We start from the raw sequence: 72,089 nt of genomic DNA on the forward strand, positions 1-72,089 counted from the left end.
ACGACTGGAAATGATTGACAACTTGTGCACGGCGTACTGATATTTATTCCTAAAGTAGTTCGAAAGTTTAAACGCGGAATCGTCATGGAAAACTTATTTTATTTTGCAAAAAATAACGAATTATTGGCTTGTGCATGTGATAAGTATATTATTCCCTAATATCTAATTATCTGACAACAATCAGTCCAATGACTGTAAGCCTGCCTACCCAACGGTCGAAACTAATCCCTAAATATAACGGCTAACACCAGGAAACGAAGACACCATATTAAAACATCCTTAAATTGATATAAAATCATAAAATGCAAAATAATTGGTGTGATAACAGAAAATCACACCCCCTGATCATTCATTGTCCGTTACACAGGTACACTGATCGCCACCTAAAAAGGCGGCGGGAAAGCGCCACATCTGACCCGCCCTGCTTGTGCTGACCTTTTAGTCTGAGTAGGTCACATAAGTGACATCGTGTGATATCTTCTGTACACAAGTCCCAGTTAATAAGATGGTGATCCCCAGTAGAGCGTGGAGTGGAATGAAGATAGTAGAAACTGGATGAGTTGAAACACACTTCCACACCTGGTTGTTCAGATCATGACATCTTTATATCGTGTCACACAATCCCATCTTTGTAAAGTGTACTTTATCTCAACTTCATTTTTGTATATTCCGTTTTCGGTTAACTAACTCGTTTGTCTGAAAATATACATGAGAAAAGAGTGTAAAGGGACTGACCTGGAGGTTACAAGGAAAAACGACACTTGTTGGTCTAACGCCTAGAGATGGAAAGTGGCGTGTGGATGTGTGAGCGCAACTGCTTTTATACACTAATCCTGATGTGTGGTGGCGCTGTTTGAAGCTTATTTAAATATTGGGCGGACATTCATGCCGGTAGGAAACATAGTGTCTAGTTTTTTTATCCACAGTGATTCAATTCGTTTTCTTAATTTGTCGTCTTCTTTTTTTAATAGTAAGCTTATGATTCCTATGATTGTAATTTCATTTATGTCGTGTTTGCCAGAATTGAAATGAATGGCTACTGGAGTGTCTTTTTTATGACGAACTGATGAAAGGTGATTGTTGAAACGGAGACGGAGTTTCTGGAAGTGCAACTAATGTTGTTTCTTATTTCGTAAGTGTTCTTGTTTTCTGTGCAGGGGAATTGTGTTGTGTCTGATGTGTGTTTGCAGATGTTGCATCCCCTGGTGGATTAACACTGTGTAGACATCATCTTCATTGATGATGTATACAGCTTATTCACTGTCAACTTAAATGCCATCATGGAATTTTACAGATACATTAATTCGTTTCATCATACCATAAAATTCACGATGGAGCATTCACAAAAGTCCATCCCTTTTCTTGATGTTAAAGTTCATGCCAACGAAAATGGTAAAATAATGACAGACTTGTATGAAAAACCCACCCACACAAATCAATATTTACATTTCAAATCATCCCACCCTAGGCATGTAAAACTCGGCGTTCCATATGGGCTTGCTATACGCATTTGTTGCATTTGGTCAGAGTTAGAATGGAGAAATGCACGCCTTGTCACACTTAAACAAGCATTAATGGAACGGGCTTATCCCGAAAACCTACTCACCGAACAAATAAATCGTGCCAGATCTATCCCCAGATCGACTCTACTCCAATATAATGAACAAAAAAGAGACTCCCGTATCCCTTTTGTCACCACTTTCAATCCCTGCCACCCAAATTTACCGTACGTCACATCATAAACTCCAATTTCCACATATTACACAAGTCAGCCATATGCAAACGAGCCATACCTAACAAACACCTAACAAACCGATAATTTCATATCGACGTAATGTAAATCTCCGGGACCTGTTAGTTCGATCAGATATTACTAACGCCAGCACAGGTAATCCGGGTTTCTTTAAGTGTTTTTTTTTAATAATATTTTTTATTTTGTTTTATCAATAACAAAGACAAAGACTGGCAAAGACTGTTACAAAAGCTAAACCAAAGGCAAAAAAGAAATACTACAGATACTGCAAGGACAATATTGAAAATGGATACATTCATTGTACAGAGCTGGTTTCATTTTCAGAGAGATAGGAGGAACTATGCGGCAAATTCCTTCCATTTTTCTTTATAAATAGACACTGTGTTCTTTCTTTTTGAAATAAAAAATTCTAGTCTTTGAATATGTCTGACTTTAATTCTCAATATCTGAAACGTTGGTGCTTCTTTTTTAAGTTTACAGTCATAAATATACTTTTTGTACACCAGTACTATGTTATTGAGTAAATCTGACCAATTTTTTTCACCCAAAATAATCTGTCTTTGTGTTGGATTGTTTGGACAATTTAAAGTTACGTGCCATAATTTGCACATATCTTTCCATACACTTTTAACAATGTCACATTCCACAAACAAGTGAACAATTGTCTCAGGGACTAATTGACAAAAAGTTAATAGGTCTGAACTTACTAAATGGGACTTCATTTTAAAAAGTGATGCATTTGTATAAATAATGTTGTGATTAAGTCTCCATTGAAAATCACGAAGTGTACTACAGATAGTTACTTTGAAAGGCATTTTGTATATAAACTTCCAATCTAAATCCTCTTGGAAATTCTGATAAAGAAAAATTGACTTCTTGGACTGACAAAATAAGAATCAGATATCATATCTCGAAGCAATTTTGAAGAAGATTTTCTAAGTGAAAGCGACAAATTCTGACCATGTACCATAACAGCATTTTCAGGTCGCACACAAACTGCTTGATGAATTTTCAGGTATTTAGGTATAGCAGATATTAGCCCTTGCCACTGTAAAAAGTTAATTTTGTTTATCCCAAGATTTCTAAGAAATTCCAATCTTTAAAATTGCCTTCAGAGGTAAAAATATCTGAGATATAGACAATTCCAAGTTTGTAGAAGTCATTTAAAAATATACTTTTCCCATTAATCAAATATTTTTGTTATTCCATATTATTTCAAAAGGTGGGGTAATCAATTTGTGAAAAGGAATTCCATAATTGTAATATTTCTTTCAAAAAAGGAGGAAATTTTACACCAAGTGCCTTTAGTGAGTAAGTGCACTTAAAGATAAAAGGTCCACCAACTGGTTTCAAATAGTAATCAAAGATCAATTTCCAAGGATGAAAACGTGAGAAAAGATAGTGTTTGACCCAGGTCACTTTAAAGCCTTTTGCACAGCAACTATATCCAACATTCTGAGTCCACCTTGGCCTATGTCACCTATCATAGTGTCACGTGCTACTCTATCGTGACCCTTCCATATAAGGAATAGATTTTAGAATTTAAAATTCTTAAATCTCTCTGATCGACATTGATGTGAGAGAAAATGTAGACAAACTTTGGAATAACAAGGGTCTTTACAATTTGCAACCTACCAATTAGAGAAAGGGAACGTCCTTTCCAACAGCTTAGAACATTATATAACCCTTCAAATGGTGCACTCAAATTCATTTTATATGCAGCTACAGTATTATAAGAGAAAAAACACCCACAATCTTAATAGGCGACATAGGCCATTTCACCCCGAACGGTCTATCCTTACAATGCTTTGATTTTCCTAACCACAGTGCTTCAGTTTTATCAAGATTCACATGTAAACCAGAAATCACAGAAAACTTTGTGAGGAGACAAAGGAGGTTATTTGCTGACTGTACGTCACTGAGAAAACATGTTAAATCATCCGCATACGCTGAGCTCTTAATTTCTTGGTTCTCTACTAAAATACCATGAATGTTATCGTCATATTGCATTTTTACCAAAAGAAGGTCCAAAGAAATAATAAAAAGATTGGAGAGAGTGGGTCCCCTTGTCTAACTCCCCTAGTTAAATTGAAATATCTTGTAGAAAGACCCCTATTCATAACACAGCTAGACGGATTTTTATAGAAGGTATGTACCCACTTCATAAGTGAAGGGCCAAAATTAAAAATTTCGAGGGATTTAAACATAAATTCCCATTCGAGGCTATCAAAAGCTTTTTGAAAATCAATTGCCAAGAGAATACCTTCAATATCTGTGTCTTTAGTAAAGTTCATAATACCATCAATTAAACGAATACATTGACCAATTGTTCTATTTTTAACAAAAGCTGTTTGAGCCATGCTGATAATACTATCTAGCACTTTATCCATCCTATTGGCAATACATCTAGCTGCTATTTTATAGTCAGTATTCAATAATGTAATAGGACGCCAATTAGAAATATATCTTTTGTCTTTCCCTTTTTTTTCAACTAAAGTAATGACCCCTTGTGATTGACTTGTTGACAATTGCTCTTTTTCATAAGCTTCATTTATAGAATTTATTACGTACTGTCCGAGTTGACTCCAGAAAGTTTGATAAAATTCGACTGTTAAACCATCGTTTCCAGGCGTCTTGTTTTTGTTCATATTTTGCAGAGCCAAAGTGGCCTCTTTTAAAGTAATTGGACCTTCACATAATAGCTTATCACTGGTTTTAAGACTAGGAATATGTTCTCTGACAAAAAAAGCATCCCCTATTGATTCATCCCATTCCTGAAGACGAGTAGTGTAGAGCCTAGAGTAAAAGCTAAAAATATGAGTTTGGATTTCTGCAGATGATGTCAGCAAATTATCAGAAGAATCAAAAAGCTGAGTTATAAGTGATTTTTTGGCATTATAACGTTCAAGTCCCAAAAAATATTTGGTATTCTTTTCTCCAAATTCATACCAGTCAGCACGTGAACGAATAAAAGCACCCTCTGCAATATAGTCATATTCTATTTTTAAGGCTTCTTGAACAGTTTCCAATTTAGCACGCACGTCATCTGAGTCATTTTTACAAATCTCAATGTCAATATCCCTAAGTTTAGATTCCAATGAGTCAATTAACTCTCTCCGTTCTGAATTGTGGTGGTCTTAATTTTAAACTTGATATATTCCCAAGCCCCTTGGTTATCATCTGGATTGTGATACTCATTCACCCATTGTTGAATACTACTGCTGACAAGTCTAATATACTCAGAATCATAAAGTAAACTATTGTTAAATTTCCAAAGAGAGGTTCCCAGTCGACACCGATTATCTCTAATAGAAATAGTGATTGCACTATGGTCTGATAACACATTTGGAATGATATCACAATAATTCACTGTTGTTTGTAGAGAGCCACTCACTAAAAAGTAATCAAATCTACTCTGAGTCAAGGAAGGACGTAATCGACGCCATGTATAACGTTTCACACAGGGGTTTCTGGTTCTCCATATATCAATTAGATCAAACTCCAACAGAATATCTCTAAAAATATTAGCGGAATTATTCCACATTCTTGATTTTAACCCTGACCTATCAAGCTCAGGATTTTGGACAAAATTGTGATCTCCACCCCAGATTATCTCACGTTCTGGATCTAGATGAAGATCCTTTAGCATGTTGAATAAATGTTCCAAAAAGCTGGCATGAGAGTTCTCAAAATTTGGTCCATAAGTATTTACAAGGAGAAAGGGCTTGTTATTGATATCAATAGAAATAATAATAATTCTTCCTTCTGAATCACGGCTAACTTCATTGATAGTAAAATCTAGGTTTCTAATAATAGTAACAACTCCACGGCTACTAGAGGTGCCATGGGAGAAGATATAATGGCCTGGGAGAAATTTTGACCATCTTTTCTCATCCTCATGGGTTTGAGTGCGCCTCCTGGATCATAATAATATTATATTGCGCCTCTTTCAGCCAGTCAAAAACCCTCCTACGGGTTTCTTTAAGTGTTAATCCACCAGGGGATGCAACATCTGCAAATATCAGACACAACACAATTCCACAGCACAGTTAACAAGAACACTTACGAAATAAGAAACAAATTAGTTGCACTTCCAAAAACATAGTTTACCTACTGACATGCAAACGCTGCCTTAAACAATACGTGGGAGAAACAAAAACATCACTCCGTCTCCGTTTCAATAATTCTAAAAAAGACACTCCAGTAGCCATTCATTTCAATTCCAGTGAACACGACATAAATGATATTACAATCATAGGAATCATACTAGTAAACAAACAAGAAAACAAATCGAATCACTGTGGATCAAAAAACTAGACACACTGTTTCCTACCGGCATGAATGTCCGCCTAATATTCAAATGAGCTTCAAATAGCGCCACCACACATCAGGGTTAGTGTATAAAAGCAGTTATGCCAACACATCCGCACACCGCTTTCCATCCCTAGGCGTTGGATCAACAAGTGTCGTTTTTCCTTGTAACCTCCAGGTCAGTCCCTTTACACTCTTTACTCATGTATATTTTCAAACAAACGAGTTAGTTAGTATCGTGTCACACAATCCCATCTTTGTAAAGTGTACTTTATCTCAACTTCATTTCTGTATATTCCGTTTTCAGTATACACCTGACGAAGCTCTAACTTTAGAGCGAAACGTTGTGTTTGAGGTACAATAAAGACGTCATGATCTGAACAACCAGATGTGGAAGGGTGTTTCAATTCATCCAGTTTCATATATATATTATATATATATATATATATATATATATATATATATATATATAATATATATATATATATATATATATATATATATATATAACACGATTGGAACTAATTTGGGAAAATTGGATGAGAGTAATTATTACGAAAATGTAACGAAATCGAAATTTTTACAGCTGAAATTTTACAAAATGATAGAATAGTGTAAAATTTGAAATATTGTTCTCATCGGACAAAACAACGAAAACACAACGATTATTGCATACCTCTTTCATCGGATTCATTTTTATGAAAATAAGTTCATTTTTGTGTAAATGTACTGAAGAAACGAGGCAAAATGCTTAAAATTTCTCTAATTGACGAATTTTGAGTCAGGGCACTTTTGAAATGCCCCTGACTTTTTCATGAATTTAAGGCTTCATAAACATAAAATTGAGTCAGGGCACATTTTAAAAGACCCTGACTGACTTAACTGTAAATCAATCGAAAAGCTTCATTTTGGTCGAGGAAAAATGACAAACTGACATTATTACTAGTGTTTCAGTAATGAAGAAACTACCGACAAACTCTCATATTTTCATTCAAATGTGAATATTGTTCATATGTTTTGAACAAAATTGCATTAGATACTATCATGCACTGATTCTTACTCATAAGATTTCAACAGCATCGCAAATTGTGTATAAAATTTTAAAGATGGTAAGCAAATATGGTGTAAAATTAGAGAAATTTCTAAAATTCTTGAGAAATTCTGCCAATCCAATTATCCCAATTTAGTTCCAATCGTGTTATATATATATATATATATATATATATATATATATATATATATATATATATATATATATATATATATATATATATATATATATATATATATCACATGAACTGGCCCGAATTCCCACCTGTGTGACGTAGAACAGGACGGATAAGAAATCCGAATTACCCCTGTTGTACGTCATCAACCGGAACTTTTTTCTTTCATGGTACCGTTCATACATGCAGGCGTCGCGACACGAACATATTTGTTGTGATCGATGCCGTGCTAGCTCGCACGTTATTTTTACAAAAAGGTGACCCGATAAATCCAGACATGGAAACATAGAAGGCATATTTGTCCACGAAATTTCAAGTCGCTAAAACAGTAGCTTTTCCCGAGAATCAAATGGAGATACCGACGATCGTTATTTTAATGGCTCAGTAACGTCTCGGCTCAAGTCGAGTCGTGTGGACGTCGTAGCTGGCGACCCCGGTTGGCGATAAAACCGAAACCTACACCTCAAACTGAATAAATGAGTACCGTATAATCTTCGGGAAAGCGACATAGGAGGCACAAGCCTAAAGTCATTCGACTAACAACGATCAAAAACGAACAAAAACTCCGTAAAGTCTCGCTCGGAATCAAACTTGCAGCGCGGCATGTTGTAGGAATGCTGTAGCGAAGACATAAGCTGTCGTCGTCGAGCTGTGTGCAGCGCTGTGGAATCCCATGTACTTCGAAAGTTGACTCAGACAACACTCAAAACAGAGTTTCCGTCAACAAAATTAGGATGTATCCATGGACGAGATATGTGTCAATGCAAACATCAAAGTTCGTAAGACGAAAACATTGATGACCGAGATCGGGATTGACGAGTTGACACCGGCAGAGACCGGTGACGGCAACGTTGCGGGCACAGACATGCAATGAGTGTAGGCCTATCATCGAACGGAATCTTTCGCGCTCGCAAAGGTCGTAAACTTGTGTGATATTTTGAAAGCCACGGCATCTCTGAGGATGAGTACTGTTTCGATCGTGTCGTCTCATTTACTTCATAAATTAGCCCTGCGTACGATGCTGTGTGTTCCGCTACAGCTAATCGCCCCGCTCACCATTAGCTGTAGCGGAACACACAGCATCGTACGCAGGGCTATTCATAAATATAATTGTAAATATTCTAAGTAACTCTGAATACTATGGTTATCCGTCGCTAGCACGGTGAAAGATATGTCCGCCGATGGCCAACTTGCCTTGGCATCGGTACAGCGCGAGACAATGATTGACACGTTCACGTGACCAAATCCGTACGTCTGGTTGGTGGAGATACCCTTCAATGTAGCAAATTTCAGCTTGATGGGATTTATGAATGAAAGTATCTCCTGGGTGACGGGCCGCTTTACTCTTTAAATGAAAGTAATCCGCTTTAGTAAAACACAAATCGCGACGAAATTCATGCAGTTTGTTATGATAATTTTGATCCATCTACGTTAAAAGAAAAATAAGAAGACTGTTCATGTGATAAATATATAATCCCATGGTATTTTTCTCTGTTTGACGTCATCGTATACGAGTGTTTTTCGCGGAGCCGCACAACTTCTCGCCTTCGGCTCGAAGTTGTACGGCTCCGCGAAAAACACTCGTATACGATGACGTCAAACAGAGAAAAATACCATGGGATTATATATATATATATATATATATATATATATATATATATATATATATATATATATATATATATATATATATATATATATATATATATATCGGCTCGAAGTTGTACGGCTCCGCGAAAAACACTCGTATACGATGACGTCAACAGAGAAAAATACATTCATGGGATTATATATTTATCACATGAACAGTCTTATTTTTCTTTTGACGCAGATGGATCCAAATTATCGTAACAAATTGCATGAATTTCGTCGCGATTTGTGTTTTACTTACGCGGATTACTTTCATTTAAAGAGTAAAGCGGCCCGTCACCAAGGTGACACTTTCATTCATAAATCCCATCAAGCTGAAATTTGATACACCAAATGGTATCTCCACCAACCAGACGTACGGATTCTGTCACATGAACGTGTCAATCATTGTCTCGCGCTGTACCTATGCTAAGGCAAGTTGGCCGTCGGCGGACATAGCTTTCACCGTGCCAGCGACTGATAGCCATAGTATCAAGTGTTACTTAGAATATTTACAAATAAATTTATGAAGTAAATGCAACGACACGATCGAAACAATAATTCTCATTCTCAGAGATGCCGTGGCTTTCAAAATAACACAAAAGTTTACGAATTTTGCGAGCGCGAAAGATTCCTTTCAATGACACACAGTGTGTACCTCATTGCATGTTTGTGCCCACAGCGTTGCCGTCACCGGTGTCTGCCGGTGTCAACTCGTCAATCCCGTCAACTCGTCAATCTCGGTCGTCAATGCAGGGCTCGAAATTATTTTTTTTTTCATGGTAGTCTACTTGGGCTACTATTTTCTGAAGTTGGTAGCCCAGTGACAATGGCTGGTAGCCCATGTATATTTTAGTTTAGGATATTTTTTTTTCATTAAGCAGACAAGAAAAAGCTATTTTTCAAGATTCTGACCATGAAGTGAATTTTCTAGTCATTTAATGTGAATACTTGGACAGCTTACTCCCCAAAGGAAACCGGTATAATGGACAACAGTGATACACAAAAGTTTGGTGAATGACCTATTGACAACCTGTTTCATTCTCAGAGTTGTATGTAAATTTTGATAGTCATCATGATAACGACCACGACCTTCTCGCCACGACTGTAGAAGGGCTAAAATATACCTGGGTTTACTGTAGTAGGGTGGAGGCATAATTTCGGTGTCATTGTGATTGATACATTTTTGTCAAAATGCAATGAAAATGCGTTTTCAATGGCCTGCATTTTCTGTGCCTGTCATCCATGACAAGTACATCAATTCAGATATTGGAACTTTGCTGCAAAGTTCCACCACATGCTCGTCTTTGTAATTTGCATAACAAAGTCACAGTCTGGTCTTTCTGTTTCCAGCTTGGTTTGATTGCATTTAGCTCATCTCCAAGAGACAGACCGGACATGGCATGCCTAGTTCTGACTGAATTTCATGTCCCAGGCTTTGGTAGTCCATGTGGGCTACCATTTCATGGATTTTGGTATCCCCGGGGAAAATTTGGTAGTCTGTGGACGCGGTACTACCACTAATTTCGAGCCCCAATGCTTTCGTCTTACGGACTTTGATGTTTGCAGTAACACATATCTCGCCCGTTTATACATCCTTATTTTGTTACTTGACGGAAACTCTGTTTTAAGTGTTGTCTGAGTCAACTTTCGAAGTACATGGGGTTCCACAGCGCTGCACATCGCACACAGCTCGACAGCTTATAAATGTCTTCTCTACAGCCTTTTGCCGCGCTGCAAGTTTGAGTCCGAGCGAGAATTTACGGAATTTTTGTGCGATAAGTCGAATGACTTTACGCTTGTGCCTCCTACATCGCTTTCCCGAAGAGTATACTGTACTCATTTTTTCAGTTTAACTTACGTTGAGGTGTAGGTTTCGGTTTTATCGCCAACCGGGATCGCCAGGTACGACGTCCACATTGAGCCTACGCGACACGACTAGAGCCACGACGTTACTAAGCCATAAAATAAAGCGATCGACGCGTGCGGTACGTCTCGAGAAAAGCTATAGTTTTAGCGACTCGAAATTTTGTTGGACAAATTATGCCTTCTATGATTCCATGTCGGGATTTATCGGGTCACCTTTTTGTAAAAATGACGTGCGAGCTAGCACGGCATCGATCACAACAAATCTGTTTGTGTCGCGAAGCCTGCATGTATACACTGTATGAACAGTAAGCTTACTATGCACGAAAAAAGTTCCGGTTGACTACGTACAACAGTGGTAATTCGGATTTTTTTTAAGTAACAGATTTCTACTTGAAGTAATTTGTGTTATTATCTATAACGCTCTGCTTAGATCGAGCACAGTAATTTCCCACGAAAACACTGTATACTTCGATGTGTGTATATATATATATATATATATATATATATATATATATATATATATATTATATATATATATATATAAGAAATTGAGTTTTAAAATGTAAAACCGTGGTGGTATCTGTTTCAATATTTCAATGTGTTGACAACGATGAAAAGTTCCGCAGCGATTTTTTTTTGAACAAGACCTGCGCTTGCGCGTTGGCAAAACGAAGAATCGAATTAATCACCACAAAATGAAGTGAGTGAACAACAGAGCAGATTAATAATTAGAGACATACAAGTCATTTAATTATAGTTTTGATGTGCTGTGATCTTCGAATATAACCGTCTGAGATTTCTGTGACCTGCCAAATTTTTTGTCAAAAATGGTAAAGTAGTCGGCAATGGGAATACTTTCGCTATAGTCAATCGTAGAATGCCAGGATTGATTACAATAGTGGTAGATGACAACTCACAAGGAAAAGATTCACAAACGCAGTCTAATGATATATTGTTCTTGATCTGCAGCAGTTTGGACTACCCAGGCTACTTATACTGTGTTTTTGGTCAGGTAACCTATTTTTGTAACACCCTCGCCTTACAAGATTTCATCATGGCCATTTTACAAAGGGGTGATCGATGTCACACGAGGGCGCTTTTTCTTGGTGAACAAAGCTCTTGTCATTACAGCTTAAATCTCACTGATTCGAAACTGGCCGTAGTTTATTATTTGTACAATTAGAAATTGCCTTGAAGTATGTAAAACACAACATGTACATATAAGCTGCTGTAATCGGGTCTTACACTTTTAGCACCCTAGGATTATATAGTAATGTTGTACACAACAAGTTTTTGTACGTTTATTGTGTAAAAACACTTTCTTTACCTTTCCAACAGTTTGGTGATGAACACGATTGGAACTAATTTGGGATAATTGGATGGCGAAGTAAGATCGTTTTAACCCGAAAATGTAAGCTCGTCTGCTTTTCTTTTTAAATTACACACTTGTTTTGATGCGTAATTTGTAATATCGCAACATTTAGCTATATGGCACCAAATACTTTTGAGAAATTTGAACAATATGAAGATCCAATTATCCCAAATTAGTTCCAATCGTGTTGATGATAAAAGTTGGAAAAGGTGATGTTTAATAACACTTCCCATTGTTCCAAATTTCTTTTTCCATTCGGTTTGACAGCTGTTATCACATGCACAAGCCAAGTTTGTTGTCTCCGAACAAAAAATACGGGATTTATTCTCTGGTCGTTCTACGTCACGACAACCCGCGTCTATGTCATCAATTTTGGTGCGTCGGACCATTTTTTGTCGATCTTCGGTGTGCTCGTAAATATGTAAACAAACAACATGGCGGCCGATGTTTCTCCCACGATCAAAAGTCATGTAATGAAATCGATATTTTCACAGACTACGACATTACTAATCCGAACAATGTAAACACAAGAGTGTACCGCCTATATATTCCGAAGGAATTACGTGAATAATTGCGAAAACAACGAACTCGAAGCTGGTCGCGTATACCGTGGGTTTCGTACGTATTGCAAACAGGGTCAGGCGCGACGTTTACAGTGTTCGCGCCGTCGAGATTCAGTCGATATTTGTTCTTGAAAAATAGCGTATCTTCGTCTGTGATAAATTTCCAGGACTATGCTATCTTTGAAATAGGGTATAACTTTGCGGAAGATAGCCTACGTGTAGACCGAGAGCTGTCATTTGCTCCACACACGAACGAACGTGAGCGCTAACGCACAAGACGAACGACTGGAAATGATTGACAACTTGTGCACGGCGTACTGATATTTATTCCTAAAGTAGTTCAAAAGTTTAAACGCGGTATCATCATGGAAAACTTATTTTATTTTGCAAAAAAACCACGAATTCTTGGCTTGTGCATGTGATAAGTATATTATTCCCTAATATTTTTCTTCGTTCAGCTCGGAAAATACTCGTGACGTAATGACCGTGTCACCACTCGTCTTCGACTCGTGGTGACACGGTCATTACGTCACTCGTATTTTCCTTCGCTGAACGAAGAAAAATATTAGGGAATAATATCTATTATCATATACTTGAGCAGCGGCTATTGCAGCAACATTTAGTATTGTCTGAATATATCGTCTTCGCGAGTTTTATCCCCGTAGTTTGTTTGAACATGATCTGTTCTTCTCAGTACGTTTTAGATCCCACAGGCTAAAAACCGCAGTGACGGATCATGAAAAACAGCGATAAAGTTGCAAATTAGACATCACAAATATGGTTGCGAATCCTAAGTGACCTTGCCCACCATTCCATAAAACTGGCTGATATCATTCCTGCAAAAATTCCGGTATACGTATTTTGGAAAAATTGAAGCTTACGGTGGATTGGTCAAAAATTTGCTCTTCAATTTAGAACTTCTTGCATTATTTGAAACCGGAATCGTGACACCTGCCACCTCAGACGCGTGTATACGAACTGTTCCTACACAGGTCCGTCAACGAGCCGCGGGTCACAGGTCAGAACTATACGTAGAGGGCGACATGCGCGCCGACACAAAGTTACAAGCTGCCACCTGAGACCACTAATCATAATTTATTAGGACAGGCGACCCCTGCATCATTGGCGTTATCCTCTTCAAGACAGGTTACGTGGCAATGGTTAAATTGGTGATACCTTGTACAATGGTGATAGCTGCACTAACTGCCAGCCTATGTTTTTGCCATGGTAAGCGTAAACTTTTATTTCAATCTGTCGAAGTAGGCATGTGTTAACAAATCTAACATTCAGGTGAATTTGTGTGAAGTTGTCAACTTCATCGGTGACACATGCAGGGCATTGACGTACGACTATGTCTAGCGAAAGATTGGTGGTCGTTACATGGGTCAATGTAAGCTCAAAGTGAAGCTTTGATGCGAACGAGGTAGTGTTTTTGAGGACGTTCATATTTTTACAATGTTATGAAGACATTTTGATTGTTTAACTCAATGCACTTTCTTTAATTAAAGATAATTGTTCAAAGTCTTGCCGAGAAAGGTCTGTTTGCATGTACTTGCCGAAGGAGTGTGTAAAACAGAAATTTCGCCTCCATTTTCGCCCGATTTGAAACTTCCTATCCTGCCTTTTGTTCATGTAATCGTCCGTTTTGCCACTCGCACATCCACGGAAACACCCATTAATTCTTCCAACATTTCTTCCTTACCGCCAGAATTGCAACCCCCGCCCGAACCGCAAGAATACAAGGAGGCAGTGCTCGGACACTCCCTCACTTTAGAATGCCTGGTAGAGACTCCATCAAATGCAACGGGTCGATGGTATAGGTTCGACGGGCAAAAGAAAACGCAAATTGTCGATCACTCTGGAAGTGTAATTAGTGGCTACGAACCTACAGGTGATAAAACTCGCGGAGAGCATAACTTGTTGATTGTGAAAGTCGCCCGGAGAGATCAGACTGTGTTCGGCTGTTCCCACATCCATCGAACACCCCAGTGGTATTATATAAATGTCACTGTTGTAGGTAAGTTACGTGACAGCCGGGTTTTACAAATGTGTGCATGCATGATTATCATGAAAGTACAATTCTCGCAGACTGATGAAAGGAACTTGAGAGTTCTCGCAATATTCTCGCACAGAGAGAAAAATGTTTAATGTTTACAATTATTTAATGATTGAAAGGGTCAAGATCAATAGGGTGGTATAATCTGCGGTGCCAAACAAATAATCTGGTTCCCGTTGAATTTTCACGATATTTTCCAATGATGTCTTCATTTAAGCTCTTTGCGTCCGGGACTCTATTCGTCTGTAAATATTTTACCAATTGGAATTGAGGCGTCTTGATTCAAAGGATTAATAATACTCCATTTTTCTGTTCTTCACAATGTTATTCTAGATGCAGCAGACTCGTCAGCCGGGATTCCAAGCTCAGATATCATCAATGCTTTAATGGCGAGCCTCTTTATGTTTGGTCTTAAAAGTAATGAACCTTCTGTACCGTAACACATTATTTAATTCTTATCTTCGTGTATCCAATCGATATCTGAAAGTTTGTCAAGCGTGATAAATCCTTCCAAGTGTCCGTTAAAATTATAATAAGCCAGACCGGAAATAAGAAATTATTTGAGTGTAGAAGGGTGATTAATATCCACATAATTCTAAAGACTTGTCGATGTTAAAACATTTAGTACTCATTTCAATTTTAATATGACAGATAACTTACTTGTGAATCAATATGTCAGGCAGGACGACGTTCTTAAGAGGTCAGCGTTACAAATACTTTGAACTAGAACGGCGGTATATAAAATGTTTGTCAGGTTATTGAACATTAATATAACGAAATAGGAAAAACGTACTTTCAAAGTTTTTCTTCTACGAATAAGATGTATGAAATAAAGATGTGTGTTCAGATTGTACCGGTCGCTCTGACAGATCTGTTAGCCATGTCCATATATAAAAAAACAGCGCGTAATGAAGAAGGCATGTTACGCTATAGTGTCACCGAAATAAGCATGAATACAAACACCGCGAGATCTATGCAGTGTGTGTATGTTGCAACCGGAATGTTCTCAGATGTGGGCTGTGACGTAATTTATGGTTCAGATCTGCCACTTCTTCAAAGTAACTCTCAAAGGGGTTTAGTGATGGGCATTTCCTTTGTTCTTTCCACAGTGCTATTACAATGGACCTAGAGGAGGACAGCCTGTAATGTAGGACAGTGTGGCACAGGCAGTTTGCTGTTGTTGCGTATCATCATCATCAAAATATATACGGCTAAATGTGGAAAAAGTTGTAGATTGGGGGCTGTGATCTTAAAATATTCAGTAATGACAATATATGTTTGCCTCCTTGCAAAAACAATGGACTTATTATGGGGCGCTTTGACATGAATCTTTCATTCCTCATCACAGTAGTTAACAATTATCTAGTTTTGACACGTTTCAATGACTATCGAGTCACTCCCTATATAGAGGTACATAGATACGATATATCAGTGTTGATATCTGTGTCAGACTGACATTTATATGATACGCTTCAATAAAGCTAGTGACCATTACAGATATCATTGTCATGGTATCTGTTTAACAAGACAGGATATTTCACGCGGAACAGTAGAACTCTTTAACCTTAGACCTTGATAAAGCAAACGTGATTGAAGTGCTCAGTGGACACGTGACCTGCATTTCCGTCGGTACTGTAGCTGTCTCCCTAGCGTTGCAAAGAACATTAAATATCAACAGTAATGCAATCAGGGGCTGTGCAACTAACTGTACGGCACTGAAGCCGGCGTTGCACAGGACTCTGCTTATTTTGCTGAAAATCGTTGTTGCACGACTTCTAGAATTATTCATTGATATGAAGTGGTTTTTGCTTTCTTTTTATATTCAACATTCCTGAAATATTTTATAGTTCTTTTCGTCGTTTGTGTACAAAAATAAACATTGAGTTCAACGACAGACATTTTAAGCTTTTTATGTCACTGCAGTCATGCTTCAGCGACATTTGCGCTATTTGTTTGCATTCTTTTAAACGCAAAATTTAAAAAGTTGTTTGTTCACCTATTAGAATGACAAGCAATTGTAAGTTGGTGAGAATGAAGTGTAAATTTATGCGACTCACTGAATTCCCTGGCTTCTGTTTGCTACTGTTTTCATCATTTCAAAAAAAATCCATTGTGAGTCAAATTTTGTTAAATATGCGAGTTTCATCCAAAGTCTATGTACCAGTAAAACGATGGTACCCAAATAAAAGTTGAAGTTCAAGAAACACTAATTCCTAGATGATGTAGTGATGCCAACCCAATGAAGACAACTTAAATCAACAGTGAAATATAGAGGCCCGCCATTGTACTAATCAAAGATATTGAATCGATTAATAATATATAACGAACGGCGTCTCCCTCGCTCTTAACCATGTGTGTTCTTCTCAGTCCAACTCTAAACTAATACAGCCAAAGCCTTTCCCCTTTAAATCTGTTGGTTTTAGAATCTCTTTTTCTTGCTTTGGTAACCTCCCCTTCGATTAACATGCTTGTACTATAATCTTGGTAAGCACCACTTCGATTAAAATACTTTAGTTGAGTGGCATGCCATACCCTGCAGTCAGATTAGGTGTATTCACGTTTCCTGTTGTGGAGGGACCGTGGTGTTTTATCCGCGCGTTATGTTTGTCCATGCCCCTCGTTCTAATGTCAATTATGTTTTATGGCCTTGCAATATCAATTTAATTATTTTTCGATTGTACTTAACCATTCCATATCTCTATGCAATATCTGTTCATCTGATATAATCTGGTTTGAGCAATCGGATGTGATATTGTCGTTTATAGCAATATGGTCTACTTAATAGCAGATACAGTATCAATGTTTTGAGTTTTGTCACTGTCAAGTGAGGTCAACAGTCATAATAAAACAAACACACCTATAAAAGAAGAATAAATGGCCTCGTAATTGGACATTGTTCATATATGCCACTCGTGTGCTGGCAAAATTAGGAAATCACGCACACGGGGTCATCATGTTTTCAATGTTACCTGATTGGTGATCGCGAGACACCTTGAAATGAAACTTCCCCTGGAACAGATGAAACAAATTGCTGCTTTCAAATATGGTCAATGCTATGGTCGACGGAGAGCCATCGACGGTGAATAAATTACCCTGTGGTGGAATTATGCATGTGCAAAAAGTTACGAAAACGTTGACCCACCTATATTTCTCATGAAAACTCGGCATTTTAAATAAGAATGCTAAATCTGTAAGCAATGGCGGTGACATTCGTAGTCTTAAATTTAACCTTGAATTTGAATATGAATTGAGAGAGATTAGTTGACAAGACTTTGATATTTCGAAATTTTAGGACGCAAAGAGGTTTACGAAATTAGCGAAGTTTTATAATCTGAGGAGATTTTTGAAGAACAGAAAATGGATTATTTACGGGTAATGCAGTCACCGATGTAAAATATTAACCCGTTATCACAAAGAGTACAAACCAACGCAAATAAAGCAAAAAAGAGGCCAAGGTATGGGTAATCAGAGTTGGAGTAAATCACAGTGTCCCATTGAAAACGCTCTGTGGAAGCGCAATGTATTGATAAATGCATTTTGAGATGAATATGCGTGTTCCACCCTAAGACACAGGTTCCGCCAACTGGTACATTTCATCAATTTCGTAAAATCATCACAAAACATGTTTTGAAGGCAGCTGTACAGATTTTACTTATTTTTGACCTTGAACTAAAATTAGGAGGGGAATTAAGCAGAGGTGTTCGTAACTGCCCTCCCACTGCCATATACAGAAAATATGCCCTCCAACTGAATTTTGATGCCCACTACCCTCTAGTATCTACAGTCTGCCCGCCCCCCACTACCCACAACAAATCAAGCTCCTCACTGCCCTCTCCCATCACTGAAATTCCCATTGCCCTCTGGATGATCACTAGGCAACCAAAATCAACGCAAAACCGTGCGAGTAGTATGATACCTTGGAACATTGCGCCCCTCAAGTTCTATCACCCATTGCATTTTCCTCCCTCTACGTATTTTCCGGCACCCACTTTCAAAACTTTTCCCGCCAACTGAAAAAATAAAATTATTAGTATTGAAATTTGCCCCCCCCCCGGAAAACTGCGCACAGACTCCTCTTTGCACGAACAGCTTAGTTGGCAGCACATGTAGAAAGTCTGGAGTCGTACTATAACCTTCTAAATTTCTATGGAGAGCGGTCTCGTTGTCGACCGTTAAAAGGTCGCCTGTTGGTGTTATGTCGGCCCATGTCTTTGGTTTTAGGAGAATTTCTGTCAAGGGCTTGGTAAACCAAGCGGTTAAAAACATTATAAACCGGAAGTGCGACTTTTATCATTTGTCCAAGTGTGTCAGGCTTGTACCTGCACACTAGGAAATAACTATAACTACAGAGACTACCCTATTGGACCAAATAAAAGCTGTTTCCATATTTATTATGATTCCGTCCATAGTACCATTGTCCATGGTTAAGGCAATTACTTAAAGACAAGACAAAGGTAGTATATGAGAATACGACAAGTAACTCATGCCTGTAATCTGACGAAAATAATTTTACTGACATGGCAAACCCATCGATAATTTGTGACGTGCGGCACGTAGCAAAATAAATTCAAACGACAAAGAGTGCGACCTAGTTGTTTGCCAATAACTTAAAAATGCTGTTTAGCATCTGTTAGGTAGAATATATAGAAAATGGCGCATTCTTGATGGCAAAGATCGAGCCACATCTTGATACCACTTGATATCTTTTATAGTACCCTGACAACAATTACCATGTAATTCAACAAGCTTATCTGAATAGCAGCAACCCACTAAGGATTTACACAAATGATTCATTGATTGGTATAGATACAGTATAACCGGGCGACGCGGTAAATATTTACGCATTTTGATACACCCATACACCCATTATATGCATACCGTGTACCGCATTGACTACGTACTGGCCAGGAATTTACTGTTAGCTGTCTCTTCATTGATTGGAAGGTTTGCCGACTTTGAATTATCATCGGTAAGAGTATACTTGTTTGCTGCCGTTTATTTTTTCACGATCGAGGAAGGATTATCTTTCTCCGGAAAGTAGATGAAATCGGCAGAATAAATCACCGATAAATTCAATTCAATTCTTGAACTTCGCTATCGGAAGAACTCTCAAGGAAAGAAGAGTACAGGGGTGTGCAAACGATCACTTTTGATCCAAATTTCTGCTATAGACAATTTCATCAGAGTGGAAAAGTTCGCTACTTCGAATGAGTGATATGATCATGGACGCATTCAACGATTAGGTATACTGAACATGTTTGGTCAAATGGATATTCAGAATACATACAATCTCTTTTAGATTTTGCGAGATAATAGTAAGAAAAGACACTTTATCGCCTTTTGGCAGAAATGTGCGAGAATACATTGTACATTTGTGACTTGATCTGCGAGAAATGTGTATTCTGGCAATCATTCGGCGAAAATTATTTTTGTGGCTTTATATTTGCGAAAAGTTGGCTCATTCATTTGTCCCCTTGTATTCCCACTTGACTGTAAAATACAATATCTTGGAGATACACAGCTGTAGAGTGAGAATTTTAAGCCGTACAGGGTACAAACTTTGTTACATGACATTCCTTGTCCCCAGACACCACATTCTCCGATGTGTGTATGGTTTTTATTTCCCTGAAAGTCATTTAACTGTTTATATTTACAGAGCAATGGTTCAATACCATAGTTTCCCACTACCTTTTACCATTTACTTACCATGTTTTTACAATGTCTGCTTACCTACACTTGATTTCTTCGTACTATAGACATATTTGGCCGACTCGTATTATTAAATAAGTGCCCGTTGGATGATTCGACAACAGGGAAAACAAATCATTCACTCGTGTGATAGTCAATGATACTTAAACGGCTGAGCTTAGGTGTGGACTTATTTTAAAGAATTGTTCCAATAAAATAATCTGATGTATGAGATCTGCTAAGAAATTTATCTACCGTTATCAAGATACAGGCAAATTATCAGACGAGTGTAAACGTTCATCGAAATGCAACTCCCTTTGGTTATAATTTTCGGATGAATAAATACACATTGCACTATTATGACATAATAGTGCAATGTGTATTTATTCATCCGAAAATTATAACCAAAGGGAGTTGCATTTCGATGAACGTTGACACTCGCACGTACACAAAATAATTCAGTGGTATAGGGCTAATATTGATTTAACGGCATACTAACGCTGAATGTTTTGGTCGCTGAGTCGTCGGTCTCAATCTTCCTGTGCGACACAAACATCGGAATGGCCACTTTAGATATATATATAACATAACGTAGCGGTAAGGTTTGTTAGGTCGGTCACTCCATCAGTCTCACTCTTCTTATGCAATTCACCGGTAGATGTTTTATCGTTATGACAAGACTACATCTGTGATGTCTGTGTACTAATAGTGGCGGCCATCTACCAACCATTTACACACATATTTCCCCTGCGTACGTTATCGTCTATCTGATAGTGCTGTAACCAATATGCAGCGATGCCAACCCTGATTGTTTCGAGTTGTAACCTCAACTAACTGATAGACTGGTCGGCAAGAAATACTAAAGATAACTGAAGTGAGGTATCTGATCAATGATACCGGCCCTGTCTGCTTTCGACTTCCGATTCGCGAAATAATGAAACTCAGCGCGTCGTGGCTCAGTTCATCATGCCGTTTTTTATGGCACGCTCATTGTTTGCGCGTTGAATTTCGACGTCTACTTCTAAAAATGTCGGAATGTGACGAATTATGTACTAGATGTACGTACACTTCTTCATTACACATAAACTAGTTGTATCAAAGATTGCCACCTAAAAATGTGCGATTTCCACTGCAGATACGCAAAATACCGAGAGACTTCGTAATAAATCAGAATATTTGAAACTTCTATATCTAAGCGATGCATTCATTCGGCTTCACATGTGTTCACTTATATTGGTGGATGCGACGTAGCTTCTTCCGACGAGCGGCCCTTTGCTAGTTTTCAAGGTCTCGATCGGTTGAAGCAAAGGTGTGTCATCAAAACTACAGAGGTGAAGAGGGTAACAATTGGGCAAAGAACGTGCGTGAATGCACGTCAGTCTTTTCACCAATCAGTACTGAATTTGCACTACTTCTGATATGAACTCCAAATGTAACGCATGAAAGATTTAATCCGATTCGTTAGCAAAGTTATCTCATAAACACAAGTGGTTTCCTTATCTAAAACTGCTATACTGTGATACCTGCCAAATCAGGCTAGCGGCTCAGTGCGTAGAGTCAGCCACCCAGGATATGACGTCGAACCATATTAAAACACGACACAATGCTAGCTATGCCCCAGTATGAAATTGATCTTTGCGCTCTGTCTATAACCACAAAACACCGTTGGACAGCGGATTTCTACCTTATGGGCATTATCATTGTTCGGGACACTCAACAGGTTACGTAGAAATGACTAAGAAGTTGGTAGTGTTTTTCACGTTAATTGCTGGAATTGTCAATTCATGTAGTGGCCTTGGTAAGCATGGATATTTACTTCCAGAATTCGATGTTTGCATGTGTTAACAAATCTAGATTTCAGACGATATCTTGCAAAGTTATCAGCTTCGTCGGTGGCACGTTCTTCAGGGCGTTGCCCAACGAGTTTGTCAAATGAATCATCGACGATCATTGCGTAGCAAAGAATGCGTCAGGACGAGTGTTTTAACAATGTATTGCAAGTCTCCTGCTTGTTTGACTTACCATGAAGGTTGTTTAGTTGAGTAAATCATCATTTATATTCTTACTTGTGTGAAAATCGGAAATGCATTTCATGTTTTATAGAGTAAACATTGTTCTAGCGACTACTTACGATTCCAAACATTAGTAATTTTAAGCAATTTGTTTTTTCAACCACAATTTTACAAAGTGGCAATTCAGTGTAATCACTTTTATGAAAGGGAGTGGTTTAAATTTTGGAGTTTAAATCTTTGGCGTCATGCCGCCTACAACCGCCGTCATATGTCAAGGTCGTCAACAGGAAATACTAGTATATTTACACCCGCCATTGTGATCAAATGCTAACGCCAATGTCGCGTTTCCCGTTATAGTAACGTTGTCTGCTTCCTTTTATTTTTACGTATTTCCTCGTCTTCACCAGTTGCGGTAATCATTTAAGCATTATTAGTCATAATGTCACTTGCAACCTTACGACATGCCGTATTTCACTGTAAGGTTTCATTGAAATTGATACAAGAGTTTCTCCAAGTGCTTGCATCTATCCATCCATACATCCGTTTGTACCGTTACATCCACGGTAAATACAAATCAATGTTTTTATTTCTGAATATTCACAACTGCCAGGATTACAACCTCCGCCCGTACCGCAAGAACACAAAGAGGTGGTGTTAGGAAAACCGGCCACATTAGAATGCCTGGTAACCCCTCAAACAAATGCAAAAGGACGGTGGTTTCTGTTTGACGGGCAAACCAAGACGCAAGTTATCGATAGCCATGGGAGTGTAATGGATGGCTATGAACTACTGGTAGCAGAGCCCTTGGAGAGCATAATTTGTTTATTACTCAAGTTGCCTGGAGGGATCAGGCTGTGTTTTGTTGTGCTCACATCCAACGCACACCTCAATGGCATTGCATCAATGTTACTGTTGTTGGTAAGTTACATGATGGCACGGGTTTACAAATACATATATGCCAGGCGTGAAGATGTTTTCTTAAAATTGAAGAAGAAGATGTGGAAGCTGGTCAAAATATACATTCCGTGAACGGTTGCTTTATTCTGTACATAGTTTTGTGTGTGCATTTTTATAAGGCACAAATGTTCAATCAAAGTGAACACATAGATTGATGTTGAGATCGAATTCTTACATTGTTCTATGTATTAAAGTATTTAACTCGAGTCGGATCTACCTCACAACGTTACGAAGGTGTACCACGGTTCAAAGATCAAAAGGACTCACCATGTTTGTTGTGCACAATGTGTCTTTCTGTTGTGACAGACGTTGTTTCACGTTTCTCGTTTACACTAGATACCACAAACTCGTCTGCCACGGCTCCAAGCTTGTCGATTATGGGTATGTTGCTGGCGATGCTGTGTATGGTTGCTGTCAAAGGTAAGAATTGTGCAAAGTGTCACTTCATTTAAATGTAACCCCTGCATTAGATCGATATAGCTGGATGAGACAGTAGGTTTTGGATTCGGAGTGTCACAACAGATTACAAACAAGTGTCTGATGTCAAGAAAGGTAGTCGTTTACACAGCTTCCTAGGCAGTCATAATTCGAACCCTAAGAATAATATAGCCATTGAATGTACTCCAGTATGTCAGCCTTCCAATCCCTTAGTGCCCATGGCATTCAGATTGAATTTTTTTTTGTAGCGATGATACAAGAGACCAAGCTCTTCTAAATGAATCTGTCAGCGACTCAATGATTTTAGACTATCCTCAGGTTTTGAAAATTATTATAAGTACTTTGTCATAACGAAATTGCTTGCGTGTTGCAATGTGTGCAATTTGAAACGGACTTTAGCTTGAAAGTAAAAATGACTGAGCTTGAAATGAAATGATAATGACAACTACATGTCCACGTATCAAAAATGAAGTAGTAGTGAAGTTATAGAAACTCTGCCAAATACAACTGAGAACTAGCACAACTGAGAACTATTGCAACTGAGAACTAGCGCACATAAACACATCAGGACTGTACTTTATCATATGGCAGCCAACGTGTTCGCATATGTCGTCTGCAATATAATTTATTGATAAGCTCAGTCAACATACGTTTGAATCATCATTTACCGGGTTTATTGAATGCATAACTTTGTTCTTTCCGTAGCTTGCCTGATAACATTGGAAATATAATAAGAGAAGATTCGGCACTGAACTAAAGTGAATGGTGGACAGTTGATTAGTCGCGTATTTCCACGATGCATTCATCATCCCAAGATCAAACGTTGAAAATTCAGGCAAAATGCCAAATAATCTTCTAATTCAAGGAGTATCGACAAACTTTTGTTTTCATCAAACAGCTGATTGGTGAGGTTATCCACGTCCTTGCTTTGCAGCACATTTTCATGACCACCTGTAACAAACACTAAAGCGCTTTAACTTATGTACTTAGAATGCAAATCACGACTCTTGCATTTCAAGTGATGACGTCATCATTAGAAAGTTTAACTGAATTTATGTATGCATCGCAGTTGTAAGGTCACGAAAACCCTTCCAAAATTGTGACGAAAATTGAAATATATGGTGGATATGAAATAATGGACAGAGCAATGAGGTATATGACACCCTAATCTGCCTTGAGATCCATGTTTCACTCTTCTTGCGTAATGAAAAACAAAACAAAACCCCCCAAAAAATCGAGCAAAAAGTGGCATTTTGTTTTGTATTAGTAGTTGTAATGTCAGAGATCTGTGTTTCAGCAACATTTTAAGTATGATTTAATCAATATTGTAAAAGATCGGCTTTCAGGATAAATTTGAATACCAACATCTGAAAGCAAACTTATTGAATATGGGCATCACTTAAACATTCACTTTTGCACTATTTTTAAATATTCTGTGGGTATTAATGTCATTTGCACAAGAATAGGTCTTTGCACCATATGCAAAAGTAAGTATATCTAAGCTGTAAACCACGTCCAGCTACGGCATACCACGAGATTTTGACCAGTTCACGACATATGTACGAACATACACGAGCGACAGCAAGTGCATATATGTAGTGGATGGGTTAAACACGGAGTTATATTTATGCAATAAAGCACACCCAGCGACGATATACCACGAGATTTTGACCAGTTCATGACATATATGAAGTGAGCTAGTCAAGTCAAGTGATATACCATCGCGTGGTGTGATTCATTGCTATTATATCATAACAATATATTGAAATTCTGGCATTGAACGTCAGAAAAGTTTTTTTAGTTTCGAGTCCAATCCAAACATTGTAGCTCTAAAGTTCATCTAAGGTGTTTTGCAATGCAGACTTGCTTATCGTCTAGACATAACTGCAAATATAATAAAGTTTGTGTACATGCCAACTCAGATCAGTATGACGTCACGTTTTCTCAACTTGGACATCCGCGTCTTGCACGGGTGATTTGTACCGAAAAATTTTAAAACATCACTCAAACAACAAACCTTTGTCAAGGACATTAGTGTGTGCAGAATTTAAGTAGTTTTGACAGCTCCGTTCATCTTCTTTGCTTAGTTCTTTGGTAAGCGTGGCGAGTCACTTCTAAAGACCACTGTACTGTAAGGCCATCAATTTATCTCATGCACAGTCCGTCTACCATGGTGGTGATTTGGTTCATGTACATTTATTTTCAATCACTGTACGGTCTCCTCGACTGTTGAAGACGGGGTCACAGGTCAAACTCAGCAACGATGGGAATGTTTCTCAATGACAACGTTATACCTGCACGTAAACCTTGTATGGTAACATGAGCAAAAGTAGAAAGTACTCGAAATATAACAAAGACTGAAAATTCTGGTATTGTGTTTTTAAACAACTAAAATATGATGCTGAAAGACAACGGTGTAGAAGCATTGTACTTCTTCAAATTAACGTCAGTGAATTGGAATATAATATCTAAGACAACTTACAAACGAGTTCTTGCAAGGTGTCTGTCTTTGTTTTCAGACCAATTGATTTAGTAACTTTCCCAAGACAAGCTAATGCTTCGTGTCACCTCTTTCTTACATTATTATTGTAGCTACAAAGACATTTTTATAAGTGGAGACTACATGTATCACACTGTAGTAGTCGACATGTATCGACGCCGTCACTGACTTATACCCACACGAGAAGAATTCAAGCCAGCATTTAGACAAAAGGGGACCAACAAATGGAAATGAATACCGATAAAAAAGTATAGAATGTATAACTCGGAACAGGTAATCTGGGTACTGTCTTGTTCAATGTAGTACAAATACAAATAGAAAGGTGAGAAAGAACTCTAAAATACCTTTCTTATAGAAACATATTTCGAAAAAAAACTAAACATAAAGAAAAAACAAAAATTATGATGTTCACTCAGTTTATTTGTTTTGTCGGACTTGAGATTTGAATGCGATATGCAGATAAAGGGTCTACACATACCATATCAGACCTCCATCACGTGGATGTGACGTCATCTTAGCGTGTATTTGCTAATATCGAGCGGCAGATTAAACTTACTTCTATATAGGGTCATACTATGCCTGTGTAAGGAGAGTACATCACGAAAGAATCTTTTTTTGTATCAAAATGTTTGTTAGCGGCGACGGCGCTTTCTTTTTGCACAGATAGGTGCGAAATACTAAATGATGCAGTAGTGATGGCTAGTCAAACAAAGATAACGTAAGTCAACGGTGAGAGTCAAATCATACAAAAAAAACACACGGAATCGACGGACAAGATGTTATGGTGGCGCTTCTTTCCTTTGTTTCTGAACTCGGGTGTGTTCTTCTCTGTCACTTCCTTTATTAATTAGTTTTTAAATGTCTAAAGCTTACTTCCTTTAATTCTCTTTTCAATCTGCTCTAATTTTGAGATTTACAATTCCTGCCTTGCTATGATCTTGGTAAAACCCTTTCGATTAGAATGCCTCTGCTGATCGACATGACTTACTCTAGATCCAGGTCTCTGATTTTCCGGTTCCAATTTGTGGGGGCACCGTGGTATGGCATCCACGTCTTATGTTTGTAAAATCAGCCTCGGATTGATCCCGATGTTGATTATATCGTATAATGCCTCCCGATATTGTCTGAATTATCTTTATAGTGTACTGATTTATTACATAATCGGTTTCCAATATCTGTTGTACTTACCAAAATTTGATTGGAAAATCAGATCTGACATTGCATTAATAGCAACCGGGTTTGATCTTTATCAGGTGAAGTCAGAGTAATAAACACGCAAATTGAAAAACAAACTACTTATGAACATAACAATGTCAGCGACATTAAATATGCTATTAGTGTAACGGTGCAGGCAAATTTAGAAATCATTGACAATCGATGGACATTTTCTCATTGTAGGCTAGCTGGTAGGTGTTCATCAAAGTATCTTGAAACGCGCAGTTCGAGTCCATAATTCGCCGCTCTTTATTGTTGTCAATCTATACACTAAACTCTATAATAGGGAGGTAAGGAATGATTTATACCATGCACGTGCTAACAATGACAACAAAGGGTGTTCAATTCACCACTAATAGCACATGAAAGGATTGAAATGTCTATAGTATTGGATACTCAAAAATGGAAAAGGGGACTGTTAGATTCGAAGTACAAAAACTACAGGGTTGAAGTCGCCTCGAGAGGGCAACGTGAATGTGCTGTATGGTTCTTGGGTCATTCTTATTTACTTTGGGTCTGAGGGTTTGTAAACGTTTCAAAGCCGGCATAACTATTGATCCAAACAGTTTAACTCAGATCCTCCCGCTGACACCGTAGCTGTCGACCTACAGCAAGGTTGATAAATGACTCAGAGGTAGGTAATTAGACTAATTCACACCGGAGATTGTGTAAAATAAGGTAATTAAAGAAAGTTTTAACGTATTTATGTTACTTTTTACATGAAAATTTTCGATTGATGAACTACCTGGGTAGTAGATTTGCGCATGCCTAGCTTTCAGAATCTCGCCCAGCGGGCTAGTCTAGTCTAGCCAGCTAGTACAGTGGGAGATTCAAATAGAGTATGATTACACAAACCATTTTCCTTAATCTTAAATATCACAATAGGGCTGAGCCCAAAATCTAGCGCAGCGTAAAATTGAAAATGTAATTTCGATTGCAAGTGACAGCTCAACTGTTCATAGTTAGTCGTTTTGTTTAAAATATCTTTTGGATACTCTTCTTCGTCATAGGCGTTGATGGCCTCGCTCGGGACGGAATAGTCTGGCAGAGACCCTGCGATTCGCGTTCTTCCCTGTTGGAACACGCGCGCGCCCTTCAGAGACGCGACGCGAATCCCAGGGTCTGGACGTTCTTGCAAGCGACCGGTCGGATTTCTGCCTGATCCGGGTACTTTATAGAACTCCACACATCCGTTAATCAAAACAAAAATGACAAGTAGCATAGCCAAATAAAATTAAAAATGAAAAATAAAAACATACCGCGTATATAGGTCTACAAGCTACTAGTATATATTCTCTCCGCCCAGTTAGATAGGTTTTTCTTTTGACGTCACTACCCTTATGAATATTCATATCCTTGCAAGAACTGACAGTCGCTGTGTCTGGCAGCGCGTGCTCACAGCTGCACAGCCTTCGAATGCAGGCCCATCGCGGCGCGCACAAAACAAGGCACAGCGACTGTGGAGAGTCTAGGGACGGAAGTGCTACGAAGCAAATCGCTCCTAAAGGCAAGGAACGAGTACCGGTATATGGATCATCGCACGCTGCAAAGGATTCAATGGTAACTCGTCAATGACGTAGCGGGCAGCATAGTCATCATGTGGCTGAAGTGAACCGATACTATTTTCAACTTGACAACTTCGGGATTTGAAATGTTCTTTGGCACCTCTGTCCAAACACTCAAAGACTGGATTTTCTTTTTTAACACAAGTTGTGTGTGCTGCACAAAAAAGTAAACGTACCGTAGGCCTATAGGCAACTGTCCTTTTTGGATGATGTTCCCTGTACATTTTAGGTAGTACACATGGGCTTTCTTTTCCATTGTCGTTGGTAAAATAAACACGCGTACATTTATATAAATCAGAGGCTGGATTACAACGTTGCTTTGATAAACTTCATTCATATTGTAATGACTGGAATTTAGAAGTCAACACTAACAAAACCAAAGTCATTGTTTTCAACAAGAATGCTAGGGTCCTTCGTCACAAATATAACTTTTATTATAATAGTATGAAATTAGAAATTGTTCAAAGCTACAAATACCTAGGCATAGACTTCAAATGTAATGGGAAGTTTGACATTGCAAAGGAGACTCTATACAAGAAGCTTTTTTTTTAAAGGCACTGAAAGCGTTCTTTTATATTAGAAAAGTTGTCAGTTCATCAGCTAACATAAATATTCATGCATGAATTCATATTTTTGACCATGTTATTAGGCCTATACTAACTTATGGATGTAAAATTTGGGGAACTGAGAAATATTCAGATAGGACACCAATTGAAAAATTGAATCTTAAGTTGTGTAAAATACTTCTCCAAGTTAATCAGTCAGCAACAAATTTAGCAGTGAGAGGTGAGATGGGCAAGCACCCTCTTTTAACTTTTACCAAGAAAATGATGGTTAAATATTGGTATAGAACATACACTAAGAAAGAAAATACTTTGATCCATGAGGTGATGGTATTTTGTACTAACAATAACATGGCCTGGGCAACTGCAATGCAAGAAATTACAGGATTGGAGAGTGTTGGTAATTTTTGACAAAATGATAAACATAGTGTGAAAAACTTAACAGATAAGATAAGTAATGACTCCATTTTAAAATGTAAAAATGAAGTTAATGCAGAAAAGACATCATCAGGAGAGGATAACAAATTACGCATTTATAGAAAGTTTAAAACGGATTTAAAATGGAAAAGTATTTAAGCTGTATCAAGGATAAAAATGACAGAAAATACATTACCAGGCTGAGAATAAGTGACCATAATCTGATGATTGAGAAAGGTAGACACATGAGACCAAAACTAAAAGCTGGGGACAGAATTTGTAATAGGTGTGATACCACTCAGTTGAGGACGAATTTCATTATATCATGTGTTGCCCATGTCATACACAATCACGACAAAAATTGTTAGACTCGATAGCAGTCAACAATGAAAACTTCAAAAACTGGGATTTGCAAGGCAAATTTTGCTATATAATGAGCAATACAGATAGCATGATATACCTCACAACATTTATCCAAGAAACAGATATTTTTCTAAGAGTACCCCACATTTCATATTCTGCATAAAGTTATATCTTATATATATATATATATATATATATATATATATATATATATATATATATATATATATATATATATATATATATATTATTATTTGATAAGTATCTTGATAAGTATATATATATATATATATATATATATATATACATACATATATTATTATTATTTTTTGATAAGTATCTTTTTCTTATTTTTGTAGTATTAGTTCTTGACTATGTTCACCTTTGAGGGAATAACGTCAATTAAGTTATCTTATCTTATAAACAATTTTCAATACCACCATAGGTAGTAGTACGTTTTACATGTCCTGTCCAGCTTCTCTGGACCTCACCCATTCGACGATATTATTGGTTTTCTTCGAGGCAAATATCGGTCATTAAAACCAACCATGACTCTACGGAAACAGTAATCATATCCTATGTTTGACGTTAAATACCATTCTTCATGTACAAAAGTTGTGTTAATAAGTATATTATCTGGTCCTTGAATAGGGACGTCAATGAATCAGTGTCTTGTTAGTTTAACATACCGACAGCTTTACTACATTTCAAGCGTGCCCCCGATTGACTCTATTTACTCAGCTGGTGATATCGCCTTTAGGGACTGGTCAGTTTCTTAGGCCTGGGGGGCGGTGGATTATTTTTCATTCACCTATATAGATTGTCATGTATGACAGAAATATTTTGGACGTTAAACTTCGATACTAGAAAGTAAATGTTCGATATTTAGGCATTGTGCAAAATCGCGTCTTGATTGTAATTTGACCTTGATGGCCATTTGCTTTGGTCACCTGTAAAGATTACATTTTTGTGATTCGTCTTTTGACGTGGTTTTCGTCACTTCATGATCAGTGTTTTTCTCTTCATCAGTTGCCCTAGTTTTTGTATTCCCTCCCTCGGATTTGATGATAGTCATCTTCCCTCCAAGAGGAGAAGCAAGAATCGTTTTTGAAAGAGTCAACTGCTGTGATGACTCCATTTGTGTGTGATCGGGTGTTTGTGGTGCCAAAACTTATACCCATTCCTGATCGGAGTTCTGGACGCTTACCTTTTTCGTGTTGGAACATATTTCAAGCCCACGCTTGTGATCGTTTTCACAAAGTTAGAAAATACTCGGTGTTAACGGCTGTTTTAAGAAATAGAAATGTTTTATGTGTTTGCGCTTAACCTTTCACTGATTTCATATGTTTTTGGCACTGAGATCAGTAGCAAAAACTTTTGGTTTTAATAGTCTTGCTTTGCTTTGAAAATATTATAAGGCACAAAGTCAGTTTGAGAAGTGGGTAAAAAAACTGCACTATATTTGGATATGACCTGAGGATCGGACCAGTTGATTTTCTTCAGGGCCAGTGATTTTCCAAAGTTGCTGGTCCACTTGGCCAGTAGAGATTTTATGTGAGTTTCACACACTGCTTACGCTACTCAGTTCTGTCGTCAACCACATGGTGATGCGCCCTCAACGGCCTTTCTAGCAAGCGAGACTCACCGAACCTGCCGGGTTATAGCGTAGCGCAAAGGGACACTGAAAGCGACACAATTTGATTACTTGAAAGGTAACATCTTGCAGAATAGACTGTGAAGATGTAAAATTGCACTGAGAAAAAAATTTGAACTTGTTTTTGTATCACATCTTTATTGCCACAAATGTGATGTAAATCCTATATTTACTAGCAAGCAATAAAACATTATTATTATTATTGAGAATAGGATGCTGAGTTGTAAAATTGAATTTAGAATAGAATTGTTGAGTTGTAAAATTGAAAATTGAAGTCATAATGCTAAAGTAGAAAGTAGAAATTTTGGCATGGATTGAACAACATACGAGGCAGTGTTCAAGTGGATCGATATTATGTTCTTGTATTTGATCTGCCTCTAGAGGGCGCTCTAGTGAGCGGGGTTCAGTCTCGTTCCCTGACTCATTTCTCATACCGCAGGCTGTGCAGTGCTGACGTCGGACGAAGATAGGGTCAGGTATGGGCTATTGTAAGCATGACTATCATTAGTCAATAGTATGGGTGCAGTGACTGCGTTGTTTCTATTTCCAACTTGGAGCTACCTTCCAATTTAGATTTTGTATGCTCATTGAGTCATTTTTCCTCGAGTCCATAGTTTCCCGAACCAAGCATCCTATGTCGACATTGAATGAAAACGAAAAATAGTTTATTTTTGAGTCACTGCCAAATTAAGATCACAATGATCACCAGATCACGTCTGAGAAAAAAATTTATAGACGATTATAGTCATTTCAGCACAAAGTACCATCATAGAAGAACAGAATCGGAGACTTGAAAGTGAATCCGTGCAAACAACTACAACGTTCGCTTTTTTTCGTCATCTGTGTCCTTGCTTGCCACTGTACAGATGTGATGATCACTTATTCTTGTCAAGTGACCGTGATAATTAATATACAGTCAAAATTCTGACTGAAACGTAAGTCCATACCTGACCCTATTTTCGTTAGCAGCGCAGCCAGCGGTAGAAATGGGTCAGGAAACCAGACTAGTTAGCGGAGTTTGTATTTATCAGGATTCATCACCCTTTGATCAGGACACGAACTGGTATCAAATCCGGACAACATGCTTTTGTAGGATTCGATTAGTTTGTATTTTACTAATGATGTTAATTTCCGGCATTGATGGATATTGATTAACCGTTGGTATGGGTTTATCTTCCTGAGTGAAGACCGACTGGTACTGTTTATTAAAGCCCAAATAGCTGCGAATTCCATGCATTGTTTTCATAATTTTATTTTCAAACCAAAGTTGGTTTGTGTACAAGTGCTAACTGAAGAACATGTCTATAAATATCACTCAAGTGTTTAACAGGCTGTCGCACTCATAAAATGGCGCCCATTAATAAGACGCATTAAAGACTGAAAAAGTGTGTAACACTGTCATAAGAGCGGAAAGTGGCATGTAAATTTAAACGTTTTAACATCATTTTAGATTCCCGCCATTTTCAACAATCATGTGACAGAGAAAGTAAAGATTACAACAAAAAAAAGTTAGCCATCGTGTTTTGTGGATTCAGGTAAATGGCATCATGCTTGTTTCCTTTGTGATAACTATGTGCATATGCAGGAAATACTGTTGTTTTGTACTTTTTGCATATGCAGGAAATACTGTTGTTTTGTACTTTTCCGTGGGATGCCATTTTATGAGTGCGGCATCCGTTTATTACCAGTTAAAATACGTGATCCAAATCAGCAAGCAGTGATGCTTCTATCCATGTCCTTTAGTTAGCACATTTACACGAACCAACTTTGGTTTTAAAATAAAATCATGAAAGTAATGCATAAAATTCGCAGCTATTTTGGGCTTTCATACTTTTAGTTTTGGTAGTACATCAGGACTTAGCCTCCCTTCTGTTCTTGTTCTCCTTCGCTGACTAGTCACCGCGTGAGTATTTCAACTTATCATTGTAACCACTGGCCACTTTATGCAAATAATTAAATCAAGGGATTGGCAGGAAATTGTGTGAAGGAGTGACATTTTGCATGATCGAAACACGGCAGAAATTCACAAACGTAAAATGTTCGTATCTCCGTGGCGTTCAATGTAGCTTAAAATAGTTCATGGCATAAAATATAAGATATCAGTAGTTATTTTAGCCAAGGACAGTCAAATACTCAGAATATAATTTCTTGTGTACAATGGGCGAATGTGACTGTTATGCTCAAAATGGTGAATGTTTCAGATTTGACCACAGACGATGTAAGTATAGAAATATCAACACCATACATGAAAATCTGTAAAGTTGAACCTATTTTGATTGATGTGAAAGTTTTGACACTAGCCATCTCTTAAAGGCATGGGTCCGGCATCAGATTGTCTTGCCTGGAAAGTTACTTAATAGATTACAATTTAAATGGAAAACAAAATGACCTTCATAATCCTCTTACAGACTAGAACAAACTCGATCCCAGGGATCGAGTCCCCTACCTTTAAGTCATACTCAGAAAATGACCTCATTTTTGCAGAAAGGCTGGCTTTTGTGTTATGTTTACTTCTCGCTGTACTAATGTCATGGCAACGTGGTGTGTCCTTCACCTATTTGTAAGGGAGTCTGTAGCTGCTTGCGATAAGAAGGCTGGCTTTTGTGTTATGTTTACTTCTCGCTGTACTAATGTCATGGCAACGTGGTGTGTCCTTCACCTATTTGTGAGGGAGTCTGTAGCTGCTTGTGATAAGAAGGCGGGTAGGTTGGCATTTGTGTTATCTGTTTACCTCTTGCTGCACAGATGTCATGGCAACGTGGTGTGTCCCTCACCTGTGTCCTCTACAAGGAAGTAAGTTGCGCAAAAAATATGAGTGATGTCATTCAAAGCTGACTTGGCAATCAACATGGTACACGACTATGATCAAAAAGATTGCCTGGGTGGCTGTTTCTGGAACTGCAATAATAGAAGGCGAACATCACAGTGGAGATTAGCACAGGGAGGAAATAAACCTAGAAGTTCCTAGAAGGGCAGGAAAAATCTTCTTTGCAAAAATGTTTTCCTGATAATTTTTGTATTTATGTACTGTAGCGTAGAGAGTAGTAAAGCATGGAACTAGGACATTGTGGCTGTTTGTTACTTCTGTCAGATTGCCTGCAGATGACAGTTTACCACTCATATTACTCGATAGAGAAATAAGGTGTCAAAGCCTCCATGTTTCGAAAGTTTTAAATGCAAAAACTAGACAAATATCCCAATCTGTTCGATTTGTAGGTGATCAAACCAACGCAAATCTTTTCCAGACAGAAGTACCCCAAGTTTAAAAAACCTATTAGATTCGAGAATACTGACGTCGTAACCAGCTATACAGACAAGCGTGCTGCATACTTAACCCTGTTTTGCTGCAAATCGCTCGGTCACTCTGGCCTTGAATGCTGAAATATCAGATAACCCACTCAATATACAGCAGAGACGTCCCATTGATGTGAAAGGGGCTGATGAGCAGGCCCAAGGCTGTGGGGACAGGACTGTGACAGTTAGAGGTGATTACCAAATATCGCCTGTTCCTGTATCGTATCAGCATGAGTGTCATCTGTGCTGCATCAGACAGGAGACGAAATGGAGTGTCTGACGCAACACAATAACCGATTTATCATTTACTCATGCCAGGATTTTACTAATGCTTTCCCATAAAACCTTACAAACCTTAAATTTTGAGGCTTTATTTTATTACGCCTTGCGCATAAATATCGAAATATTAATGTTACCAATGTGCAGCGATGTCAACCCTGATCGTTTAAAGTTTTAACCCCAACTAACTGATAGTCTGGTAGGCAAGAAATACTAAAGATAACTGAAGTGAGGTATCAGATCAATGATACCTCATTTCTTCCGGCCTTCACTCATTCCGTGCTGACTGTTTTCCACTGACGGAATAATGAAGCTCAGCGCTTCATGTCGTTCTTTATGGTCACGCTCATTGTTTGCACGTTAACTTTCGACGTCCTATTCCAAAAATGACGATATGTGACTAAATATGTACTAGATGTACACTTCGTCATTGCACATAAACTAGTCGCATCAAAGACCGCAACTTACAACTTTTTTATGTGCAAACATTTCAACAAATAAGTTTTGAAGAAGGAAAATACCAGAATATTTAAAAACTTCGCTTTTTCATTTCACTTTTATTGCAAAAGTCTTCCTTCTCGATCGGTGTTTTTTTCTTCTTCTGTCCTGCATGAACTCTTCCGAACCCCGTTTCTATAGGGTATTGACAACTCTATCTTTCCAGTGCTAGTTAAATTTTCCGACAGTATTATTTCGCATTATTTATTTCGTCAACATTCTTTTATTAAACCGTGTCAGGCCAATTGCGATTTCAACCGCAGATACGCATAACAAATCAAGACTTAGCAGCAAAAGCAATAATAGTTACTATATAAGCATACAGTTTTCATGAGTTTCTTCTTTTCATTGATTGACACCACAGCTTCTTCCAATGAGCGGGCCTTTGCTACTTTTTTGGGTCTCGATTGGTTGAAACGATGGCGCGGTATCAAAACTCGTGTAGAAGTGAACAGTGTAGCATTGGGAAAAGAACATGCGTGAATGCATGTCGGTCTTTCCACCAATCAGTACTGAGTTTGCACTACTGCTGATATGGAGTTCAAATAGAGCCCCTGGAAGATTTAAGCTTATTCGTTAGAAAAGTTAGCTTATTAAAATACAATTGCTTTCCTAAAGCTCGTACTCGGTACGCAGCGCTGCGACCCACCCAACAAATAAAGAACTGCTGTGTCAGCCAACCACGACATGAAGTCGAACCCTTTAAAAACCTAACACCCTGCTTGCTATGCCGCAGTATGAAATTGATATCATACACTGAACACCGTTGGACAGAAGATTTCTACCTTACAGGCATTATTCGGGGTAACAGATTACGTAGAAATGATTAAGGCGATGGTGTTTTTCATAGTGGTTGCTGGAATTGTCAGTTCATGTATCGGACTTGGTAAGCGTGAACATTTACTTCCAGCATTAGATGCATGCAAGTGTTAACAAATCTAACTATCAGGTGGGATCTTGTAAAGTCGTCAACTTCATCGGTTGCACCTTCTTGAGGGCGTTGTCAAACGAGTTTGCCAAGTGCATCATTGGCGATCGTTGCGTAGCCTACAATGGAGAGTGTCTTAACAACGGTTTGCATGTCTGCTGCGTTTTTGAATTATCATTACGCGTGGGGAGTAAACATTTCACACTCTTGTTTGTGTAAGCATTGAAAATATCTTTTTCCTTAAATGAGTAAACGTTGATTATAGAGGCAATTTTTTAAATTCAAACATTAGTAATTATACTGTAATTTGTTTTTCTTACCCTATTTTTGCAAAGTGGTGGCTCATTTTAATCTCGATCATGAGAGTGAACGGTTTAAATTTTCTTCAAAAATTTGCGAAAATGTTTAAATCTTTGGTTTCACGAAGACGCCTACTACCACCGTCAGGCATAAGGAAATGAAGAGAAAACTGTATAGTTCTTCTACGTGAAATACTGATATATTACACATATCTTTACAACAAATGCTGACGACAATGTCACGTTTCCTGTTACAGTAAGGCGGTCTCCTCCTGTTATTTTTATAAGTATTTGCTCGTCTTCACCAGATGCTTCGAATCATTTTTGTACCTGACCCACCGCTGGCCATTATTAGAAACGATGTCACTTGAAACCGTAACACATGCGTGTTTTACATTCTGTAAGACTTTATTAATCGATACACAAGAACCTCTCAAAGTGCTTCCATCTATCCATCCATACATCCGTTTGCACCCTTACATCCACGGTAAATACAAATTAATGTTTTTTTTTCAATATCCTCAACTTCCAGAATTACAACCTCCACCCGTACCGCAAGAATACAGGGAGCTGATGTTCGGACAACCGGCCATCTTAGAATGCCTGGTAGAGACTCCATCATATGCCACTGGAAGATGGTTTCGGTTCGACGGGCAAAACAAGACCCAGCTTATTGACAACTTTGGAAGTGTAGAGAGCGGTTACGAACCTACAGGTGATAAAAATCGCGGTGAACACAACTTGTTCATAGTGAAAGTCGCCCGGAGAGATCAGACTGTGTTCGGCTGTTCCCACATCCATCGAACACCCCAGTGGTATTATGTAAATATCACTGTAGTAGGTAAGTTACATGACAGCCGGGTTTTACAAATGTGTGAATGATTGGCGTGAAAATGTTCCTTAAAATCGAAGGAGATCGGTTTGAGAGCCAGTCAAAATACATATTCTGGGAACGGTAGCTTTACACTGTACATAGTTGAAAGTGAGCATTTAACAGGGTGCATTAAAATGTTCAATAGATTGAAGTGAACACATAGTAGTGATGTTTATGTGGAGTTCCGACACTGTTTTATCAAAGTCATTGAATAAGGAATACCTTACAACGTTAAGGGGTATCCCATGTTTAATAGGTCAAAGGACTACCATGTTCGTTGTGAACCAAGTATTCTTCTGCAGAGACAAACCTCGTTTCACGTTTCTCATTTCAACTAGACGCCGTAGACTCGTCTGCCGAGGTTCCGAGCTTTTCGTTTCTGGAGATGTTAACGTTGCTGGCATGCTGTGTGTCGCTACTCTCAAAGGTAATAAACGTCCATTTATTAATTGTGCAAAATGTTACTTCATCTTATCTAACTCCAGCATTAAATCTACATAGTTGAATGAGACAATAAGTTTTGGATTCGAGGTGTCCCTTTATCATTACACAACAAACTAAAGATTTTTTTTTCTGTATATCGGATAAAGTTTTCACAACTTCCTAGGCCAGTCTGCTTCGAGCCCTACGAAAAATGTATCCATCGAAATAACTTTAATACCTTTCAGCCTTGCAACCCCTAAGTAATCATGGCATTTAGATTGTAATATGACAGATTTTTGTAGCAAAGAGATCACGCCGTTCTAGTTAAAGCTGTCAGCGACTCACTGATTTTCAGACTATCCTTTGGTTTTGAAAATTATTATCAGAACTTTGCCATGACGACATTGTTTGTGTGTCGTGATGTGTGCGATTTGAAATGGACTTTCTCTTGAAAGTAGAAAAATGACTGAGCTTGAAATGAAATGATAATGACAATTGCAACTACTCTGCAAGATCTACCGGCCATGTAGCAAATAATAAAGTAGTAGTGAAGGTATAAAACGCCAAATACAACCGAGAATTAGCGTTCATAAACACGTCAGGCCTGTACGTTATTACAGCCTACGTGTTCGCATATGTCGTCTGCAATATAATTTATTGATAAGCTCAGTCAACATACATTTAAGTCATCATTTACCTGGTTAATTGGATGCATAACTTTGTTCTTTCCGTAGCTTGTCTGATAACATTGGAAATATTATAAGAGAAGAGACGGTGCTAAACTAAAGTGCATGGTGGACAGTTGATTAGTCGCGTATTTTTCCAGGATACATTCATCATCCTAAGATCAAACGTTGAAAATTTAGGCAAAATGCCAAATAATATTTGCCGCTATTCAAGGAGTATCGATTTTAGTATGCACCTTATGACAAACTTTTGTTTCCATCAAAGCTGATTGATGAGCTTATCAACGTCCTTTCTTCAGCACATTTTAACGACCACCTGTAACAAAACTCTTTAATTTCTGTACTTTGATTGTAAATCACCACTCTTGCTTTTCAAATGATGACTTCATCATTAGAAAGTTCAGCGGAATTTATGTATGCATTGCAGTTGTAATGTCACAAAAACTGTTCCGAATTTGTGACGGAAATTGAAATATATGGTGGATGAAATAAGGGACAGAGCAATGAGGTATATGACACTCTAAGGAATCAGCCTTGAGATCCGTGTTTCACTCTTGTTGTGTAATGAAAAACAAAACAAAGCCAAAAAACGTGGCATTTTGTTTTGTATTTGTAGTTGTAATGTCAGAGATCTGTGTTTCAGCAACATATTGTAAAAGATCGGCTTTCAGGACAAATTTGAATACCAACATCTGAAAGCAAACTTATTGAATATCGGCATCACTGATACATTCACTTTGCATTATTTTTAAATTTTCTGTGGGTATTAAATGTCATTTGCACAAGAGTAGCTCTTTGCACCATAGGCAAAAGTAAGTAGATCTAAGCTGTAAACCACGTCCAGCGACGGCATACCACGAGATTTTGACCAGTTCACGACATGTATACGAACATACACGAGCGACAGCAAGTGCATGTCTGTGGTGGACGGGTTAAAAACGGAGTTATATCGTCGTTAGGTGTAATTTATTGTTATTGTATTATAACGGTATATTGAAATTCCTGTGTGGAACGTCAAAACACATGTGTCAACCTTGTTATTTTGCGAATATAGCACAGTTATTTTTTAGGTTCGGACCAATCTGATCGCTGTACGTATTTTTGCCGTCGATATACTGATGATATAATTATGCAATAAAGCACACCCAGCGACGGTATACCACGAGATTTTGACCAGTTCACGACATAATATATGAAGTGAACTAGTCAAAATCGAGTGGTATACCATCGCTGGCTGTGATTCATTGCTATTATTTCATAACAGTATATTGAAATTTTGGCTTTGAACGTCAGAAGAGGTTTTTTAGTTTCGAGTCCAATCCAAACATTGTACCTCTAAAGTTCATCTAAGGAGTGTTTGAATGCAGAATTGCTTATCGTCTAGACATAACTGCAAATATAATAAAGTTTGTGTACATGCCACCTCAGACCAGTATGACGTCACATGTTTTTTCAACTTGGAGTGGACATCCGCGTCTTGCACGGGTGGTTTGTACCGAAACATTTTAGAACATCACTCAAACAACAAACCTTTGTTAAGGACATTATTTTGTGCAGAATTTAAGTAGTTTTGACAGCTCCGTTAATCTGCTTTGCTTAGTTTTTAGGTAAGCGTAGCGATTCACTTCTGAAGACCACTGTACTATAAGGCCATCAATTTATATCATGATAGTAATTCGGTTCTCAATGGCAATGCTATAACTGCACGTAAACCTTGTATGGTAACATGAGCGAAAGTAGAAAGTAGGTAATTCGAAAGATAACCAAGACTGAAATTTCGGTATTCTGTTTTTAAACAACTAAAAATATGATGCTGAAAGAAAACGGTGTAAAAGCATTGTACTTCTTCAAATTAATGTCAGTGAATTGGAATATTATATCCAAGACAACTTACAAACGAGTTCTTGCAAGGTGTCTGTCTTTGTTTTCAGACCAATTGATTTAGTAACGTTCCCAAGACAAGCTAAAGCTTCGTGTCACCTCGTTTTTCTTGGACTATTTATTATACCTATAACGACATTTTTATAAATGGAGACTACATGCATCATACTGTAGTAGTCGACATGTATCGACGCCGTCACTGACTTATACCCAAACGAGAAGAATTCACATTCAAGCCAGCATTTAGACAAAAGGGACCAACAAATGTAAATGAATACAGATAAAAGTATATAATATATAACTAGGAACAGGTAATCTGGGTAAAGTCTTGTTCAATGAAGTATAAATACAAATACAAATATAAAGATGGGAAAGAACTCTAAAATTCCTTTATGTAAACATATTTCGAAAAAACTAAATATAAAGAAAATACAAAAATTATGATGTTCACTCAGTTTATCTGTTTTGTCGGACTTGAGATTTTAATGCAAGATACGGATAAAAAGTCTACACATATTATATCAGACCTCCATCACGTGGATCTGACGTCATAAAAGCATGTGATTTGCCAATATCAAGCGGCAGATTACACTTACTTCTATAAGGTCATACTATGTCTGTGTAAGGAGAGTACATCACGAAAGAATCGTTTTTGTACCAAAATGTTTGTTAGCGGCGACGGCGCTTTCTTTTGGCACAGGTAGATATTCAATACTAAATCCCAGGTGCAGCGGTGATGGCTAGCCAAACAAAGATCACGTAAGTTAACGGTGAGACAAAAGTGAAAGTCAAATCGTGGAAATCAAACACATCGAGATGTAATGGCGGCGCTTCCTTCCTTTGTTTCTAAAACTCGGATGTATTCTTCTCCGTCACTTCCTATGTTAATGGGTTTTTAAATGTCTAAAGCTTACTTCCTTTAATTCTCTTTTCAATCTGCTCTAATTTTGAGATTTACAATTCCTACCTTGCTATGATCTTGGTAAAACCCTTTCGATTAAAATACCTTTGCTGATCGCCATGACGTACTCTACAGTCCGGTCACTGATTTTCCGGTTCCACTTTTGTGGGGGCACCGTGGTATGGCATGCACGTCTTATGTTTGTAAAATGAGATTGATTCCAATTGATTATCTTTTAATGCCTCCCGATATCGTCTGAATAACCTTTATAGTGTACTGATTTATCACATAATCGGTTTCCAATATCTGTTGTACTTGCCAAAATTTGACTGGAAAATCAGATCTGACATTGTTGTTAATAGCAACGTGATACATTGAATGACAGCTAAAGTATCAACCTTCCAAGTTTGATCTTTATCAGATAGGTCAGAGTAATAAACAAGCAAATTGAGAAAATACTTAAAAATGAACATAACAACGTCAGAGACATTAAACATGCTTTGAATGCTATTAATGTAACGGTGCTGGCAAATTTAGAAATCATTGACAATCGGTGGACACTTTTTCATTGTAGGCTGGTAGGTGTTCACCAGATTATCTTCAAATGCGTAGTCCGAGTCCATAATTCGCTCCTCTTTATTTTGGTCGATGTATACACTAAACTCTATAATAGAAAGGTCGAGTGGGTAATTGATTTCGTCGTAAATAATTCACTCTACAGTGGTACTGTAAGGAGTGAGGTCCATGCACGTGCGAACAATGAAAGGAAAGGGTGTTCAATTCACCACTTATAACACATGAAAGGATTGAAATGTCTATAGTATTGGATACTCCGAACTGACAAAGGGACAGTTAGATACGAAGTGCAAACTATAGGATTGAAGTCGCCTCGACAGAGAAACGTGAATGCGCCCTATGGTTCTTGGGTCATTCTTATTTACTTTGGGTCTGAGGGTTTGTAAACGTTTCAAAGCCGGCATAACTATTGATCCAAAGGTTATAAAGTGTGTATGAACAGTTTAACTCAGCTCCTCCCGCTGACAACGTAGCTGTCGACCTACAGCAAGGTTGATAAATGACTCAGAGGTAGGTGATTAGACTAATTCACACCGGAGATTGTGTAAAATAAGGTAATTAAAGCAAGTTTGAACGTATTTATGGTACTTTTTATATGAAATTTTCGACTGATGAACTACCTGGGTAGTAGATTTGCGCATGCCTAGGTTTCAGAATCTCGCCCAGCGGGCTAGTCTAGTCTAGCCAGCTAGTACAGTGGGAGATTCAAATAGAGTATGAGCTCAGACCATTTTCCTTTATCTTAAATATCACAATAGGGCTGAGCCCAAAATCTAGCGCAGTATAAAATTGAAAATGTAATTTTGATTGCAAGTGACAGCTCAACTGTTCATAGTCAAAATGTGGCTGAAGTGAACCGATACTATTTTCAACTTGACAACTTCGGGATTTGAAAATGTTCTTTGACACCTCTGTCCAAACACTCAAAGACATGGCTGTCTTTACCTACTGTGTTGTCTACACAACTTGTGTGCACCGCAAAGTAAACGTACCGTAGGCCTATAGGCAACTGTGCAGCTCGGATGATCTTCCTTGTACATTTTAGGTATACACATGGGCTGTCTTTTCCCTTGTGGTCCGTAAAATCACGCTTACTCTACCGTGGTAAAATAAACACGCGTATATTTATATAAACAATTTTCAATAGACAGCAGCACGATTTACATGTCCTGTGATCCAGCTTATCTCACTCATTCGGCAATATTATTGGTTTTCTTCGAGTCAATTATTGGTCATTAAAGCCAACTATGACACTATTGAAACAGTAATAGTAGCCTATGTTTGACTTTAAATACCATTCTTCATTTACAAAACCTGTGTTAATAAGTAAATTATCCGGTCCTTGAATAGGTGCGTCAATAAATCAGTGTCTTTAACATACTGACAGCTTTGCTACATCCCAACCGTGCCCAGGATTGACCGTATTTACTCAGCTGGTGATATGAACTTTTTGATGTCTGCAGAGGACAGCAACAAAGTGGTTGAACCTGCCTTCATTGTAGTGATTCTGATGCAGTTAAATGACATTTTCAATGGGCTTACGATTTAAATTTGTCTGTAAGTGTCTGTGATCATCGTTTGTTTTACATTACTAAGCGGCCGTCGGACACGTGCACGTACATTTTTCGGGGTTGATTAGCGCACCCGTGGAAGGGAGAATTATACAAGAAGTCTCGTTACTCCAGCCAATCACATTATCACCAATCACAGTATTCCTTGTATTTTAGGCCTATTATCTTTTTTCGGTCAGCGTAATGTCATTTTTTCAACCCGAATAATGTCGACTATTTTTCCGCCCTCACGGGAGCCCTGGTTGTATTCCATCTTTTCAATTTCGTGGTTTCAAATCTCGTCCAAAATTTGTATTTCTGTCTCGTCGATCACTTCAGGAAGGTAAGAAGGTAGCATGCCTATCAGGTTACACCACGTGTACAGTCACACCCAAGTCTGACGCGACAGCTACCTACCATGTCAGACCAGCATGACGTCATCAAGTATATTACAGACCAGCATGACGTCATCAAGTATATTAAAGAACTGGACAAAGGCACCTCTGCGGATCAAAGAGTACCACAACGCACCGCAAATGATATAGCAACACTTTCAAGGCCAGTTCCTTCGTCAATGGCATTATTCCATGCACTGGTAACATCCTAATGGATAAAGTTATTCTACTTTCCCTAGCGGTTTGCACTGGTATCGGTAAGTATAATGTTTCTATCGCGAGCTTAGGTAACTGGGAAGATTTGGGGTTTGTCTGATGGTAGCTAGATCGGTTTGCTTATGTTGCTCGCATAGTGAATCTCTCCGGATGGAAAACAGTGAGGCGTAATTTAAGCAGAGCTATTTGCGGAACGAATGAACCTTGGACAAACATTAGACGACTACTCTTATGAACCACCAGCTTTTTAACCGTACAGGTGGTAATACTTGTATGATATTTCATTAATTGCTTCGTAGCAAATGGCTGTGTAATGGAACAAGTGGAGGCACAAGTAGGCCAATCTATTGCACTGAAGTGTGAAGTTAACGTTTCATCGGAGACTATGGCGAGATGGTCTAGGGATGACTTTCAAGTGACAGACAATGGTGGCAGCGTTACAACAGAATACAAACTAACTGGGAACCATTCTCTCGGCCAATATTACCTGCTGATAGAGAATGTCCAGTGGATTGATGACGCTGTATTCAAATGTAACAACGCAGACTCAACTCCACAATTGCGGGCATGTATCAAGGTCACGGTTACTGGTAAGACAATACCTTTATTTGACTAAGAGATCAATTCTGACATCATATCATTATGCAACAACATATTTTTACACATCTAATATTTTACATAACTAATATTATATTTTTACACAACTAAAAAAACTTTCAATCCTGAGGCCTGATATACAAGTAACGGCAAATTGTGTGTGACGTGACTGTCATACATTCGGTAAAATTGAAGGTAACTAAACAACTCTCAGGTGTATGAGAGGTTGGATGAATAGGACACTGATGGACAGAATTATACGAATTAACAGCAGTTGTCTTGACTGCTCCGAAGAAACCATACCGCCAAAAGAACAGTATTCGCTGTAACCTCTGTTCAGCTGTCTATGTATGGCTATAAAAATTCACCTGAAGTGATGAGGCATTACGGAAAGGGGCCGTTTTCCAAGTAACCGCAATGGTAGTACTTTATTTCAGACTGAAATGTCCATACACGTTAAATACAAAAGGAAATACCAGGATTTACTCAGTTCCTGGGATATATGCAGCAAAAATACACTCGCTTTTCGACCAAAATCTTCAAAATGATGAGCGTTATGGGCCATTTTGATTTTCTGCACAACTCAAATTGATTTCCCTGTACTCTTTCGCGGCGCAATATCTGCGTGAAACATTGTTTGGTCTTTTAAAAAGTTATATATTTTGATTTACGTGTTCTAAAGCTTATAACTTATCTATCAGTCATACTCCGACACGACAGTTACTGCTTGTGGACGGGTCCCAATGTCGATGGATGCTACGTTTCATTATTATGAAGTGCCCCTCCGTTAATAGCCTTCTATAACTTCAAAATCTTAGACCTAATAGAGATATAACTATTAGGAAGTGACGTGTAAAAATCATCGCCAACCAAATATGTGTATCATCGTGTCCTCGACAACCATGTCGTAGTCAACGACGAATTATCAAAGTCTGGATGACACCAAGTTCATGACGTCATTTTGATTTGTTTTATAAATTTACAGATCCGCCGACTTCGACCGATTCCTTCAGTGTTGGTGTCCGCACATTGCCGTTGAAGACCGTGACCTTTGTGTTACCCTTTGCACTCATGCTGATCAACATGTGGTAAGTATCATCAGAAATCGCTGAATTTCAAGTCTCATAAAGTACGAAAATTTAGAACATACTAGCAAATTCTGCATTCTAATATAAACTAAACGTTTACTTTAATTCTCACTTTGCGACAAGTGAAGGTGACCTTCTGCTAACTTAACTCTGAAATTGGACTTGAATTTTGGACCAAATATATATATATATATATATATATATATATATATATATATATTATTTGTGTGTGTGTGTGTGTGTGTGTGTGTGTATGTATGTATGTATGTATAGAAAACTCTATTGCTCTCAGACCGTGCAAAACTTTGGTCCAAGTAATCGGACGACTACATCGTCATACTTGCCAGGTTCAAGTCTGTGATTTGTGAGTGTTTGAGTGGAGTGAACGCAATGATTTGTATTTTGCTTTCATGTGAAACGCGCGCGTGAGTGGACGCGATGAGTAGGGTGAACGCTATACAGCGGAGTTTCACCCGGAATCACAGACTTGGCTTTCTTGCACGATCTGCGTTGCTATAAATTATTCATGAGATGACGTTTTTCTTTACTCATATATTATTCATAAGATGACATCACTAAATTTTACACATTGGGAGGAGTTACCAATTGACCCAAACGAGACGTGCATAAAACTCACATGGCGTTGTTGACAAAATGTCGAGTGCGATCACTCCCACAAAAGTCAGCACGACCTCTGTTGTATCACCGAAAACGCGTGAAAATATCTGTGTTGTTTGTGGGGCCCATGTTGCAAAAATGCGAAAATCGTCGCCGTTATTCAAGGATGGAAAAAGACACCGTCCTTACAGTTGTAGCCTGTTCTCTTACGTGCCCAAAGCGATGGAAATCAAACAATGTGGGGCGACTTCGTATGTCAGTGATTTTCCGCTGCCGGTTGGTGCGCAGACGAACACATCTTTTCCCTCAATGTAACTCTCAACAAGCTTTCTTTGGTAATCTCGCATGATTATCGATGGTCGACCGATCAGTAGTAAAACGCGGTTGATGTCATTATTCGCCCAGATATAAAACGTACTCTATGTCTAGCTTTGCACGGAGATGACAACAAACTTTTTAATGCATGCAGAGGTTTATTAGCAATGCGTTCTTCTTATTGGCCAGAATAACGGCCGGCGCTGTCAATCATTTTGTATTTGCTCTACGTCACTGTGTACACAGTCCGTCTCACCGCCTGTACTTTGCAAGAAGTCAAAGTCGGTGAATCCGGCAGAAATTACTCACTACTGCGCAGACTCAAACGTGACGCATTCAATCGCTGGGAAAACCTGGCGTGAGCTGCCAAAGTCCGGATAGGTTTGTACGAAATAGGAGAGACACAAGAGAACTATTATAAATGATTTTATTTTTTTTAAATTCACCGACTTGAACCAAGTCTAATGTAAACAGTATAACAATTAGCAAGTGTTAGAGTTCTTTATGTTGTAAGTGGGTTATCAAGACTTTGAAATTTACATGGTCATCCAGAAATTTAACAGATATCTCTCTTTTGTTTGCAGGTGATCCAACAAATACACATCTTTTCTAAACAGAGTGTGCTTTTTCCAGCTAAACAATGCCACTCTAGGGAAAATTTAATGAACTGATTTATGACTATTTCAGTAACTGCTTTTGTATTTGCCAGAAAATGATTTTGTTATTTCTGAAATTGCCTTGTATTTTCATGAAAGCATTTTTGTCAACATTACACACAAGGTATTTATTTTTCTTATTCAATACTTTCCATTGATAGGCCATCATCCACTTATTTATGTAGCTTATTGTCTAATAATGTTCAAAACATTATGTTTTGAAGAAATCAAATACTTGTGTTGAATTTCTACTTCGGGCATTCTTCAGGTTGCCTTTCACCGTACCATATACACTACCAAAAATTACCATCAAAGTATGGAATAAACCGATATGCTCATAGCGGTTTTTGCTCGGGCCATGGAGGTGGTCAAAACAAACAATATTTTGTTGTAAAGCACGTGCAGACATTACCGACCTAGACAAATAGTAGTTATCGTTGTTTTTTTCACAGCTGAGTTTGATCATCTTGAGAGAAATCCTCAAAAAGTCAGGGACGTAGGGAGACTTGAAACAAAGACGTGGCCTTTTGGAGATTGCACCGGAAGTCTGGAAAGCAAAGTTGAGGGGTCATGCTAAGATTTGCCCCTAACCATCAATGATGACGCAATGTAAAAATAGCAAATACCAAAGCAATATTTGTCTCAAATTAATATAGCATAGTAGAGTGAACCTGTTCAGAGTGGTATGATCGCCTATTTTAAATAAAGATTTTCTACCCGTTCAGTTATTTCCCTCTCGTCTGCGGGTTAATTGTTTTTATCTTCACCTACATTTAGAATGTTTGCTTTTGCATGGTGTAAGTTAGTGCTCGCCAAGCGATCTGATCAATACACAACAATACCATCTGTATTATCTGACTGATATCACATTGACACAGCAATCTCATTCAAATTTATTAGATGCTGCACCTTGCAAAATAAGTCCAGCCACCGATTCTCTTTCAAATGATGCGGTCTCGTTTCTTACCGACTTAATGCAATGATCCATTATCAAAAATAGGTACATGTATGTCTCGAGGGAGAGATTCAGTAGTGGTGTGTTTGGTTTGAGTTGGCGGAGACCTTTGAACTACTTAATATTTCAGAAACAACGTGTGTTCTTGAGGACGAGTCATGGATGAGTCACGCTTGGTGAATTTGATTGTTCATAATACAAGTGCCTCAGGGACAGATAGTCGGACTCTCAGTTTTTACATTTCTTTCCTGGTCAATTTATACTCGTGTGGCTGCCCATTTAATGTCGTGAAGTGAAAAGAAGGTTCGTCACCGTATTAGTTTTTCGATAATCTAAAATTTCATTTTGACCATGGCACAGTCAACATTTGGATGACGGCCATTTTGAATGTCAAAGATAAGTAAATATTATGTCATTTGTTTCTGTAGTACCATACTTTTCACTTTGACCCCTCATTTTTAGATTCTCACTTCTTGATTTGGTTAGAGAATATTCTTGAAGGTTTCATCAAGGAAAGTTCGAATAAAAGTTTCAGTCTTTTACTTTCGAGACACACACTACCTTGACTGAAAGATCCGTCGCTAGAGGACGCTCCCAACGCGGCTCCCATCTGAGAGGGTCGAGCGTGGAGAGCGCCCTCGAGCGACGGACCTTTCAGTCTACATACTACCTTGAATTAGAATTTGATCTGGCGAGCTAGATTACTTGTAGCTCTGCATACCGTGCTGTGTGTTCGTTATACGAGGCCGTATAACGCCGGGAACACAGAGCACGTTACGCGGGGCTAGTTCACAACTTTAATCATATGCAGCGTGTCTCAACAAGTCAACATTTCCAAACAGCGTGCACAAAATAATGAATATGTCAAATGAGAATATGTCAAACGATACAACAAAAATGGATGATACAAGAAAAATGGAGGTGGTAACAAATTGCGTACATATAGAACATTCAAGACTGGATTTTATTTTGAAAAATACCTAAACGATTTGTCAAATTTTACTATTCGCAGAGCTTTATCGAAATTTAGATTGAGTGATCATAGCACAGGGAACCCAGAAATCTGGTTGTTGTTGTTGTTGTTGTTGTTGTTGTTGTTGACAAAGGAAATTGAACGAACATAACAGTTACTGTTGTGTTGTTGTTAATGTTTCAAACGTAATGTAGATGTCATAAGAATCGCTACAAGGGCACTACCATTACTTGGCCCGATACAACTCTCTGCTAACGTACACTCTCTTCATTAACTTACGTTAGAAGAGAGTTGTTTCGGGCCAAGTAATGATAGTGTCCTTGTAGCGTTTCTTATGACATCTACATTACGTTTGAAACATTAACAACAACAAAAAGTTATGTTCGTTCAATTTTATTGCTTAACAACAACAACAACAACAACATGGCTACGTCGATTGCAAAGCTGAGGAACTATTTATTATGATCAGTCACTGACTTCATTCGCTTACGATAGTAGACCAAGAATGTATTCAAATCACCGTAGTTGGCAAACTCCATTATCAGGTACGTAGGGTTGCCTATCGGTAAATAGACAGGTAAAAATGTTTTCAACCTTGTCTTTGATAAGCGTCCTTCGGCAGTCAATACTGGGAAATTCACTATATTCGCAAACTACCGAGCGCCCTGCTAAATGTCCTCATGCACCCATGTTCAAAAGTTCCATACATACAAGCCCCTGTCTGTTTGCCACCTTGCATACACACCGTTCGCTGATATTCACCTTTATCGGCACGGAATCTGAACTCTCTGACAAGAACACCGAATAGTACTTACCTGGTGCTGTACATGTTGCAAGAAGCTTGACAAGGTTTTGGTTTTCAGGAACAGATTTCATAATCTCTATTTCTGACCTTAGATTGGTATCAGAGATCTTGTCCGTAATGTCTGCCAAGACGAAGGAACAGGTAAGAGTATGATTTTTATGATGTTTGTCGGACATTCTGAATAATATCCATACTAACATCACTCTTTATCATACATACTGTGCCTGTATTGCCATCCTCCTATTGTTTTAAGGGTACTGATATGAACCGGTGTTTTAATACGTTAAAATACGAATTATATTTTCACTGTAACAGGAACTATTTACAGGTACGCGTACGAGTGACCTTCGAATACGGTGGTATACATGTACCAAAAAATAGCTGAGCGAATGGAACTTGTGACACTCCGAAACGTCATTGATAATCATGGTCAAAATTTTGTTGAATGCATTCAGTTCATGGGCATTGCAGTTAGGTACAATACAGTTTTACCAAAAATAAACAAGCAAATGAACCGACACCTTTCATTATTCACACAGTTCCCTCTCTACTGTCTATGGCCCACATGGTGTATTTTTATGTCGTCTACGCTGCTGAAGATTACGGTTCCGGTCGATCTGCAGTGCAGCATGACAGAACCGCTATACGACAAGTTTCCTGTTGACTAGTTTAAATATCTAGGTAGTGAAGGATACCGTGTATAGCCCATAAATGAGCCACAAAAATCCAACCATACTGAAAATGCTCGCAACAGAAAAGGTGCACATAATATATTTCCGATTTGTACAGTGAGATTCACAGGTCATGATCGTGTTCCGTGCGGATTTCGGATACGCCCAAGAAAGTCAAACTCGTTTACGTTGTTAAAACAAGTTTAGTTTTATTTAGGCGAACCAGTAAGGGAAATATACTTGCAGACTATTAAAATACCTTTGGAATGTTTTATTCGTGTACCGTATACGTATTGCAACAAAATGTGAACGAGTTTCCCGCTACGATAACAGTGTACTCACTTCACGTTTTCCCTAATCCGCTCACAAATTCCTTTCTAAGATGGTAAATTCGGCATATTTGACAACTGAGGACATGTATAATTCTTGCAGATAAACTGACTGGTACGGCTATTATGTTCAGTTTGCATTCATAGATGTCGTAGAGATGACGACTGATGTTACTCCATCTTTTCCAGCAACGAACCAAGCGTCAACCTTGAAATAGTCATAGAACTTTCCAGAGTGTATAATCTTTTCCAGCAAACGTTTCGTTGTTGTTCACTTCCAACGCGAGTTGGCCACATTTCATGTACGGATCTTCGGAATGACGCCTGGTTGAGCATATTCTTGCTTTCTGTCCTGCGATGGGTGTAAAGTTGACTTAACAACCATGGGAGACTCGTCTTCAACGTTGTTGTTGCCTATATTGGGCGATTGCTCCTGTTGATAAAGATGATAAACAATGAAGAAGCGAAGAGAAAAGCAAATGAAGAGGAAACAAGTTGTCTAATCGTGTACAGTAGCCGCTTCACTTTTTAACGTCGTTCTCTATCATTACTTGTCCTTGTACGATTTTCTTTGTTTTTAGGGAGCAATAAGACAATTTTCTCGGTAAATTTGGAAAACAAGTAATAATTCCTTACTTTTATTGAAGGCCCGTGCTCATAGTAATAAGCAACTAACATTCAGGTAACGCCATGGTAAAAGGAATTTATGGGTTTTTATGTTTATTTTTTTTAAATTCTGTGAATTTGTTTTCATTTAACTCTTCCTGAGCTATTCTGTAAAATATCTCTCCCATCCATCGTCTACGGAGAATCATTATGTAAACTTTTATATCGATTCATAGACAAGCAGAAAACATTACCTAACAAGTACGATCAAATACGAATATGTTAAGCTCTGTATAGAATTCTCACTTACAGCACGTGCTCAGTCAAAATGGAGTCTAAGTATTGGGTAACAACAGTTAAACAGATGAAAGTGGCATTGCGATATGATGATCACGTGACGGAAATTGAGGATTTTATTTTACATTGCGTCTGCCAATCTTTCATATCAGATAGAGTTCGGACTGTGTTTAAAGTTTGGACTGAAACAGAAACGTGATATTTCTGACGAGGAAGTACGTCAATATTCTTATCTAGTCTCACTTTGTTTCCGTTCAGCCATAACCTCTTTGATGACCTTCTATTACTCAAAGTCCCTCTTCCGAAAAGATTGTGGTAATATATCGTCTTCACCAGGACTTCTTCAGGACATTCGCTTACATTAGCGTTGTTGTGACGTAACAGTAAATTTAAATCAACGAAACGAACGAAGATTGTAATGGAAAACCAAAAGACAAACGGATACAGCCTGCCGAGCCAGTGTATCAATTATTTCAACATTTTCATAGTGGTTGATTTCAACTATCGATAATCCTTCCACAGGCACATTTTGCCAATCTGCTTAAACTGAAATAAAGTGAAATATAATGAATCAATGATTTAAAACATTATAGCGAAATACATTGTGATCAAGCTTACAAACTACTGTCTTTAAACAGTACATATGTGATACTTGTACAGGTATAATAATTTTTGCAATATTAAACATATTTATGGAAATTTGTAAATTGTAAATTATTATATGGTTTGGTTTTCTTTGCGGGTGTATATTCGATACAAACCGATCAATATGAGGGTGCTCTTTTAAATATGAGGAATTATTTTGTAACAAGTACCTGTTGCAGCACCTGTCCTGACTTCTTCGTAAATATGTGTGCGTTTTAAAACTGAGACGGAAAAGTAGAAAAATTGACCGTGAGTCACAGGGAGAGACAGAAAGGGAACATGGCAGGTGAGATAGACAAATATTCAGAGACAGAGAAATTGATAAAGAAAGATAAAGTGACAATGAGATCTACAAACATACAAAATGGTGCTCAAGACACAATATTGAGTAATGCATTATAACTATGTATGTATGTATGTATGTATGTATGTATGTATGTATGTATGTATGTATGTATGTATGTATGTATGTATGTATGTATGTATGTATGTATGTATGTATGTATGTATGTATGTATGTATGTATGTATGTATGTATGTATGTATGTATGTATGTATGTATGTATGTATGTATGGATGGATGTATGTATGTATGTATGTATGTATGTATGTATGTATGTATGTATGTATGTATGTATGGATGGATGGATGGATGGATGGATGGATGGATGGATGGATGGATGGATGGATGGATGGATGGATGGAGGTAGCTGGATAGATAGGTAGCTTGCTAGATACATACATACATACATACATACATACATACATACATACATACATACATACATACATACATACATACATACATACATACATACATACATACATACATACATACATACATACATACATACATACATACATACATACATACATACATACATACATACATACATACATACATACATACATACATACATCAAACATACATACATACATACATACATACATACAAAGAGAGAGAAACAAATAGAACACGTTACGTATTTGTAGGTACCGCATTGAGTTTGAACAGGAAGGGGTATTTATTTGCCCTGAAAATGTCAAGAAATAGCATATTTTGAATAACGCAAATAGTGATTTTGAAGAGGGGAATTGTGGTAATTATATTTGTTCACAGGGGATAATGTAGCTTTGGGGAAATCTTTACATGCAGAGTATCTTGGGAGATTATCCTCTTGCTATTTAGTTACAAATCATTGACACATGAAACATTTATAAACAACCAACCCGATTTTATCTCCAAGCAGTTACACATTAGACTTTAAACTCTTAACACCGGGCTATTTGAAGTTTTGTACACTTTGGCACTTTGCGCTTTGCATATGTCCGTTGGTTGGAAACGTAGTAAGGATCACAATTTGCTGCACACGCTCACGGCTTGACCGTACGAGCTCATACACTCAGTACACTGGCAAGCTGACACGGTATTCCTCCTTGTAATAATACACAGCTTCTAGAAACCCTTTGAATTTTGAACTGTTTCTCACACTGAACTCCGTCTCATATCTGGTGAAGCTGTATAAAAAGCTCCTTATGGCTTGCAACACCAGGAGAAACGTTGTAAGAACAAAACAAACTCCCGACGATATCCGATCGGCCCTCTCGACGAGGTCCCGATAGTCGTGTATGAAAGTTTCGTGTGGATATTTAATGAAAAAATGCTTTAAATGTAAAAAATGTATTTCGTGCGTGAATAAATCTTATAATGTAAAATGTGAAGGATTCTTGACTACCGGCATGGATGCTATTTTTCGAACTAAGAGTCGGACAAAGGTACATAACATGTAGTCGGGTGGTCAGATCTGTCAGGTGGTGAAGTCTCCTAAATACATCGGATATTTACCCACGATTTGACAAAGTATCGTCTAGTATCAGAGTTAAAGTCCGAAATCGCCGATATTTATCGGTTTAACATCGGTGACTTCGCAGACCCGGCGTGCCGAAACACGGTGCAAGTAAATCCAGTATCGTCTGGTATCGATATTAGAGTCCCGCAATCATTGCCGATATTTATCGGGTAATGAATATCGGCGTTTTCTCAGACCAGGCGTGGCGAGACACAATAGGCAAGGAGTCATTCTAGTACCTTGTAGTATCAATATTACCAGGTATAGTCCCGAAATTGCCTATATTTATCGGGTATATATCGGTGATTTCGCAAATTCGGGCTGTCGAGATAAGAGACGCTTTGTGTAGTTTCGTCTTCGGATATTAGAGTCCAAAATCGCCAATATTAATATTTATCTGGTTAAAACAGGTCATAGTAGGCTGACTCAGTATGTCAAGATACGAACCACATTGTGTAGTATCGTCTTGTATCGATATTAGAGTCCCGAAATCCCTTATAAAACAATCATCCTTGAAAGGTGCAGAGCATAACTTTGTATATTTGACAGTTTTTAACATTGTATTACCTCGCCCGACTTCCTTTAGCCACTGTATTCGAAAAGGAGTTCTGTGGGTAAAACTAACTCCGTTTTTGTTCTTCCTTGAGTCATTTTTGCACCCACATGCACAACATTTAATCATTTTTCATGCTACTGAGCATTAAAAGTTGTAACGTGCAGAACTACACTACTGCAGTCATAGACTCCAATGCTACGGCAAGCTATCACACACGTTCCTGTATCGCCGATGACGTCACGCACGTTCCTCCCATGAGTCCTTTCGCCCCCATGGGATTCATAAATGCCGTCTACTTCAACGTGTCTTTTCGTCACGCCGTAGTCGTCGGCGCGTGCAAGTATGTTGCAAATTTGAGCTGCATTTTATACAAGGGTGATTTTAGAAGGGATAAAAGGTGAAATTCGCTGGACTTAGGTTTCCCTTTAAGTTACAAGTAATAGCTGCATCATGATGTTGGGGCTCTTCTACGTTATGTTGTGCTAGTAAATGCTGGTTGGTTTAGCTTGAAAAAAACTTGGGTATCCGTAAAGAGTGGTACATCTTATTTTTCTGTTATTCTGTATTTACAGGTATACTGTTCGGAATGATCTTTCATGATTTCTACTTCTGCATTTCTTAAGCTTTAGAAACATTTTGATCAATTAAGACAATGGTGTCCCCTATACTTTTTTGTCATGTGCCCAATGACGAGAAAAAACTCATTTACCATGGCTCCAGGGTGTGAAGCTCCAGGGTACTTGGCGTGCTTTTATCATCACATTCCTGCTGTCCTGCTAGACATTAAGCAGTGCCTCGGTAGTGTCCCTGGGAAGATACATTCAGTGGAGAGGCCGAAATTAGATTGGAAAGCGAATATAATACTCAGGTGTTGTAATAGTGGTATTTCTAGAACATCTTGAATCCCCTTCTTAAACCTTTCACAACCTGACGAGGATAAGGTTTTATGCTAAGTTTCATATACAGGCATATACGATGACCTATATTTGTCAAACTCTGTCACGTATTGAAATTAGATTGCCGGTTTCGAAATGACCGAAGTCTAAAAACACAGCCAGCTTGGTAAAATTCCCACCTCGTGCATGTTTATATATTGCATTGTGGCACAGTAAGTGAGGCTACCCACAATTCCCCTTGATTTGTTCACTCAGACATTTTTTGCTAAAGGCTTTTTTCAATTTTATCAGTTTCTTAACAATTTTTAACTTACAATTCAAGTTCAGGATTATTTGTTAAGACTATGTTCCAAAATTATTGATTATGTTTAAAATTCAAGAGTAAATTGAATGAGAAGTTGATGTTTGGAGGTGCTAAAAATTGCACACTTGTCAAGATAAAGTTATCAGCAACTAAGATGGTCTCATCATACCACCTGTCAGACATGCAAATTTCCTTTGTTACGAACAGTAAAAAAAATCAATACCCTTTCTTTCGCCAACACAGATGCAACTTATTCCCTTAGTTTCCTTGAAAATATTGTGTATGGCTGTCAAAATTTATGTCGACAAAATTACAAAATTGCTATCTCCTCCGCGGAAAAAAGGTTGATCTTCTCATTATTCACAGTGAGAAATCAGAAAATTATGATGATCAGAACTATGTTGCCAGAATTTTGAAATATGGACCGAGTTGTTCTGTGTACAGAAGAAATTTGCTTCAGTTCAGTGAGTGATCTCCGTGTGTACAGATCATGGAGGATTGTGGGTAGCCTCACTTACTGTGTGTGGGTCATCGCACTTCCTCGAAAGTGAAAACAGGGATAAAGTTCCTCAAAACGAAGAAGTGCATTCTGGTTTATAATAGTAGTTTATGTAGAATAAAAATGTCCTGAATCGTAATTTAAACTGAAAGAAATGTTACTCATCTGAGAACAACAATTTAGGATCTTTAGGATGGCGCATCACTGCTATATATCGAAAGGGACAATTGCTATAATTTTTAATAATATTTTCTTTCTTTTGTGTTCTAGAGAACTAATTGTTTTTTTCGAGCTCTTCTGACCAAATTATGGCAAAAGATAAATTTGAAGTGATTGCCTTGCCAACAATGCTCATGGGTATGATGCCAAATGTTACTTTTAGCAAATTAATTCTAGCCTGGACTAAATTCATTCGTCACAATAATATAATACAAATTAACAGGTATTGACACCTTGAAACCAGTAATCTGGACGTTGATTTTGGAGCAGTAGAAAATATTTTTTCAAAGACTCCATAATACTTCAAAATGCATGAAAAGTGACAGGTAATGGAGCTTCAACATTACTAACAAGTATCAAAAAGCAACGACGTCATCGAATATGCGTGTGTTATGCTACAAACGAGATGAGTCCAATGCAGGTGTAACGTTTTTCAACCACACCAAATGAACGCAATGTCAAAGGAGATGGATGAGCATTTATCGCTATGCAGCTAAAGTATATCTTGTTTATAAAACCAACACAAGATTTATCACACCATAATAAACAGCCGCCCTTGTAAAACTATTTATCATACTTGGCAAGAGAGATTTACTGTATTTAGCTTAGTCACCAAATACGAGAACGTGTGCTGTTATTTGTAAAACGTGCAAAGGTTTGTCACCTGCCTATCTCTGTATTGAAATTTATGAATTTAGCCTGACCTGCAAACAGGGGTGTAAGTTGATCATAGGATGATATGCGTACAGTCATCAGCAGCACAACCATGTGCTCCAATTCCATATACACTTCATATCGTGTCGTTCATAATCTTGTTGGTATGACACACATATTGACGGTTTTAGCCGCTATATTTTGGCGCCGTTCATCATGCAGTGAGTTCAACCTAGACGAGGTTAAAGCTTGCCCGATCAACATATCGTACGCCATATTTCACCTGTTTATTGCCGCACGACTGACGACTCTCCTGGTCTGATGCGCGCAAAATCATTGTCATTAGGCTGAACACTTTTTAGAACCACAGAAAAAGGTTCTCCCAAAAGTTTGACAGCTCTACGTTCCGGTCCTCTGTCAGTTGTTACACAGGAGAGCGCGGTACACTGGGGAATCAGCAGGGGAGAGTAACACAGGCGTGGGCTAAGCACCAAACTTCAGTACGGGATCGCCCACAAGGGAGCTTTTGTGGAAATCAGAGATTGACAACCAAGTTATTTGGTGGTAAAAGATAAAGTGATTTATGCCTTCCCCTGCATCAGATCGACCATAAGATGTCCTCTATTCAATTCATCTCGTTCTCTCTCTCAAAATTTTACAATTCAGGTTTAAATATTTTTCTACATTTGAATAATCTCGTCAATCAGTTAAAATCAAAGATGCGAACGTGTAATATTATTGCAGTCATACTAAAATGACAAAATAAACAATCGTAAAAATACAGTGGTTTGAGTTGACCCTATGGCATTTGACGAACTTGACATTTTGTTTTAATTGAGGCGTTGTCAAGACTGTGAGGTGCAATTATCAGGTAGGCGGTAATATGAGTCAATCAACCTCTGCAAAAGTTGAAAATTGTCAACCAGGTGTCAGACGTATTCAAAATAACACCACACACAAACACAAACACCACCACCACCACCACTCACACACACACACACACCACAGCAAGTGTATGTGTCAAAGTGTGACACGCTTGTTCACATGGTACAAAGTGAAAATCCAAAAGTACAAAGTGAAACAATGGGTAAGGAATGGTTATTTCTAAATAAAAATTGCAGAATCTGACATAAAAGAGGTTGCTGAACAACGTGGGCTACTTCTTTTCCTTGAAAACGGCTTTTTTAAGGTTCCCACTTTGTACGTACAAAGTGATGTAGAGGCAGGTTTACGTATCAAAGTGAAACATCTTTCACACACTCACGTATACAGCACATAGTGACATCATTTTACACACGCACAGGTTTACGTGTCAAAGTAAGGAGGGACCACCCACGATGCGAACTGAATACGCCACTGTGATTGCAATGTTACGTGTAATTGTGCATCAGTATTGCTAAATATAAATATTCACTGTACTTAAATTGATATATTTCGACAAGACATTCTAAATGTCTATAAGACAGTTGCATTGGCAAAATTAGTATATCTAGGCAGTTTATGTGATGCAGTCAATGGATTTACAACGCCAATGATAACACCACTTTGTTTGTATATGATTTAGCAAGCATTTCAACGATAATGTTAAGAGTGTCATGCTATAATCAGATCATTGTTAGATCAGTATCTGCAGTAGATTTCGTCTAATTTAGCACTGTAAATTTGGACAAATGTCAATTATCATGAAAGTTTAATACAGAGCCAGGGCCAGGGTAAGTGCCTAAATTTTATTGGTGCCATCCACACCATGAATTGAAATCGTAACATTTATGAAGGGAAAAAGCTTGAAGAAAAAATATTTACAAGATTTAAACCTTGAGAAATGTTGTCTGAATTAACCTTACTCCAATACGGAATGTGAAGGATGTAGGCATCGTTCTTAGTCCCGACCTGTTTTAAATTTCTAGCCATGCTATACTTCCACCATCAAATGAAGCACAAGATTCTACACATCAAAACGTACAATTCTATGAAATACAAAAGTGCCTTGAATACGCTTGTTTAGGATAGTCCTACTTATATTTGAAAATCACAAATGTCTGGTAATGTATAACCTTGAATGGAAATAATTATTGGACCAATTTAATGTTATATTGTCCATTGGAATTTGTCACAGAAATCACAAATAAATCTGTATTTACTTACTTCAAATTTTAAAACTTACAGCTCTAACAATACCTCTCAGTATGATACCCTCTGAGTGTTTTAAACCTTACAACGTTGATGCAACGAAGGTATGTAGACATTGCCCCTTTATATCTAAATTCTACTTACTTATGCCCCTTTCAGAACTCCTTGTAGTAAGTGAATTAAAATGTTATTCTCTGATCAATTGATGCATGAATACTTAAAATTATTTGTTTGTTCCTTTCCTGATATCGACCTTTGTAGTAACATAAGTTATAGTCTGACATCTGTCATGTAGTTTAATATTCTGTATTGTATAGACTTTAAGTACATTTCTGTCGGTTTCAATTTTCGCAGAATTGTTTTTGAATCTGTCTATTCTATTGTATATTGATGATACAAAGTGATATCAAGTCACACACAAATTGTTTTTCCTGGCAAAGTGAGGGACAATGCACATTCTGATTGATGATACAAGTGACATCAAATCACACACATGATGTGTTTACCTATTAAAGTGAGGGACCACACACACTCTGATTGATGATACAAAGTGACATCAGGTCACACACCATGATGTGTTTACCTAGCAAAGTGAGGGACAATACACACTCTGATTGATGATACAAAGTGACATCAAATCACACACCATGATGTGTTTACCTAGCAAAGTGAGGGACCACACACACTCTGATTGATGATACAAAGTGACATCAGGTCACACACCATGATGTGTTTACCTAGCAAAGTGAGGGACAATACACACTCTGATTGATGATACAAAGTGACATCAAATCACACACCATGATGTCTTTACTTAGCAAAGTGAGGGACCATACACACTCTGACTGATGATACAAAGCGACTTCAAGTCACACCATATGATGTGTTTACCATGCAATGTGAGGGACCATACATTCTCACGTCCCAGTGCGCTGGCAGTGTGAGAACACCAGTGTGAGATCAATTTGTTCTCACACTCTGAACTGTTGCGTGAACGAACACCTCGTATGTGAAACGTAAGTTGATGGTCAATTCTGCTCAGGACCTAGTTCTCTGTACGAATTGTTTGACAAATAGAACATCGCGTAATGTACAACTGGCACCATAGCAGACAGACGACTGAACTGCAGAGTGAACAGGTTGTTCTAGATTTGAGTACGGTCAGCATCGGCAACAAATACACGGAGGATTACCGCTTTAATGTTGTAACGGGAGAATTCAGGCCATTACAAACCTATGGGCTGTTTACGCTCGTCGTCATATTTTCTGGAGAAGAACTGACTTGACAGCGATACAGTTAGCGAAAGACTTCGATGAGCGAGCCATCTGCACACAAGGCTGTAGCAGACGACAGCGTCCATGCAATGTCATCAACAGATGGCCACCAGAGCTGTTTTGCAATATTTTCCTCAGATGACCTGGAGAATTTCGTGGCTGACCAACAAAACAAAATTGCCATATCGGTAATATACATGTGAACGTGTTTGATATGCGCATCAATGAAAGGAACTTCATTTTCTGTGCGGAATGATACAAATGAAACAAGAGCAATCGAGTGCTGGTTTTTGATAATATAAACCTACCACAATAAAATGCAATTTTCTAAAGATATTGGAGGGACGTGAGAAAAATAATCCCACACCCCAAATGGTTGGGATGAAATGTCTCACACTAGTTGGGGAATTCTGTCTCACACGCGCCTTCGGCTGGTGTGAGACAGAATTCCCAAACTCGTGTGAGACATTCCATCCAAACCCGTTGGGGTGTGGGATTCTATTACACTCTGATTGATGATACAAAGTGAAATCAGGTTATACACCATGATGTGTTTACCTAGCAATGTGAGGGGCCACACACGCTCTGATTGATGATACAAAGTAACATCAGGTCACACACCCTGATGTGTTTACCTAGCAAAGTGAGGGACCTTACACACTCTGACTGATGATACAAAGTGACATCAAGTCACACATAATGTGTTTACCTGGCAAAGTGAGGGACCATACACACTCTGACTGATGATACAAAGTGACATCAAGTCACAACCATGATGTGTTTACCTGGCAAAGTGAGGGACCATACACACTCTGACTGATGATACAAAGTGACATCAAGTCACAACCATGATGTGTTTACCTGGCAAAGTGAGGGACCATACACATTCTGACTGATGATACAAAGTGACATTAAGTCACAACCATGATGTGTTTACCTGGCAAAGTGAGGGACCATACACACTCTGACTGATAATACAAAGTGAAATCAGGTCATACACCAGGATGTGTTTACCTGGAAAAGTGTGGGACCATACACACTCTGACTGATGATACAAAGTGACATCACGTCACACACAATGATGTGTTTACCTGGAAAAGTTATGGAGCTTACTCACAATCCTGTTGTTATCACAAAGTGAAACCCAGTTACATAATAACATGTATATCTGGCAAAATTAAAGCACACATTCAGATTGGTGCTTATAATTAACATCAGGTCATCACACAGCATATATCAAGCAAAGGGAGGGACAGGTACAAAATCAATTCCCTGGTGTTGAATAAGAAGGCTCTTGAAGCAAAACATTCTATTAACATGCATAGTAGTAATTGTACCAAGCCTCTCTAGTTAGACAAGCCATATTCCCTCACAAATACAATGTAAAATTGATGTTTGCATGTGTTGTTTCATCTAGCTGATGCATGTTTGGATTCTACAAGTATTACCTTTAATGCACTGCACTTCTGTCATCTTGAAAGTAGGGTTATACCATTTATGCGTAATGTCAACTACCAAGTTCCCATATGGAAGCAAATCAGAGAGCTCTACAATCGCATGCGTTAACAAAAGTTTGGCCTACATGACTGTAAAAATCATTGAAATACTTCCTGACACTGTATTCAGAGACTGTTGAGTTATTCACAAAGTGAAACCCAGTTACATAATAACATGTATATCTGGCAAAATTAAGCACACATTCAGATTGGTGCTTATAATTAACATCAGGTCATCACACAGCATATATCAAGCAAAGGGAGGGACAGGTGCAAAATCAATTCCCTGGTGTTGAATAAGAAGGCTCTTGAAGCAAAACATTCTATTAACATGCATAGTAGTAATTGTACCAAGCCTCTCTAGTTAGACAAGCCATATTCCCTCACAAATACAATATAAAATTGATGTTTGCATGTGTTGTTTCATCTAGCTGATGCATGTTTGGATTCTACAAGCATTACCTTTAATGCACTGCACTTCTGTCATCTTGAAAGTAGGGTTATACCATTTATGCGTAATGTCAACTACCAAGTTCCCATATGGAAGCAAATCAGAGAGCTCTACAATCGCATGAGTTAAACAAAGGTTTGGCCTACATGACTGTAAATATCATTGAAATACTTCCTGACACTGTATTCAGAGACTGTTGAGTTATTCAATTTTATGTTGAATACTGATTTCATTATTATAGAAAGTTGGCTTGTGTTGCCTAGTTACATGAAAGAAATCGACCCTGTAAAATGAAGCATGTTTGATCTTTGCTTTTTTTTGTGTAATGAACAATGCAAAGAATTTTTTCAAACTGTAATTTAGTACATACACAGGCGGCCCACACACTATTAATAAGCTTATTATTGAGTTTTTCTTAGTTTTCTCTATCAGTTCCTCTCCCTTTCTTCGTGCTCTTACTGATCGTAATAAATAAAATAAATGACTATATAACCTAACCTCTCCTCTTGACTCTTTATTTATTTTACACCCCATTACAAGGACGTTTATCTCTCATACACATCTTGTAATTAATTAGTCAACATAACTAATTATGCTAATCCGTGGATTTATCAGGGATGGTATTGGTTTGTCAACATCGCGAAAGATAGGAAAAGTTACTAAAACGGAAGGTAGGAAGTTCCCCTTGATAAGTCCACGGATTAGCATAATTAGTTGTGTTGACTTATTAATTACAAGATGTGTATATGAGAGATAAGCGTCCTTGTAATGTGTTGTTGAATGAATAAAGTGTCAAGAGGCTTTGTTAGGTTATATAACAATTTATTTTAATTACTCCGATCAGTCAGACCATGAAGACACAGTCCCTATATCCATAGAGGGACTGTACGTAGAAAAGTAGAGGAACTGATAGAGAAAACAGCCAGAAACTCAATAATAAGCATTATTAATAGTGTCTGGGTCGCTTGTGGTACTTATGATGTCTCAGTTGCTTCTACAAAATCCCGATGTGCCTGATGGCATTTGTCTTGTGCGTTTGCAACGAAAACTCCCTTGAGGAAGATAATCTGACAGTCATAAAGCTATGACAAATAAAGCCCACTTTTTGAACAGCATAATCCACTTTTATTCCATTTGCTACACGGTCATCACATTAGTGAAAGCAACACACCTAACACATGAAATATGCTGACTTGCATCATTCCTCTGTAAAGCTTATTTGGCTTACTTAAATATTATGTAATAATTTTCAACGTGAAATGCTATCAGTTACTTTGCTACATGGTCATCACATTAGTGAAAGCAATACACCTAACCCATGAAATATGCTGACTTGCATTGGCTATTACGGGAAAAAACTCATTCCTCTGAAAAGGTTATTTGGCTGACTTAAGTATTATGTAATAATTTTCAACGTGAAATGCTATAAGTTTAATCCGTAAAATCACATAAATTGCTTTCGAGGGGCGAAGAAAGTTTCTTGTTGGGGGTGTCAGTAAGGGTAGGTTGGGTTAAGCGGAAACACACTTTTTCTAGGTCTCAGTACATGACGATACAAATATCAACATCATCGCTTGTAGTATGTACAGGTTGACATTGTGAGATATGTTTTGCAAGAATCACCAAGCACTAAGGTAGACATTTAGTAAATTATTTATTTGGCGTCGTTCGAGCGTGTGGGATTCTAAGGTGTTCGAGCAGAAAAAAACACAAGCTTTCTATAAAATCCTTTAATGGAAGTATTCTGTCGCAAAAACTGGGACATTGCTTTTACATTTCGAAATAATACGTTTTGTGTTAGTCATATCGCAATCACTGAACCGTGAGCGAGTGAAACCAAAATGTCAATTCCATCACTTTGTAATATATACAAGTAATATATACATTGTAAGGATTGTGTTTTTGCAAGAACCCCTAGTTTGTAAAGCTAGAAAACTTAAATGTCTTTCACTTTGTACCGTGCGTGTAATCACTTTCATGCCTTCACCCTGATATATATATGTTGAATATATCAATGAACGAAAAAGTCAAAGACAGCTCGTCCTGTATCATTGACTTTTGATTTTGACATTTGTCGTCTCATTTTGTCCTTGTTTATTACTTACCATGCATATTTATTTATTTTGCTATATGCCTGTATGTACTTTGTAAGATTCAATATTTAGAATAAAAAGTTTCAACATCTCCTTTCTTAAAGCCGCAGTTCTCAATCCCAGGATCGCGCATTAGTGGGTACTCCACCCTATCAACATAGTATCGTTTTCATTGTTTGCGTCAAACACCGCTATATAAGTAGATTTACAAACATAAATTAACGTCGAACGTCGATGAGCACGTCGGAGAACGTACATTTTGGCATAAGGTGTTTTCACCATACTTGGTGCGTTCGAGTTACAGATTTCACCTATTCCAGAAGTGTGTCGCTTGGCGCCGGATGGGGACAGTGTCCTCGACCACTTCCCACCATACTGTCTATACCTCGATCCACAAAATTACAAGTCAATATACTGGTATGCAAAAACCACGATCTGCATCGTTCGAATCTCTCAAATTCTTAGAAGTAGTGTTTTATTAAATTTGGAAACATCGGTGTCAAAATATATAAAATGAGTATTTCCTGAAGATTGACGTACTCAACCATTAACAAGCCCAACGTAAAACTTTTATGAGGCAAAGATGGCGGTCAGGAGTCAGAAAACAAGTCCAGATCATCGTGTATTACATTATTTGCCAATTTGCGTAGCGAGACTTCGTTTGAATTGTAACCAAAAAGTACAAAAATCAGATGCATTTCGAAAACTCGGACATGAAATCTCGTAATTTTCTCAGACGTAATGAACTTTGATGGATATGCAGCGGAACTGCATGGCGTCGGTTATCTATAAGATGGCACTTGCTCACGAGGCTACGTACACTCGAAGTGACGGCAGAACGAAACAGAGGAAGTCAAATCATCCTTTTTTAGCTCCATGGTCAAATAAACATTTCGTTTATTAGTAGACTCACAGAGGTACAAACGACACCATACATACACTGGGAAACTATACACGGATACCGTCCTTCACACCTCTATGCGGGGGTATTGAACATTTCTTGATTTGTAATTCTGAGTTTAGCATCATTAGGTTGGCAATGACAACGCGTCTACCTGACTCCGACTCTCTCGGAAGTATTTGGATATCCTTGACCGGACACACGCTTGGCGTGATGAGCGATTTTTGGCCCGAAAACAGCATTTGAAGCAGGCCGATGACGTACTCGTCAAAAGAAGAAAATGATATGCCATTTGGCGTGACTTTTGTTGTCCGATCGTTATATCCAAATTTGCCCGGCGTACCATACACATATGCCATTGTTGGGTGTACGGTAGAAGCCACAAAACCAAACCAAACGGCCCTTTTCAGGGCCATCAAACTTTCAAGTAAGAGAGAACCCGATAATACATTTTCTTTTTCACGGCACATCTTGTGGAGGACCATGTCCACGGTTACTAAGATGCAATCGACCTGAATGTCGTCTGATCACGTTTTTTATCCCCAGCAATGCGGCGGGTAGGTACAAAAGTTGGAGAAGTGTGAAGAAACTATTGCCCACGTCTTTCGATACTGGAAATCTTAACACGTATTTTATTTATTTCAGTCACCATTAGCAGATAAGGCGAATGCTAATCGACATTAGGTACACATCCAGCTGACTAGTGTCTGACTTTGCACAAGGTTTGATTTACAGTGGTATTCAAAACCCAATCGGCGTCCCCTGGATCGACGTTGTCACTGGCCACGCACAATTACTCACTAAAATTGTCCCGAAAACTTATCGGTTTAGAAAATATGGAGTCGTTATGCATTGATCAGGTATTTACCCTGCTGTAGAGCATTCCCATTTCATAAATTTTCATAAAAAAACACGCAAAAAACCGCAATCTGTGGAGCTCACAGTTCAAGCTACTCGCACGGCATCTCTTTGCATAATGAGCGTCCTCTCATATATCCGGTATTTATAAACAAATGGGCGTCTTTAATTGTCAACTTTAGCAATATGTCACGGTGCCTTCACTTTACTTTAACTTACTGAACTACCTAAACTCATGTCAGCGGCAAAAACGCACTAAGTTGCTTTTTTGTTTGTCGATTTGATTTTGCTTTCTTTTGTTTTGGTAAATAATACACAATCTTTATTGCTGAATAAGTCTATACGATTGTAACTTAGGTAAATGAGTTAGAGCGCCAATGTTCTGATCATACCATCTGTTTGCTTGAATACTCTCATCGTCATAGGACACGGAAAATGCTGAAAATGCGATAGTTGTTGAGAGTTTAACATTTAAATTGAATTTTAACTATACCCTTGTTACATATTTTATGCTACAAACCGCGGCACAAAACTTCAGCTCATGGCAATACAATGTCAATGCCATTGCTTTGTACTATATACAAGTTTACATTGTAAGGATTGTGTTTTTGCAAGAACCACTAATTGGTAGAGGTAGACAACCTACATGTTTTTCACTTTGTACTGTGCGTCTAATCACTTTCGTGCCTTCACTTTGATACATATGATATATCAGTGAACTAAAAAGTCAAAAACAGCTCGTCCTGTATTATTGATTTCTGATTTCTCTTTCCAACAGGTGTCATGTCTCATTATTTCTATTTAGTTACGTACCATGATATTAATCTCTACTTTTAAATATGCGTACAGATACCTTGTAAGATTCACCCTGTGGGGTAAAAGCTAATAAAACTCCCGTTTTCGAGTTGTCAAAGTTGGCATTTGTCCCAGTACCTTCACTCTACTCAATATACAGACTCACACAACTCATGTCAGCGGCAAAAAACGCACGGAGTAGTGGTTTTGTTTGTCGACTTTATTTAGTTGTCTCTTGTTTTGGTAGATACCACACAATCTTTATCGTTGAACAACTCTATACGATTGTAACTTAGGTAAATGAGATAAAGGGTCAATGTTCTTATAATTCCATCTGTACACTTGAATACTCTCATCGTCATTAGACACGGAAACACACCGGAAAATGCGAGGGTTGTTAAGAGCTTAACATGATAATCAATCAACGGTATTCTAACTTTGTTGAGTTTTTATGCTGAAAAATCGCTGCATCAAACTTCAGCACATGGCAATATAATGTCAATGCCATCACTTTGTACTATATGCAAGTTTACATTGTCAGGATTGTGTTTTCGCAAGTAATATTAACCTACATGTCTTTCACTATGTACTGTGCACGTAATCACTTTCTTGTCTTTACTTTGATACATACGTTGGATATATCAGTGAACTAAAAAAGTCAAAAACAGCTCTTCCTGATTATTGATTTTTGATTTGTCTTTCCAATGCATGCCATCCTATTTTACTTCTTTGTTACTTACCATGCATACTTCTATACTTTCTAATATCCGGGCAGATACCTTGTAAGATCCATCATGGGACGTATAATTATAAGCTATTAAAACATCCGTTTTTGAGTTGTGAAAGTTGGCAATTCGTCACGGTGCCTTCACTCAACTAAATAAACGGATTCACTACTGTCAGCGGCAGAAAACGCACTAACTTGCTTTTTTTTTCTATTTGATTTAGTTTTCTGTTGTTTTGATAAAAAATTCACAATCTTTACCGCTGAACAACTCTATACGATTGTAACTTAGGTAAATGAGATAGCGGGTCCGCTGAACAACTCTATACGATTGTAACTTAGGTAAATGAGATAGAGGGTCAATGTTTTGATTATTCCATCTTAAAGACTCTCAGCGTCATAGGACACGGAAACACACCGGAAAATGCGATGGCTGTTAAGAGCTTAACATTATAATCTATCAATTTTATTCTAACTACATCGTTGTTGCTTATTTTATTCTGAAAAATGGCGCCATAAAACTTCAGCACATGGCAATGTAATGTCAATGCCATCACTTTGTACTATATGCAAGTTTACATTGTAAGGATTGTGTTTTCGCAAGAACCACTAATTTGTAAAGGTAGACAAGCTACATATCTTTCACTTTGTACTGTGCATGTAATCACTTTCGTTTCTTCACTTTGATACATACGTGGGATATATCAGTGAACTAAAAAAGTCAAAAACAGCTCTTCCTGATTATTGATTTTTGATTTGTCTTTCCGATGCATGCCATCCTATTTTTACTTCTTTGTTACTTACAATGCATACTTCTGTACTTTCTAATATGCGGGCAGATATCTTGTAAGATCCACCATGTGACGTAAAAGCTTTTAAAACGTCCGTTTTTGAGTTGTGAAAGTTGGCAATTCGTCATGTGCCTTCACTTAACTGAATAAACAGACTGAATAAACTCACGTCAGTGGCAGAAAACGCACTGAGTTGCTGTTTTGTTTGTCAATTTGATTTTGTTTTGTTGTTTTGGTAAATAATTCACAATCTTTACCGCTGAACAACTCTATACGATTGTAACTTAGGTAAATGAGATAGCGAGTCCGCTGAACAACTCTATACGATTGTAACTTAGGTAAATGAGATAAAGGGTCAATGTTTTGCTTATTCCATCTGTACTCTTAAAGACGCTCAGCGTCATAGGACACGGAAACACACCGGAAAATGCGATGGCTGTTAAGTGCTTAACATGATAATCTATCAATTTTATTATAACTACACCCTTGTTGCTTATTGTATTCTGAAAAATGGCGCCATAAAACTTCAGCACATGGCAATATAATGTCAATGCCATCACTTTGTACTGTATGCAAGTTTACATTGTAAGGATTATGTTTTCGCAAGAACCACTAATTTGTAAAGGTAGACAAGCTACATATCTTTCACTTTGTACTGTGCATGTAATCACTTTCGTTTCTTCACTTTGATACATACGTGGGATATATCAGTGAACTAAAAAAGTAAAAAACAAGCTCGTTTGTTTTGTTGTTTTGGTAAATAATTCACCATCTTTATCGCTGAACAACTCTATACGATTGTAACTTTGGTAAATGAGATACAGGGTCAATGTTCTCAGTATTCAATATGTAAGCTTGGATGCTCTAATCGTCATAGGACATTGAAAAACACTGAAAATGCGATAGTTGTTAAGATCTTAACATGATTATCTATCAATTGTATTTAACTATACCCTTTTTGCGTATCTAAGCTAAAAAACAGCGGCTTCACCAAACTTCAGCACATTTCAATACATTGTCAATGCCATTGCTTTGTACTGTACACAAATTCACATTGTAAGGATTGTTTTTGCAAGACCACTAATTTGTAAAGGTAGACAACCTACATGTCTTTCACTTTGTACTGTGCGTGTAATCATTTTCGTGTCTTCACACTGATACATCCATATGATATATATATATGTGAACTAAAAAGTCAAAAACAGCTCGTCCTGTATTATTGATTCCTGATTTCCTCTTTCCGACACGTATCATCTCACTTTTGTCATTTAGTTACATACCATGCATACTTCTTTACTTTCTAATATGCATGCAGGTACCTTTAAAATTCACCTTGTGGAGTGAATGCTACTAAAACTTCCGATTTTGAGTTGTCAAAGTTGGCAATTTATCACAGTACTTTCACTTTACTTCAATTTACTGGCTTTGATGGGTACCATTGCTATCTCGGGTAAAGCAGAATATTAGACAAATTGGCTATACGTTTACGTGAACGTGAACTCGTAGAGTCCACGTCTGCGTTGGCGTGCACGTTCACGTGAGAAACTCCGTTTGGCTACACGTTACCTCACCCGTTCATATGACACGCGCAAGAAATGATTCGGCTTGGCTAGGGTCTCCGTAGTCTGTTTCTGAATCACAGGGCCTGCTCAAAAGTTATCCGGTATGCCGCAAATCGATGAAGAAATTGCACATTAAAAATAACGAAAATACATGAATATCTTTGAAGATGTCACTATATCGTTTATCCAACTAACAACGTGCATGAATGATCGATAGTTGATATCATGTTTTGATACCTAAGGGACTGGACATAAATTACAGGGGGGTGTTGGGCCGGTGTTTTTCGAAAAACTGCTGCATCAAAAATAGTGACCCTTCAAAAGTTCATGCACAAAAATTAGTGACCCTCCCCCTTATCCGTGCATGAAAATAAGTGACCCTCCCCTGTTACTCAATAACCCCCCTAAAAACCCGCAATGTGTTCAAGACCTCCTTCTGACTTGCTATACTTTTGAAGTCCTCTCCCAAAAGGAAGGCAAAATGCGGCCGATATAACGCTTTGTCCAAATAATATCAAATCATAAGGTG

At 38.0% G+C, this 72,089-nt stretch overlaps 3 protein-coding genes and 1 long non-coding RNA gene across 4 annotated transcripts; all 4 read left to right on the forward strand.

Annotated features, from left to right (window-relative positions):
• The first annotated feature begins 13,828 nt into the window (after positions 1–13,828).
• Positions 13,829–15,219, forward strand: LOC139125130 (uncharacterized). Its single transcript, XM_070691236.1, has 3 exons — positions 13,829–13,950; positions 14,432–14,740; positions 15,113–15,219. Exons 1-3 carry the CDS (start codon positions 13,881–13,883, stop codon positions 15,217–15,219), a joined length of 486 nt encoding a protein of 161 aa, XP_070547337.1. The 5' UTR covers positions 13,829–13,880.
• Positions 15,220–22,035: 6,816 nt separating this feature from the next.
• Positions 22,036–25,795, forward strand: LOC139125513 (uncharacterized). The gene is made up of 4 exons (XM_070691578.1): positions 22,036–22,265; positions 23,090–23,397; positions 23,773–23,856; positions 24,580–25,795. The coding sequence occupies exons 1-4, from the start codon at positions 22,199–22,201 to the stop codon at positions 24,586–24,588; spliced, it is 468 nt and encodes a 155-aa protein (XP_070547679.1). The 5' UTR covers positions 22,036–22,198; the 3' UTR covers positions 24,589–25,795.
• A 12,910-nt stretch (positions 25,796–38,705) lies between these two features.
• LOC139125361 (uncharacterized) lies at positions 38,706–40,859 on the forward strand. The gene is made up of 2 exons (XR_011550210.1): positions 38,706–38,750; positions 39,481–40,859. It is a non-coding gene; the product is annotated as an uncharacterized lncRNA (long non-coding RNA).
• A 3,943-nt stretch (positions 40,860–44,802) lies between these two features.
• Positions 44,803–48,157, forward strand: LOC139125133 (uncharacterized). Its single transcript, XM_070691238.1, has 4 exons — positions 44,803–44,992; positions 45,251–45,541; positions 46,534–46,636; positions 48,154–48,157. The coding sequence occupies exons 1-4, from the start codon at positions 44,947–44,949 to the stop codon at positions 48,155–48,157; spliced, it is 444 nt and encodes a 147-aa protein (XP_070547339.1). The 5' UTR covers positions 44,803–44,946.
• Positions 48,158–72,089: the final 23,932 nt, after the last annotated feature.

The sequence above is a fragment of the Ptychodera flava genome (assembly GCF_041260155.1).
Source record: "Ptychodera flava strain L36383 chromosome 3 unlocalized genomic scaffold, AS_Pfla_20210202 Scaffold_25__1_contigs__length_14229661_pilon, whole genome shotgun sequence".
Classification (NCBI taxonomy): domain Eukaryota; kingdom Metazoa; phylum Hemichordata; class Enteropneusta; family Ptychoderidae; genus Ptychodera; species Ptychodera flava.

What these genes read in the sequence shown, in the direction of transcription:
- LOC139125513 (XM_070691578.1), top strand. Translation starts at nt 22,199, where the DNA reads ATGACTAAGAAGTTGGTAGTGTTTTTCACGTTAATTGCTGGAATTGTC. An exon ending in CAATTCATGTAGTGGCCTTG is followed by an intron (nt 22,266 to 23,089) that starts GTAAGCATGGAT and finishes CACAACTGCCAG; the next exon opens with GATTACAACCTCCGCCCGTA. An exon ending in CATCAATGTTACTGTTGTTG is followed by an intron (nt 23,398 to 23,772) that starts GTAAGTTACATG and finishes CGTTTACACTAG; the next exon opens with ATACCACAAACTCGTCTGCC.
- LOC139125130 (XM_070691236.1), top strand. Translation starts at nt 13,881, where the DNA reads ATGGTTAAATTGGTGATACCTTGTACAATGGTGATAGCTGCACTAACT. An exon ending in CAGCCTATGTTTTTGCCATG is followed by an intron (nt 13,951 to 14,431) that starts GTAAGCGTAAAC and finishes CCTTACCGCCAG; the next exon opens with AATTGCAACCCCCGCCCGAA. An exon ending in TATAAATGTCACTGTTGTAG is followed by an intron (nt 14,741 to 15,112) that starts GTAAGTTACGTG and finishes ATGTTATTCTAG; the next exon opens with ATGCAGCAGACTCGTCAGCC.
- LOC139125133 (XM_070691238.1), top strand. Translation starts at nt 44,947, where the DNA reads ATGGATAAAGTTATTCTACTTTCCCTAGCGGTTTGCACTGGTATCG. An exon ending in AGCGGTTTGCACTGGTATCG is followed by an intron (nt 44,993 to 45,250) that starts GTAAGTATAATG and finishes ATTGCTTCGTAG; the next exon opens with CAAATGGCTGTGTAATGGAA. An exon ending in TATCAAGGTCACGGTTACTG is followed by an intron (nt 45,542 to 46,533) that starts GTAAGACAATAC and finishes ATAAATTTACAG; the next exon opens with ATCCGCCGACTTCGACCGAT.